Source organism: Tachyglossus aculeatus, chromosome 4, assembly GCF_015852505.1.
Source record: "Tachyglossus aculeatus isolate mTacAcu1 chromosome 4, mTacAcu1.pri, whole genome shotgun sequence".
In the NCBI taxonomy this organism is placed as follows: Eukaryota; Metazoa; Chordata; class Mammalia; order Monotremata; family Tachyglossidae; genus Tachyglossus; species Tachyglossus aculeatus.
The window spans coordinates 136,159,390-136,226,070 of NC_052069.1; the positions used below are offsets into that span (position 1 = coordinate 136,159,390).

Below are 66,681 nucleotides of genomic sequence, written 5' to 3' on the forward strand. Positions count from 1 at the left end.
CTTAAGCGCTTACTCTGTGCCAAGCACTGTATTAAGCACTGGGGTGGACGCAAGTCCCATCCTGCTCCTCTTCCCTCCCTCCCCTGGTTCCCAGCTTTAGAAGGAGGGCCACTGGGCTAGAGTAGCAGTATGGCCTAGTGGATAGAGCATGGGACTGGGTTCTAATTCTGGATCCTCCACTTGTCTGTTGTGTGATCCTGGGCAAGTCAGGTAATTTCCCTATGCCTCAGTTCCCTCTTCTGTAAAAATTGGGATGAAGACAGTGAGCCTTTTGGGAAAGGGACTGCATCCAACCCAACTATCTTTTAACTACTCCGGCGCTTAGACCAGTGCCTGGCACATTGTAAGCGCTTAACGAATACCACAACTATCATTATAATCATTTTTATTATTCCACTACATTACAATTTCTTTCTCTAGGCAGGAAAGAGGCTCAGAGAGGGGCAGCTGCTTGCTTGGGGTCACACGGCAAGCCTGGTGCAGAGAGGGGAATGCCTGCTCTCCCACATTTATTCATTCATTCAGTTGTATTTATTGAGCGCTTACTGTGTGCAAAACACTGCACAAAGCTCTTGGGAGGGCACAAAAAACGGACACATTCCCTGCCCAAAACCCACTTCAGGGCCCCTCACTGGGTCTCGTGGCACCCGTCTTCCCCTGAACCATCCCTCCATCCCCACCTCACCTTCATCATCTGGATTTTCATGAGCACCCCGGTCGGCTGAGCCAGTAACAGGGGGTCCCCGGGAATGGGCTTCTAGATCTCCCTTTCTGGTGGGGACACACACAGGTGGACTCTTTCCACTTGCACATACAAGCCTCAACCACGATCAGAGGGAGCAGAGATGGGAGGAAGAGGCGGGCAGATTGGAGAGGTGGGGTGAAGCGGGGAGGGCTTCTTGGAGGCAGTGACCCAGAGCTGCCAATCAAAGTGGAGTGGACCCACCAGATCCTTCACGGAACCACCCCAAATGATATAACTGTCCTAGGAAACTGCATGCCTGCTCCTGTCCATGAAACGGCCTGGAAATGAGGGGGTCTTTCAAGGGGGAGGGTGGGAAAGGTGTGGGCAAAGAGGAGCCTAGCAGTGATTCATCACTCTAACTCCAGGCACACTCTGGCCTCTGCATCCCTTTGCCAACAGCTAATCTGACGACTCGCGCTCTGCTTGGAGTCCACCGTGACCCCTGAATCTCTCGCCCCAACCCCGGTCCACCTTGATCTGGTTCTTTTGTCCCTCCCTTTCCCCGGATCCTGATCCCACATCACCTTCACCGAGTCATTCTAAATCTGGGCCCTGACGCCCAGGCCCCTCACGTGGGGTCAGCCTCCCAGGGGCTCCCGTCGGCCGGGACGCAGGGGGCTGGACTAGATGACCTCTCAATGTCCCTTCCGGCTCACGGCCTCCGGGATACCTCTCTGACCCCCTCTCGGAGCCCGGCTCCGTGGCCAAAGGGCCATGGGTGTCCGCTTGGGTAGCATGGCCGCAGAGCGGGCAGGTTCATGACTCCGCGAGGCCAGCGTGGCCACCGAACCGTTGCGGTGGAGGGGGCCCGCCGGCCGGAAGAACGGAAGAAACACTCAGTCGCAGGGCACTGAGGTGCGGCCAAGGAGACAGCCTGTACTGGGATAAGAAAGCCGGGCACAGTCTGGATCACTCAGAGCGGGGAAGGGTTAGGGTGGACGGCACGGACAGTCCGAAGCGAGGGTGGCGGAGGACATGCTCACGGTTCCTGATGGCCCTGGGGGGATGGGGCCTAATGGAGTCCCGGGCCCTCAGCTTGAGAAGCAGAGAGGCTTAGTGGACACAGCACGGCCCTGAGAGTCAGCAGGATCTGGGTTCTAATCCCAGCTCCACCCCATGTCTGCTGTGTGACCTTGGGCAAGTCACTTCACTTCTCTGGGCCTCAGTTCCCTCATCTGGAAAATGGGGATTTAGACTGTGAGCCCTATGAGGGACAGGGACTGTATCCAACCCAATTTGCATGGAGATGGGTTGCTTGACTATTCATTCTAGGACAGGCTGGGAGTTGGAAGAGAATTGCTCAAATTTGTACCTTGACTCCTCCCTCAAATCAAACCTCTTCTGAAGCTCTGCAGGGAATCTTTTGGACCCCAGAGTCTTCCTGCTGCCCGTGGGAAGTTCTTTTTTTCCAGAAGGGTGCATTTCTTGGCAGGACTGAGTTCAAGTGGGGGGTCTCCTTCTCCCCCTTCTACCCCATCCCTCACAATTCTGAGCAGATCTGAGCTGCAGCCTGCCAAGAGGGGGCCTGTTGCAGTGAATGGAGAAAAATGTCCTCTTACTGAACTCCCCTTTCACATCTGTCTGGGTGTGTGTTTGTGTGAGCACGCGTGGCACCCAAGGTCAAACATGTGCATACACACACAAACACACGTGTGCGGGTAAGCACTAGGAGGGTAACTGTGGGCCTGCTGACATTGGTGCACGTGGTTACAGCGCTTAGAACAGTGCTTTGCACATAGTAAGCGCTTAATAAATGCCATCATTATTACTATTACAGAAGGGAGGTTGCAGGTTTCCCAAGATCCCCTTTCATGGCTGGATGCATGTGTGTTTGTGTGTCTATGTGACTATACAAACAGGAGGCTCTCCATAACCACGAAATTGTACATCCGCCTGTGGGTGGGAGAACATGAAAGTGCTTCACAGTGACTTGGACAGACTGGAGAGCGGGAGAGAGAGGAGGAGAGGAAGAGAGATCCACGTGGGCCACGTTGGGATGTGTGGCTTCTAATAAGTACTATTGATTGATTAATTGATTGATCGATCAATCTCAAACCCCACCACGGGTGTCCCGCGGCTGCTAGCTCAGAGAGGAGCGGGAGGTGCTTTGATAAAACCTCCAGTCGCCAGCCCCTCGCAGGCCGGCACACAACGGAGAAGTTTCCCTCTTTTCTTTTTCTCTGCCTTTCTGTCTTTCTTCTCCTCCCCAGCATCTTCCCTCGGCAAGTTGCAGCTCACATCACACCTAAGCAGAATTGTGCTTAGCCGCCTTTCAGCTGTTCTCTACCCGTCCCCGACTAATTCACAATTCACTCAGTTGCTATAGGTATGTTTAATCCCCAGCATGGTAGATTTTAATTAGTCTTCGTACAGATGGCCAATTAACATTCATTACTTTTGCCTTGAGCGATTAATTATGAGTTTGGATAGAAAGAGAGAGGAGGAGAGAGAGAGACGGGCAGGTGAATAAAGAGGGAGAGGGGGAGAGAAAAGGGTTTGCTCGGAGTTTTGAATTTTTATCCAGCGGGGTGGGGGCTGGGGTGGGGGGAGGGGAGCAGAGCAGGACAGAGGGGTTTGAATCCTGCTCCGGCAGAAGAGAAGACACTGAATCTCTTCCTCTCTGGCACTAAATCCAGGATTGGCTCGTCCAGGGGTGGAGGAGGAAAAGAGGGAGGAGAGGAAGAGATGGAAGGGGGAGGGAAAAGGAATAGGAAGAGGAGGAGAAGGAAGGGGAGACTGAGGAGGAAGAGAAGGAAAGGGAGGAGGAGGAAGAGAAGGAAAGGGAGGAGAAGGAAGAGAAGGAAAGGGAGGAGGAGGAAGAGAAGGGAAGGGAGGAGGAGAAGGGAAGGGAGGAGGAGAAGGGAAGGGAGGAGAAGAAGGGAAGGGAGGAGGAGAAGGAATCCTAGCCCACGTGCTGGCTCTGGCCTCCCTCCTCAAATCCTACAAATAGTTACTCTCCCCCTCTTCAGAGCCTTACTGGAGGCCCATCTCCTCCAAGAGGACCTCTAAGCCCCACTTTTCATCCTCTCACACTTCCTTCTGCTTCACCCTGACTTATTCCCTTTGCTCTTCCCCTCCCAGCCCTATAGTGCTTATGTACATAGCTGTCATTTTATGTATTGGTACTGATATCTGTCTCCCCCACGCTAGACTGTAAGCTTGTTGTGGGCAGGGAAGGTCACTGTTGATTGTTATGTTGTACTTTCCCAAGTGCTTAGAACAGTGCTCTGTACAAAGTTAGCACAATAAATATGATTGAATGAATGAATGAATGAAAGGGAGGAGGAGGAGGAGTAAGAGGAGAAGGAAAGGGGAGAGGAGGCGTAAGAGGAGAAAGAAAAGGAGGAGAAGAAGGAAAGGAAGGAGGTAGAGGAAGGAGAGGAGGAAGTAGAGTGCTCTGCACACAATGAGCCCTCAATAAATATGAGTGAATGAATGAAGAAGGGGGAAAGAGAATGGGGAAGGGGGAAGGAAGAAGAGGAGGAGGATGGGGAGAGGGAAAAGAAGGGGAGGAGGAGGGAGTGGGGGGAAGGAAGGGGAAGGAAGATGAGGAAGAGGAAGAGAAGGAATAATAATAATAATAATAATCATAATGACATTTATGAAGTGCTTACTGTGTGCAAAGCACTGTTCTAAGTGCTGGGAAGTTTACAAGGTGATCAGGTTGTCCCACGGGGGGCTCACAGTCTTCATCCTCATTTTACAGATGAAGTAACTGAGGCCCAGAGAAGTGAAGTGACTTGTCCAAAGTCACACGGCTGACAATTGGTGGAAGAAAGGGGAGAAGCAGTGCAGTCTAATGGATAGAGCATGCATCTCAGAAGGATCTGAAATCTAATCCCTATTCTCAGATAATCTAATCTAATCCCAGCTCCACCACTTGTCTGCTTGGTGACCTTGGGCAAGTCACTCAATTTCTCTGCACCAGTCACCTCATCTATAAAATGGAGGTTAAGATTGTGAGCCCCATGTGGGACATGGACTGTGTCCAACCTGATTACGTTGTATTGACCCCAGTGCTTAGAACAGCGGGAGGAGGAAGGGAGGAGAGGAAGGAAGGGAAGAAAAGGAGGAGGAGAAGAAAGAAAGAAGGGGAAAAGGAGAAGGAAGGAAAAGGAGGAAGGGAGGAGGAAGAGAAGGAAGGAAGGGGAGAAAGGGGAAGGAAGGGGAGGAAGGAGGAGAAGGAAGAAGGAAGGAAGGAGAGGGAGGGAGGAGGAGATGGGAGGAAGGGGGAAGAGGAGAAGGAAGGAAAAGGAGGAAGGGGAAGAGGAAAAGGAAGGAAATAGAGGAAGGGTGAGGAGGAGAGGGAGGAGGAAGGGGGGAAGGGGAGAAGGATAGAAAGGGAGGAATTGGGGAGAAAGAAGGAAGGGGAGAGGAGAAGGATGAGGGGGGAAGGAGAAGGCCATCCTGTTCATTTGGACTGCTTTTCCTTGCTTATGTTTCCCTCTGGGAAAACCAACCCTTTCCCCCTCTGCCCCTGACTCAGGATGGGACAGATCGGAAGGTCGGAACCAGAAACTGGGATTGTGGGGACCAACTTCTCTTGAGCAGAGGCTGTGGGCTGCTCGGAGGCAGACGGGGAGATAGCATCAGGCAGCACAGAAATCAGCACTCTAGTGCAACTGAGGAGAAGTGTCACAAACCCAGGGCAGAAGGGACACTTGCTCGTGGACACTGGACTCTTCCACAGTGTGATGTAGTGGATAGAGTGTGGCCTGGGAGTCCCAGCTCTGTCTCATGTCTGTTGTGTGACCTTGGGTAAGTCACTTCACTTTGAGCCTCAGTTACCTCATCTGTAAAATGGGGATTGAGACTGTGAACCCAGACTGTGTCCAACCTGATTAACTTGTATCTCCCACAGTGCTTAGTACAGTGCCTGGCTTAACAAATAACATAAAAAAAAAGATGCCGGCCAGAGAGCGCTTGAACAGGGGAAGAGCTAGAGAAGAGGTGTGACCCAAACTTGTATCTACCCCAGCATTTAGAACGATGCTTGGCACATAGTAAGGAGAAGCAGTGTGGCTCAGTGGAAAGAGCATGGGCTTTGGAGTCAGAGGTCATGGGTTCAAATTCCGGCTCCTCCAATTGTCAGCTGTGTGACTTTGGGCAAGTCACTTAACTTCTCTGGACCTCAGTTCCCTCATCTGTAAAATGGGGATTAAGACTGTGAGACCCCTGTGGGACAACCTGATCACCTTGTAACCTCCCCAGAGCTTAGAACAGTGCTTTGCACATAATAAGTGCTTAATAAATGCCAATATTATTATTATTAAGTACCATAATCATTATTACTATTATTATTATTTCTCCACCCCAACCCATTTGCAGAGACAACACTTCCCCATTCATAGGGAGCACCTCTGGGTTCAAAGCGTTCAGAGCATAAACGTTATCTGGGCCAAGTGAGGGAGTATTTCTGTGCTTAGGGAGAGCACGAATTGCTGTATTGTACTTTCCCAAGCACTCAGTACAATGCTCTGCACACAGTAAGCGCTCAATAAATTTGATTGAATAAATGAATGCTTCTTGACATCTCCTGCAGTGGGTGGGAGTTGAGTGAGACTGCCTCCCCACTCTACCCAGGAGAGAGCAGGGCACTGGTCTCAGGACTCTTGGCTCTACAGGTGGGAGGGAGCGGTCTGATGGACGGCAACGGGGGCTGGGTGCCATGTACTTCCCAAGCGCTTAGTACAGTGCTCTGCACACAGTAAGCGCTCAATAAATACGATGGAATGAATGGGAACCCCACCCCGCATCCTCATCTATGAAATAGGAAGAGTTGTTCTTCCCCTCCCGGCTCCCAGGGCTGCTGCCTCAATAAAAACATCGAGGAGGTTGGAGAGGAGAAGGGGAGTCAGAAGGACTGGGTTTGAATTCCGGGCCTGCCACTTCTCTGCTGGGTGACCTTGGGCAAGTCGTTTCACTTTTCTGGGCCTCAGTTTCCTCATCTGGAAAATGGGGATTGAGACTGTGAGCCCCACGTGGGACTGTGTCCAACTTGATATGCTTATATCTACCCCAGCACTTACTACATTCATTCAATCATATTTATTGAGCACTTATTGTGTACAAAGGACTGTACAAAGCACTTGGGAGAGTACATTATAACAACTAACAGACACCTTCCTCCCCACAATGAGCTAATACAGTTCCTGGTGCTTAACAAATACACTTAGCTGTGTGACTTTGGGCAAGTCACTTAACTTCTCTGTGCCTCAGTTCCCTCATCTGTAAATGGGAATGAAGACTGTAAGCCCCCCGTGGGACAACCTGATCACCTTGTAACCTCCCCAGTGCTTAGAACAGTGCTTTGCACATAATAAGCTCTTAATAAATGCCATTATTCTCTGGGCCTCTATTACCTCATCTGTAAAATGGGAATGAAGACCGTGAGCCCCAGGGGGGACATGGACTGTGTCCAGCCTGATTAATTTGTATCTTCCCCAGGGCTTAGTACAGTGCCTGGCACATAGTAAGAGCTTAACAAATATCATTTAAAAAAAAAAAGATGCCGGCCAGAGAGCGCTTGAGCAGGGGAAGAGCTAGAGAAGAGATGTGACCCAACATTATTCTGGTAAAACATGCTAACGGGGGCAGTGAGATGCCCTGTGACTTTAGTCCTAAATCTGCCCAGGGTATACTGCCCAGAGGGTGGGGGGTAGACCGTAGGCCTCAGTGGACTTTACCCTCCCTGGGCCTCAGTGTTCTCTGTAAAATGGGGACAACAGGATCAACCATCCTCTACTTACTGAGTTGCTGTGATTGATTAATGATAACAAAATGAGGTCACTGATGTGAAAACGCTTTAGAACACTCAAAGCGCTAGGTGATTTCAAGGTGTCATTATTTTTATCATCATTATAAATAATGAAAAAAACTAAACCAAAGCACTATAGCTAACATCTCCACCAGGGCAGCTGGGAGTTGCCGAGAGTGCTGTCTACAAGGAAGGAGGCTCGTGGTTTGGTTTTTTTTTTTGTTTTGGAGGGGTTTTTTTAATGGTATTTGTTATTAATAATAACTATGGTATTTGTTAAGCGCTTACTACGTGCCAAGCACTGTTCTAAGCGCTGGGGTAGATACAAGGTAATCAGGTTGCCCTATGTGGGGCTCACAGTCTTAATCCCAATTTCACAGATGAGGGAATTCATTCATTCATTCAATCGTATTTATTGAGCACTTACTGTGTGCAGAGCACTGTACTAAGCGCTTGGGAAGTACAAGTTGGCAACAAATAGAGACGGTCCCTACACAACAGTGGGCTCACAGTCTAGAAGGAATTGAGGCACAGAGAAGTTATGTGGCTTGCCCAAGGTCACACAGTAGACAAGTGGCAGAGCCAGGTTTACAACCCATGTCCTCTGACTCCCAAACCCGTGCTCTTTCCGCTGCACAAATAATGGTATTTGTTAAGCATTTACTATGTGCCGAGCACTGTTCTAAGAGCTAAGCCACGCTGCTTCTTTTAAGCACTTGCTACATGCAAGAGCTGGGGTAGATACATGCTAATCAGGTTAGACTCAATCCATGTCCCACATGGGGCTCACAGTCCCTATTTTGCAGATGAGGTAACTGAGGCCCAGAGAAGTGAAATAATAATAATAATAATGGCATTTTTTAAGCGCTTACTATGTGCAAAGCACTGTTCTAAGCGCTGGGCACTGTTCTAAGCACTGGAATGACTTGGCCAAGGTCACAGAGCAGAAGAGTGGCGGAGCTGGGCTTGAAATCCGGGTCTTTTGAGTCCCAGGCCCCTGCTCTAGCCACTAGATCACACTGAGCAGGGAGATGTTCTGGAGAAGGGAGATTTCTCTTCCCACCGGATTTGCCCTTATTCAATCGTATTTATTGAGCGCTTACCGTGTGCAGGGCACTGTATTAAGCGCTTACAGGAACCTGACAGGAAGGTTTATTTGTGCAATCATAACCAAGCCTCACGTCCTCGTTCCCCCCAGAACACTTGATTTGTATCGCGGCTCTACTCGGAAAAATGGTAGTCCACAGGAATCCACAGATGGCAATCATTCGGTGACCTTGGACGTGTCACTTCGCTTCTCTGGGCCTCAGTTCCCTCAGCTGAAAAATGGGGATGAACACTGTGAGCCCCAGGTGGGACATGGACTGTGTCCGACCTGATCAGCCCGTATCTACCCCAACGCTTAGTACAATGCCTGACCCGTAGTAAGCACTTAATTTTTAAGTGCTTTCTCTGCACATTTTAAACTTATAACAGTATCTTTGACTCTGTATAGCATTTCCATTTTCCAGGGCACTCTCATCACTTATCTCATTTTGTCCTTCACAACATGCTTGGGAGTAAGGGGGAGACAAGCATTAGGGTCTCTGTACTCCAGACAAAAAAAAATGAGGCCCTTCTGTAGCTCGGTCTTGGTGCTGGAAGACGGTGCTACCGACTGGGTGGCTTGTGGCTCTCGGGGCCAGCTTGGACACTTTATGAAGGTTGGGGCCCACCGCCTGATTTCTAAAAGGCCCAGCCTTAGGTTCCAGGGCTTGCTCCCCCTTCTAGATTGTGAGCCCGTTGTTGGGTAGGGACCGTCTCTAGATGTTGCCAACTTGTACTTCCCAAGCGCTTAATACAGTGCTCTGCACACAGTAAGTGCTCAATAAATACGACAATGAATCAATCAATCAACAAAAAACTGCCAACCCTCCCCCCCATCCCTGGCCACCAATGGAAAGGCACAGAGAGGATGGAATGCTGGAATAGCCCTGGGGAGTGGAGCGCCCTCTCTGTGCCTTGCTCTTCCCACCTCTGTAGTATGGGAAAAATCCCTTCGGGATGTACGCTCTATGATGACAAGGATCTATCCACCCTCTCCCTGCTCGCTAAAGCTCCCGCTGAGCTCTAGCAAATGCACCAGCAGCCTGGAATAGCGAACAGAGCCCAGGCCTGGGAGTCAGAAGGTCGTGGGTTCTAATCCTGGCTTTGCCGCTTGTCTGCTGTGTGACCTTGGGCAAGTTGGTTCACTTCTCTGTGTATCAGTTCCCTCATCTGTAAAATGGGGATTGAGGCTGCGAGCCCCACGTGGGACAGGGACTGTGTCCATCTCGATGTTGTTGTATCCATTGCTTAGAACAATGCTTGGTACATAGTAAGAACTTAACAAATACTAACATCATTATCCACCCCGGGGCTTAGTACAGTGCCTGAAACATGTAAGCACTTAAATACCAACATCATTATCCACCCTGGGGCTTAGTACAGTGCCTGAAACATAGTAAGCACTTAACAAATACCATTATTAATATTATTACCATGTAGGGAAGTCTTACCAGTGGGAAGACTGCTGCCTGACTTCAGTTAACTCCACAACCTCCCTTTTCTCATAACCTTTTCTCCCACTCCCTTATGTGTAACCCTCGTACTTAGAGTTGCGCCTTTTATTCACTTCCCCCCCAGCCCCACGGCACTTATGTACAAACAAGTGATTTATTTCCTTTTATTCATTCATTCAATCGTATTTACTGAGAGCTTACTGTGTGCAGAGCACTGTACTAAGCGCTTGAGAAGCACAAGTTGACATTTCTTTTGGACTCGGAGGCATGTGTTGCCAACCTGTACTTCCCAAGCGCTTAGCACAGTGCTCTGCACACAGTAAGTGCTCAATAAATACGATTGAATGAATGAATCAATGTGGCTGAAGAGTTGGAGGAAAGGGGGATAGAGAAGCAGCATGGTGCCCTGGATAGAGCACTGGCCCGGGAGCAGCCGCTTGTCTGCTGTGTGACCTTCGACAATTCACTTCACTCCTCTGGGCCTCCATTACCTTCTCTGGAAAATGGGGATGAAGGCTGGGAGCCCCACGTGGGATGGCGACTGCGTCCAACCCGATTTGCTTGCATCCACCCCAGCGCTTAGTACAGTGCCTGACACATAGTAAGCACTTACCAAATACCATAATTATGGAGGAGAAGAGAGCTGGGAACCGCAATCACCCTGCCCCCTCCTACCTCACCTGGCTTCTCTCCTTCTCCACCCCAGCTCACACACTTCGCTCCTCTGGTGCTAATCTTCTCACTGGGCCTCCATCTCACCTGTCTCACTGCCGACCCCAGCCTACTCCCTGCCTCTGCCTTAGAACATCCTCCCTACTCACATCTGACGGACAATTATGCTCCCCTCCTTCAAGACCGTATTAAAAGTACATTTCCTCCAAGAAGTCCTTCCCAGCTAAACCCTCATACCCTTTTCTCCCACTCCCTTATGTGTAACCCTTGTACTTAGAGTTGCGCATTTTATTCACTTCCCCCTCAGCCCCATAATTTATTTCCTTTTATTAATGTCTGCATCACCCTCTAGACTATAAGCTCATTTTGGACAGGGAACGTGTCTACCGACTCTTGTTATGTTGTACTCTCCCAAACTCTTAGTACAGTGCTCGGCACACAGCGAGCGCTCAATAAGCACGATTGATTGATTTCAGCTGCCCTTGTTGTAGTTCAAGATTTTGTTTGTGCCACTGTAGTGGTATTTGTTAAGCACTTACTATGCACCAAACACTGTACTTAGTGTTGGGACAGATACAAGATCATCAGGCTGGACTCAGTAGTTGACCCACAAGGGACTCACAATTTAAGTAGGTGGGAGAACAGGTTTTATTCCCCATTTTACAGATGAAGAAACTGAGGCCCAGAGAAAATAAGTGACTTAATAATAATAATAGCAGCATTTGTTAAGTGTTTACTATGTGCCAGGCACCATACGAGCACTGGGGTGGCTATAAGAAAATCATGTTGGACACAGTCCCTGTTCCAGTCTCAATCCCTGTTTTACCGATGAGGTAACTGAGGCACAGAGAAGTGAAGTTACTTGCTTCACACAGAAGGTCACACAGTAGACAGTGGTGGAGTCAGGATTAGAATCCATGACAGTGTGGTTTAGCGGAAAGAGTATAGGCTTGGGAGTCAGAGATCGTGGGCTCTAATCCGAGCCCCGCCACTTGTCAGCTGTGTGACTTTGTGCAGGTCACTTAACTTCTCTGTGCCTCAGTTAGCACATCTGTAAAATGGGGATTAAGATTGTGAGCCCCATGTGGGACAACCTAATTACCTTGTATCTACTCCAGCGCTTAGAATAGTGCTTGGCTCATAGTAAGCGTTTAACAAATACCAGCATTATTATTATTATTATTATGACCTTCTGACTCTCAGGCCCCTGATCTATCCAATATGCCATGCTATGTCTCAAAGTCACCTAGCAGACAAGTGGCAGAACTAGGATTAGAACCCAGATCCTCTGACTCCTAGGCCCGGGCTCTATCCACTAGGCCACGCTGCTTTTTCAGTTGTTGGGAAGTTCCTGGATATGGATGGAGAGCCAGGACAAGCAGCTTGGCCTACTGGAAAGAGCACAGACCTGGAATTCACAAGGTCATGGGTTCTAATCCCAGCTCCGCCACTTATCTGCTGGGTGACCTTGGGCCAAGTCACTTCACCTCTCTGGGCCTCATCTGTAAAATGGGGATTAAGACTGTGAGCCCTACGTGGAACAGGGACTGTGTCCGACCCATTTAACTTGTACCTACCCCAGTGCTTAGAACCGTCCCTGGCACGTAATAAGTGTTAAACAAATACCATAATTATTCTTCTTCTTTCATGCATTCAATCGTATTTATTGAACACTTACTGTGCGCAGAGCACTGTATTAAGCACTTGGGATGTACAAGTCAGCAACATATAGAGACGGTCCCTAACCAACAACAGGTTCACAGTCTAGACGGCTGTAAGTGTCGGTCAGCCCAGGGTCCTCAGTTGGGGACCCTAGAGACCCTGGTTTTCCTCACACACGTGGAGCCAGTGCCTATGGCCATGCAAGCACACACAACCAAATGCACACACAATCGCCCGCACACGAGGCCACAGGCGAACACATACATCCACGGGGACCCAGCCATGCACACACAACACATATCCCCAAGGACAATCACGCACACATATGCACGTATCCATGGCCCTTGCCTGCGGCTTGGGACTTTCCATGAGTGGGTAGGAAGAAGCCTGCAGGTACTCTCCCTCCTGGAGAAGCCCCCCACTCCCACCTGCCTGCCAGACGCAGCTTGTTAAGATAACAAGAGGGTCCCTAGGTGTTAATGAGAAATAATGGGGGAGGAGGGCACACCTGGGTAATCACTCCCTAATTAAGCCTGAAACCTGTGAAAATCCAAGGAGCTGGGATGGGGTAGAGACAGGCATTTTCTGTGAGGGGGTGTGTGGAGATGCAGTGTGGCCCAGTGGGAAGAGCATTTGCTTGGGAATCAGAGGATTTATCTTTTTTTTTTTAGGGTATTTGTTAAGCTCTGGGGTAGATATGAGCTTATCAGGTTGGAGACAGTCTGTGTCCCACATCAGGCTCCCAGTCTTTATCCCCATTTTACAGATGAGGGAACGGAGGCACGAAGAAGTGAAGGGACTCTCCCAAGGTCCCATAGCGGACAAGTGGCAGAGGCAGAATTAGAAACTAGGTCTTCTACCTCCCAGGCCCCTGCTCTTTCCATTCATTCAATCGTATTTATTGAACACTTACTGTGTGCAGAGTACTGTGTACTAAACACTTGGGAAAGTACAACACAACAATAAACGGTATAAACAATAAACATAATGAGCTTACAGTCTACAGGGCTGGAGACAGACATCAGTACAAATACATAAAGTTACAGATATCTAGGCCAGGCTGCTTCCCAGAATTGGGTTCTAATCCCAGCTCTGCCACTTAAGTGCTGTATGACCTTGGGTTAGTCACTTCACTTCCCTATGCCTCAGTTTTCTCATAAACAGGGAATAAAATACCTGTTCTCCCTCCTCCTCCTTAGACTGTGAGTTCCATGTGGGACAGGGACTGTGTCCCATCTGCTTAGAAGATATTCATTCATTCATTCATTCAATTGTATTTATTGAGCACTTACTGTGTGCAGAGCACTGTACTAAGTGCTTGGGAAGTACAAGTTGGCAACATATAGGGACAGTCCCCACCCAACAGTGGGCTCACAGTCGGGGTTCAGTACAATGCTTGGCACATACCAGAATAATAATAATAATAATGATGGCATTTAAACGATTACTATGTGCGAAGCACTGTTCAATTAGAAGAGAGCTCTCTGCCTTCCAATCAGACAGTGGTATTTATTCATTCAATCGTATTTATTGAATGCTTACTGCGCGCAGAGCACTGTACTAAGTGCTTAAAGCACTGTTCTAAGCTCTGGGGCGGTTACAAGGTGATCAGGTTGTCCCACATGGGGCTCACAGTCTTAGTCCCCATTTTACAAATGAGGTAACTGAGGCACGGACAAGTGAAGTGACTTGCCCAAAGTCACACAGCTGACAATTGGCAGAGCCGGGGTTTGAACTCGTGACTTCTGACTCCAAAGCCCGGGCTTTTCCCACTGAGCCATGCTGCTTATTGAGCACTTACTATGTGCAGAGGTCTTGGGAGAGTACAATACAGCAGAAGCAGCAGACACATTCCCTGCCCGTAACAGGCTTAGAAAAGGAACGATCCATTGGGGTAGTTGAGATCAGGGCAGCAAAGCCTTATGAGAAAGTTGTTGCCTAGGCGGTGCTAAGCGCTTACTACGTGCCAGGCACTGTACTAAGCACTGGGGTTGATGCAGGCTAATCGGGTTGGACAAGGCCCACATCCCACACCGTCTTAATTCCCATTTTACAGATGAGGTAACTGAGGCCCAGACAAGTGAAGCGACTTTCCCCAGGTCAGACGGAAGACAAGTGGCGGAGGCAGGATTAGAATCCAGGTTCTTCTGACTCTCAGGCCCGGGCTCTATTCACTAAGCCATACCGCTTAGATAGGATACTCAAGATTCTGGGGACTTCCCTGCTCCTTGACTTGGTTTCCCCAAAGGTGTAATGAAGGAGTGGGTGGGGGACATGAGGGGCCCTAGATGACCCCCACCTTCCACTCGTGGACACGTGTCCTCTCACTGACCCCCACAAATCTCCCGGTCTGAAGAGGGGGACAGGAGGGGCCCGAGGAAGGGGGGAGGAGGAGTGACATCCTGGATTGAGCCTAGAGGGTGGGGGTTACTTGAGGAGGGCTTCCAGGTGGAGGTGGCTTTGAGCTTTGATGAGGAGGGGAAGGAAACAGGGAGGGCAGCCAGAAGTGGGGAGACACCTCGATCTAGGAAGATGTAAGCCTGGCTGTGTTCTGGATGGAACTATCACACACACACACCCTACAACAATGACAATAATAATAATGGTATTTGTTAAACTCTTACTACGTGCCAAGCACTGTTCTAAGCTCTGGGGGAGATACAAGGTGATCAGGTTGTCCCAAGATGGGGCTCCCAGTCTTAATCCCCATTTGACAGATGAGGTCACTGAGGCCCAGAGAAGTGAAGTGCCCTGCCCAGATTCACACAGCGGACAAGTGGGGGAGCCAGGATTAGAACCCACATCCTCTGACTCCCAAGCCCGGGCTCTTTCCACCGGCAAATTAAGGCAGAGGCAACCCCTCCTCCACATGAGCCCTAACAGAAGCCCCTCCCCAGAGTTACAAAGGCAGACACAACCACAGAGCAGGCTGGAGGACTCAGAAGGCGCGGGACTCAATGCAGTCAATCCGGGAAGGCTTCCTGGAAGAGGTGACCTTCCAGCAGAATGGCGATCGAGGCCAAGGACAGGGTTGGGCCAACGGGAGAGCGGAGGGCACGGCAAACGGAGGTTGTGGTCCAGGTTGGAACCCAGCCCTGACCACTCCGAGCCCCCCAGCCCACAGGAGGCAGGCAGTCCTCCCAGGCCCGGCAGGATATGGCCCTCACGAAGGTGCCAGTCGGCTGCGCGCGTATCCGGGAGCAATATGGAGCGGCTGAATGCAGGTTTGGCAGAGCTTTATGCAGCAAGAGTGCTGGGCCTCTGCCATCCATCTGACGCGCACTGCCACCCTCTCTCATCACAGCCCAGAGAATCCCTCCCCACCCCCACCCATCCCCGTCTCCCCCCACCCCTTTTCTTCCTTGTTCTTTTCCCTTCCTCCCTCCTCCTTCTCCCATTCCCCAGTCCAGCCCTTGCCCTTTCGACTCAAACACACAGTTGCATCCCAGCACCCTGACAGAGGGCATGACCACCCAAAGGATGGGGAAGATGGTTGGGGGGGTTCCTGAAATATAATTCCCTGTAAATGCTGAGCCAGTTTCAATCCCATCCATTTCCACCCCACCAGGAGAGGGCCTGGTTCTCTGCATTGGGTGGGAGAAAAAGAGAGAGAAGAGAGAGGAGAGAAAGAGAAGAGAGAAAGAAGAGAGAGTTTCAGCATCCCACCCAGAGTGACTGTAAAGCAGTCTTGCAAATGGGTTTCAGGCCTACCAGCCCACAGAGGGCTACACCAGCCTATGAAAGATTCTATTTCCTTCCCACTCTAACCAGTGACTGGAACAGTGATACTTCACTGGGGCAAAGAGCCAAGAGAAGTTTAGAGTCAGCGCTGAATTGGAATCGGGAAAACTTCCATTTTTAATAGAATTTCAAGCCTCACCTCATTTCTCCTCTGGAGGTTACTGAGAATTGGCCTGGCAGTCCCAAAAGCCCCCTTGGAGTTTTACACTGGCGTTTTTCTGGGGGTGGGGAGACTGAAATTTGTTTTGAGGGTGGGGGCCTCACAGCTGCAACTGGAGGGGCTTTGGAGCTGGGGATTCTTGCCCTTTCCCAGTGGGCTCGTACTTAAATTCCGCTCAAGCGAAAAGTCCCAGGAGATGCCATGGACTTTCGGGGTCTGGACTGGATCACTGGGTGGAGAGGGCCATCCAACTGATTTCTCTAAAGCCCCGGGTTGTAGGAGGGGTTTAATACTCAAGAGTGGCTTGAATTGCAACAGGAAGGATGGAGGCTAGACCTCACAATCGTGAAGAGAAGAAGGCAGACGTTGAGGCTGTCCCTTTCCGCAGAGGCCTTTTGGCAGTCAGGACCACACTTTATTCCTTCTCTGATCTTTCTGGGTGGGTGGAAGGGCCAGATCTTATGTGTGAGCTGGCGGGAGAAGCTTTGGGTTACCTTTAGCTCAAAGATTTTGCTTCTAGGGTAGAACCTTGGAAGAGGTCAAATGGGCAAGTACCTTGGTAAGAGGACTGTCTCTCGGCGGATCATTTGGTCCCTGCCTCTTCATCCCAGGTTAATGAGCACCAATCATCTGCAAGGAGCCAGACCCAAAACAAGGAGGTCAAGGACAAGTTCCAGGGATTAGGCCCATCTTTCCACACACACATCTAGATGGATCTTGTGGCCAGCAGCACCGTCTTTGAACCCGAAGGACAGGGATATGGAATCAGTCAATCATATTTACTGAGCATTTACTGTGTGCAGAGCACTGTACTAAGTGCTTGGGAGAGGACAAATAAAACACCAGAACAGACACAATCCAGAGTTCGGAAGACAGGCATTACTATAAATAAATTAATTACAGATATGTTCTTAAATGCTGTGGGGCTGAGGGTGGGGTGTAAAAGGGAGTAAATCAGGGTGATGCGGAAGGGAGCATGCGAAGAGGAAATGAGGATTTCAGTGTGGGAAGGCCTTTTGGAGGAGATGTGCCTTCAATAAGGCTTTGAAGGGGGGCGGGGAGTCGGAGATGAGGAGGAAGGGCATTCCAGGCCAGAGGCTAATGATCGGAGGTGAGACAGATGAGATCAATCCATATTCAGTGGGCAAATGGACTTCAGATAGCGTATTTTTTCACTGGTCACTTGCCTGAAAGTAACGTCTAGACGGTAAGCTCACTGTGGGCAGGGAATGTGTCCGTTATATTGTACTCTCCCAAGTGCTCTGTACGCAGTAAGCGCTCGCTAAATATGACTGATTGATAATCTATTGATGATGGTGGTGATAATGGTGAGGAAGATCGTTATAGAGATCATGATGGTAATAGCATAACGAGTTGATTATAGAAAAGATGGTGACGACTTTGATGGCGAAAGTGATAATGGTGGTAATGATAGTGATGAGTTGATGCTGATGGAAATGTGGGGTGATAGCGATAATGATGATTATTAGAAATGGTGACAAAGATGTTGATGCTGAGAACGATGATAATTCATTTATTCAATCGTATTTATTGAATGCTTACTGTGTGCAGAGCGCTCTTGGAAAGTACAATTCAGCAACAAATGGAGACAATCCCTGCCCACAACGGACTCACCATCTAGAAGGGATAATAATGGTATTTGTTAAGCACTTACTATGTGCCAAGCACTGTTCTAAACTCTGAGGTAGATACAAGGTCATCAAGTTGTCCCACGTGGGGCTCACAGTCTTAATCCCCATTTTGCAGTTGAGGTCACCTAGGCACAGAGAAGTTATGTGACTTGACCAAGATCACACAGCAGATGAGTGGCAGAGCTGGGATTAGAACTCACATCCTCTGACTCCCAAGCCCCACTAGGCTGTGATGCTTCTGATCGTGATAACAGAAATGATGGTGTAAAGATGATGATATTAATAAGGAGAATAATATAATGGTATTTGTTACACACTTACTATGGGCCAAGCACTGTTCTAAGCGCTGGGGTACATACAAGGTAATCAGGTTGTCCCACGTGGGGCTTACAGTCTTAATCCCTGTTTTACAGATGAGGGAACTGAGGCCCAGAGAAGTTAATGTGATTGGCCCAAAGCCACACATTCTCCTCCTCCCCATCCTACCTCCTTCCCTTCCCCACAGCGCTTGTATATATTTGTACAGATTTATTACTCTATTAATTTTACTTGTACGTATTTACTAGTCTATTTATTTTGTTAATGATGTGCATATAGCTCTAATTCTATTTGTTCTGACTATTTTGACACCCATCTACATGTTTTGTTTTGTTGTCTGTCTCCCCCCTCTAGACTGTGAGCCTGTTGTTGGGTAGGGACCGTCTCTATATGTTGCCGACTTGTACTTCCCAAGCGCTTAGTACAGTGCTCTACACATGGTAAGTGCTCAATAAATACAATTGAATGAATGAATGAGTGAAAGCGGTGGAGCCGGAATTAGAACCCACGACCTCTGACTCCCAAGCCCGGGATCTTGCGACTAGGCCACGCTCCTTCTGATCATGATAACAGAAATGATGGTGAAAAGGAGATGATGGCGAAAAGGATAGCGATGATCATGATGATAGAAATGATGTGAAGAAGTTGATAATAATAATAATAATGGCATTTATTAAGCACTTACTATGTGCAAAGCACTGTTCTAATTGCTGGGGAGGTTACAAGGTGATCAGGTTGTCCCACAGGGGGCTCACAGTCTTAATCCCCATTTTCCAGATGAGGTAACTGAGGCCCAGAGAAGTGACTTGCCCAAAGTCACCCAGCTGATAGTTGGCGGGGCCGGAATTTGAACCCACGACCTCTGACTCCAAAGCCCGGACTCTTTCCACTGAGCCAAGCTGCTTCTTGATGATAAGAGGGTGGTGATAATGATGACGGGGATAATAGAAATGATGGTTGAGGAAGTTGATGATGGAGGGAACAATGAAGACTGGTGACGGTGATGAGAGAAATGGTGGTGAAGATGTTGATGATTGATTCTGGAAATGATGGTGCCATTCGAAATGCTGTTGTTTAGTTACTGGTGAGTTACTCGGTATAAACTTTGCCCACCATGGGAATGGCCATTTCCCTGCTCTCCTGGCAGGCTGGGCAATAGCAATAATAATAATTATGGCACTTGTTAAGTACTTACTGTGTACCAAGCACTGTTCTAAACGCTGGGGTAGACGCAAGTGAATCAGGTTGGACACAGTCCCTGATCCACTTGGGGCTTACACTCAATTCCCATTTTATAGAGGAGTTAACCGAGGCCCGGGGAAGTGAAGTGACTCGCCCAAGGTCACACAGCAGATACGTGGCGGAGCCGGGATTAGAACCCAGGTCCTTCTGGCTCCCAGCCTTGTGCCGTTTTCACCAAGCGAAGCTGGACGACTCATTTGAGTTTGCCCAAGGAAGCCCCCATATGGCTCAGGTGCCAGCCTGCCTTCCCTGCAAGGGTGACTCCCTCTTGACCATCTCAGGGATCCCTGATTCCAACCAGGATCTTTAATCTGGGATCATTAACCTGAAAACATACACTCTGGCTTCAGACCGCTCTGTACCTGGAGCCTTTCCTCCCCCCAACCTGCCTCAGTTTCCCTGCAGGTCCCTGGCCAATTTCCTCCCAGGGATGGGCAAAACCAGGTCTGGTAGCCTTCTTGTCCTGAAAACCATCCTAAAATGGGTACTGAGGATCAACTGACCACTCGAGCGGCACTGGAATTGATCAAGACACACGTCTTGCTGGAGAAATGGAAAACGAAGCAGTGTGGTCTAGTGGGAAGAACACAGGCCTGGAAGTCAGAAGCATCTCTGCCATTTGTCTGCCATGTGACCTTGGGCAAGTCACTTACCTACTCTGTGCCTCAAATCCCTCATCTGTAAAATTGGGATTAAGGTGGTGAGCCCCATGTGGAACATGGACTGCGTATTTACCCCAGAATTTAGAACAGGGCTTGGCACCGTGTATCAGTGGAAAGAGCACGGGCTTTGGAGTCAGAGGTCATGGGTTCAAATTCCGGCTCCACCACATGTCAGCTGTATGACTTTGGGTAAGTCACTTAATTTCTCTGGGCCTCAGTTCCCTCATCTGCAAAATGGGGATGAAGACTGTGAGCCCCACGTGGGACAACCTGATCACCTTGTATCCCCCCAGCACTTAGAACAGTGCTTTGCACATAGTAAGCGCTTCACAAACACCATCATCATTATTATTATATAGTAAGCACTTAACAGATACCATTAAAAAATGAGTTGTGGGGAAAGCCCCAAGAGGATTCTGGGAAAAGAAGTTGGCCTCTGAGTCTCTCCTTTTATCTCTCAGCTGCAAGGCCCCCCATTTATGGAGAGCTGAGGGGGGGGTGACCATTATGGCCATCATGACCATTATGTCTCCGTTGGCCATTATGTCCAGGTCTGACCTTAAACAACCTCTAGCAACGGGGATTCTCCTGATCTAGAGGTCTCCTAAGCAGCGATTCCAGACCCTCTTTCCACCAAGACTCATCTGACTTACTGATGGTGGGAAAGGGGATGAGATCCATTTCAGGGATGGGGCTGGAGAACTAGAAGCGCTTAGTACAGTGCTCTGCACGCAGTAAGCGCTCAATAACTATGATTGATTGATTGATAGAAGAGGGAGGAGGGAGCTAGAAGAGGAGGACTTCCCAGACTAAGCCCCCTTCTTCCTCTCCTCCCCACCCCCCACACTCTGCCCTACCTCCTTCCCCTCCCCAAAGCACTTATATATATTTAATAATAATAATGATGATGGCATTTATTAAGCACTTACTATGTGCAAAGCGATGTTCTAAGCGCTGGGGTTACAAGGTGATCAGGTTGTCCCACGGGGGGCTCACAGTCTTAATCCCTATTTTCCAGATGAGGAAACTGAGGCACAGAAGTTAAGTGACTTGCCCAAAGTCACCCAGCTGACAATTGGTGGAACTGGGATTTGAACCCATGACCTCTGACTCCAAAGCCCGTGCTCTTTCCACTGAGCCACTCTGCTTCTCACAGATTTATTACTCTATTTTACTTGTACATATTTACTATTATATTTATTTTGTTAATGATACAGATCTATTACTCTATTTTACTTGTACATATTTACTATTCTATTGATTTTGTTAATGATGTGCATATAGCTATAATTCTATTTATTCTGATGATTTTGACACCTGTCTATATGTTTTGTTGTCTGCCTCCCCCTTCTAGACTGTGAGCCCATTGTTGGGTAGGGACCGTCTCTGTATGTTGCCGATTTGTACTTCCCAAGCGCTTAGTACAGTGCTCTGCACACAGTAAGTGTTCAACAAATACGATTGAATGAGTGAATAAGGAGCGGGCCAGGGGAAGCCAGGGTGACCATAATCAGATGAGGGAAATCTAGAAGGACTTCCCAGAGGAAGTGGGCTCTCGTGAAGGGGAGAAGGCATGGCGTTTCAGCCGGGGACTGGAGTTGCCTCCTGTTGGAGCTGAACTGAATGGGTTGTAGGAAGCAACAATTTGTAACAACTTAGGAAGCAGCTTATATGTTATAAATTGTCTATATTCATGCCTGTCTCTCCCTCTAGACTGTAAACTCGTTGTGGGCAGAAAATGGATCCACCATCTCTATTGTATGGCACTCTCCCAAGTGCTTTGCACACAGTATGCCGTCAATAAATTAAGTGCTTAGTACAGTGCTCTGCACACAGTAAGCGCTCAATACGATTGAATGAATAAATGCCATTAATTGATTGATTAACGCAGGGAGTAGGGTAGAGGCAAAATTGGCTCTTATCCTCTATGGCTTAGTGGTAAGAGCACAGGCTTGGGAGTCAGAGGTCATGGGTTCTAATCCCGGCTCCCTCACATGTCAGCTGTGTGACTTTGGGCAAGTCACTTAACTTCTCCGTGCCTCAGTTCCCTCATCTATAAAATGGGGATTAAGACTATGAGCCCCGCTTGGGACAACCTGATGACCTTGTATCTACCTCAGTGCTTAGAACAGTGCGGCACATAGTAAGCACTTAACAAATACCAACATTATTATTAGACGGTAAGCTCTCTGTGGGCAGGGAACATGTCTACCGGTTCTGTTGGACTCTCCCAAGGGCTTGGTAAAGTGCTCGCCACACAGTAAGGATTCAGTAGATTTGATTGATTGTGGTTTACAGATTTAAGAAGATTTAAGGACCAGAGTTGAGACCATTCAATCCCCGACTCCTGATCCCCCAGTCTTCGACTCCTGGTTCTTCCCAATTTTCCAAAGTGGCTGGACTTGGTCCAGGGAATCTCTCGATGGAAGAAATTTAGGCTCCAGAGTGTGCAAGGGATTCTGGGAATAGGGCAGGGGGATGTACTTGGATTTGATTCTCTTTGGCCACAGCCAGGGTTGAGGGGCAGGGCAACGGGTCTCCTGAGGTCTAGAGGAGTCACATTCCTGTAAGCAGCAGATTCGGGGAGGTAGAGGATGAAAGGGAGATGGGATAGACATAGCCTCACCCTCAGGAAATCACCCTGCAGCTGGGAAACTGAGGAAAACACATAGTCAGATACACCCGAACAGGCCGTGAGCTCGTCGTGGACAGGGAATGTGTCTGCTGTTGTACTCTCCCAAGCGCTTAGTACAGTGTTCTACACACAGTAAGTGCTCAATTAATATGATTGAATGAATGAGTGAATGAACGGAGATGGGAGTGGCTTCCAGATTAAGCTGCTGAGGTGCAGAGAGGGTGGGTCGAGCCAGGAAGGCTTCCTGGAGGAGGTGTGGAAGCAGCATGGCGTGGCGGCTAGAGCACGGGCCCGGGAGTCAGACGGTCATGGTTTCTAATCCCAGCTCTGCCCTTTGTCAGCTTTGTGACCTTGGGCAAGTCACTTCACTTCCCTGGGCCTCAGTTCCCTCATCCGTAAAATGGGGATTGAGACCGTGAGCCCCACGTGGGACAGGGACTGTGTCCGACCTGATTTGCCTGTATCCACCCCAGTGCTTAGTTCAGTGCCCAGCACATAGTAAGCGTTTAGCAAATACAATAATAATAATAATTATTATTATTATAATGTGGCCTTGAAGGTGTTCAGGAGTTGAGGTAAGAGCAAAGGAATGGAGGCCCTGAAGGCTCACCCTGATCCCAGGGAGGTGGTCAGTGATTACTGGACTCGGGATGGGCCCTGCCGTCCTCTCCCAGCTCGCCGTCCGGCAGGGCAGAGCTGGGCAATAAGAGCCACCAGCTGATGAGGCGAAAGAGGAGACAGGATGGCCAGTGGGGACAGGTGAATATGCAAGGTCGCCTCAGTGGCAACAATGTCTCTGGTGCTCGCTCCTCCTCTCCATCTTCCTCTCCCTCCTCCCGGAGCCGACACCATCCTCTGCCTCTCTCCTGCAAGCTCCTCTTCCTTCCCCTCCTGGCTTCTGCTCATCTACCTCTCTGCATTCTTCTCTAACAATGTCTCTCTGCACCTCCGTCTTTAAATCTACTTTTCTGTCCCTGCATCTCTCTATCTCTCCCTATCGCTGTCTTTGAGTCTAACCTTCTTCCTCTGCATCTCTTTCCATCTCTGTCTCTGCATCCCCCCCATCGCTTTCTCTCTATCCTTGTCTTTGACTCTCTTTCTGCCTGCATAGCTCTCTATCTCACTACCTCGGCTTTGAATCCAACTCTTGCTCTGCAACTCTCTTTCCATTTCTGTCTCTGCATCACCATCTCTGTCTCCATCTTTGAATTTATTCCTCTCTGTCTCTACATCCCTCTATTCCCTCTCTGTCTTTGAATATATCCCTCTTTTTCCATTTCTGCATATCTCTTTCCATCTCCATCTCCTCATCTCTCTCCAATGCTTTCTCCATCTCTGTCTTTGAACCTGTCTCTCTGTCTATATGTCGCTCTCTGTCTCTCAACCTCTGTCTGAATCTGTCTCTTTCTGTCTGCATATCTCTCTCTATCTCTCTACCTGCCTTTGAATCTCTTTGTCTCTACGTATCTCTCTCTGTCTCTCCATCTCTCTCTCTGAATCTGTCTTTTTGTCTGCATATCTCTCTGTCTTTGAATCTGTTTCTTTATCTCTGCATCTATCTCTCCACCTGTCTTTGACTCCATCCCTCTTCCCCATCTGTGCATCTCTCCATTTTTTCCTCTGCATCCCTCTCTATTTCGTCTTCAAATCCATCTCTGCCTCCGTGTTCGTCTCAGTCTTTCTACCTCCGTTTCCCTCGGCCCAAGGAGAAGCTACTGTCCATTTGTTCAGCAGGCGCTCCCCTAGATCTGGGACAAGATTTCTCCTCCACACAACTCACCTCCCTCCCCTCGGGTCAGGGCCCCTGTCCTCAAGGACTTCTCGGCTAGAAAGAGCCACTTTCTGGGAATGTTTCCCCTCTTCCCGAGATGGGCACACTAATCCCGGTCACCAGGGAGCTGAAGGAGAGTGACCGGGGGGGGGGGGGGGGGTGTCTCTGCGCATTTGTGTATTATGAGAGGGAGAGCTAGGGGGTCACCCACTGGGAGGGTGGAAGAAGGGGGCTGGGGCTCAGGAGGGAATGGAGACCCCTGGGTCCAGGTTTTACAGGAGGCAGCGGAGTGGAAAGGAGACTTTAAACCTCTTTGTGGTGGGAGCACTCTGACCGCCCGCCCGGGGGACCCCAAAAACAGGCCTGGATCCTGCCGAGGTGCTGGACCACCAAAATGGGATGGAGGGGCAGGGGGGCTGGAACCTCCCCTGGGGCTATTATGCGAGGACCAGGCCGAGTGCGGATAACTTTGTCTTCCCCCCTTCCAGCCCCACAGCACTTGTGTCCATATCTGTCGTTCAATTTATTATAAAAAATACTAATAATTGTGGTATTTGTTAAGCCCTTACTTTGGGCCTCGCACTCCTCTAAGAGCTGGGGTAGATACAAGGTAATCAGGTTATCCCACGTGGGACTCCCGATCTTAATCCCCATTTTCCAGATGAGGTAACTGAGGCTCCGAGAAGTAAACTGGCTTTCCCAAAGTCACACAGCAGGTAAGTGGAGGAGCTAAGGTTGGACCCACTTCCTCGGACCCCCAAGCCTGGGCTCTTCCCACTAAGCTACACTGCTGTCAAGTTACAAATATTTATTTGTATTGATGCCTGTCTCCCCTGCTCTAAACTGTTAGCTCGATGTGGGCAGGGACTGTCCCTGTTTTGTTGTATTGTAAAAATAACAATAATAATAATAATAATTGTGGCACTTGTTAAATGCTACTGTGTGTCAAACACTGTACTAAGCGCTGGGATGGACACAAGGAAATCGGGTTGGACACAGTCCCTGTCCCACAAAGGGCTCACAGTCTCAATCCCCATTTTACAGATGAGGCAACTGAGGCCCAGAGAAGAAGAAGAAGAATAAAAACAGTGGCATTTGTTAAGTGCATACTATGTGTCAAGCTCTGGGGCAGATACAAGCAAATCAGGATGCACACAGTCCTTGTCCCACATGGGACTCACACTCTTAATCCCCATTTTACAGAAGAGGCAACTGAGGCCCAGAGAAGTGAAGTGACTTGTCCAAGGTCATGCAGCAGGCAAGCGAAGGATCCCGAGAGCCTACTACAGTGCTCTGCACACAGTAAGCGCTCGATCAATGCGACTGAATGAGTTTGTTCGCCAACAGAGGGTGAATAGAGAGGCGAACAGCGCACCGGGGCGCGGGAGGGAACAGGGAGAGAAGTGATTTTGTGGTTTTATTTGTTTCTTTGGGTTGGTGATGTATTTCTCCCCACCTCGGGTGACCTCGCTGCCCTCGAGAGGCCGGTAGGAATCCGGAAGGGGTGTAGGAGGAGTTGGGGGGGGGGGGGGTCCGAGACCCTTGCCAGGGGCAACCCCCCACCCCAATTCCTGAAATAACGTCCTGTCCCTGAGGCCGGGGCCGGGATCTCCTGGGACCCCCGCGGTCCGCTGGCAGATCACTGACCGGAGAGAGATCAGAGGAGATCAAAGAGAGATCAAAGGGAGAATCCCAACTTGGGAGCCAATGGTTTGAAACCCAGAGGCCCCTCCAGACACCCCCCGACACATTCAAGCCCGTCGGTGGGTAGGGATGGCCTCTATCTGTCGACGAATTCTACTTCCCAAGTGCTTAGTACAGTGCTCTGCACACAGTAAGCGCTCAATAAATACGACTGAATGAATGAATGAAATCCACACCCACGCACACATTTACAGACGCACCCGGCCGCGTGTACAATCCCAGACACACGGACGTAGACACGCGTGTACAAAGGCCCAGACCCACGGACGCAGACACGCGTGTAATAATAATAATAACAATAATGACGGTATTTGTTAAGCGTTTACTATATGTCAAGCACTGTTCTAAGCGCTGGGGTAGATCCAAGGTGATCAAGGTTGTCCCAAGTGGGGTTCCCAGGCTTTATCCCCATTTTCCAGATGAGGGAACTGAGGCCCAGAGAAGTGAAGTGACTTAACAATAATAATAATAATAATAATAACGGTATTTGTTAGGCACTTACTATGTGCAAAGCACTGTTCTAAGCGCTGGGGAGGCTACCAGGTGACCAGGTTGTCCCACAGGGGCTCACAGTTTTAGTCCCCATTTTACAGATCAATCAATCGTATTTATTGAGCGCTTACTGTATGCAGAGCACTGCACTAAGCGCTTGGGAAGTACAAGTTGGCAACATATAGAGACGGTCCCTACCCAACAGTGGGCTCACAGTCTAGAAGAGTGGGCTCACAGTCTAGAAGAGGTAACAGGCCCAGAGAAGTGAAGTGACTTAATAATAATAATAATGGTATTTGTTAGGCGCTTACTATGTGCAAAGCACTGTTCTAAGCGCTGGGGAGGTTACAAGGTGACCACAGGGGGCTCACAGTTTTAATCCCCATTTTCCAGATGAGGTAACTGAGGCACAGAAAAGTGAAGTGACTTGCCCAGAGTCACACAGCTGACAAGTGGCGGAGCCGGGATTAGAACCCACGACCTCTGACTCCCAAACCCGGGCTCTTTCCACTGAGCCATGCTGCTTTCTTACAATCCCAGACCCAGGCCAACAGACACGCGTGCCCGCACCAAGGATGTGCCCACGGACACGCGCTCAAGAACCGGACCCCTGAAACCCGAGGCGATTCCTGAAAAGGTGGTCAACCGGACCGACCTCGGACTCCGGGGTCCCTCAGCTTTAATCATAATAATTAATAATAATGATGATAATAATAATAATGGTGTACCCTGTTCTAAGCGCTGGAGGAGATACAAGGCGATCAGGTTGTCCCACGTGGGGCTCACAGTCTTCCTTCCCATTTTACAGAGGAGGTCACTGAGGCCCAGAGAATAATAATAATAATAATCATAGTGACATTTGTTAAGTGCTTACTATGTGCGATGCGCTGTTCTAAGAGCTGGGGAGATGCAAAGTGATCAGGTTGTCCCACCTGCGGCTCACAGTCTTCCTCCCTATTTTACAGAGAAGGTCACTGAGGCCCAGAGAATAATAATAATGGCATTTGTTAAGCGCTTACTATGTACGAAGCACTATTCTAAGCGCTGAAGGCGATACGAGGTGATCAGGTTGTCCCATGCGGGGCTCCCAGTCTTCATCCCCATTTTACAGAGGAGGTCACTGAAGCCCAGAGAATAATAATAATAATGATAATGATGGCGTTTGTTAAGCGTTTACTAGGTGCAAAGCACTGTTCTAAGCACTGGAGGGGATACAAAGGTGATCAGGTTGTCCCACATGGGGCTCACAGGCTTAATCCCCGTTTTCCAGAGGAGGTCACTGAGGCCCAGAGAATCATAATAATAATGGCATTTGTTAAGCGCTTACTATGTACGAAACACTATTCTAAGCGCTGGGGGCGATACGAGGTGATCAGCTTGTCCCATGCGGGGCTCCCAGTCTTCATCCCCATTTTACAGAGGAGGTCACTGAAGCCCAGAGAATAATAATAATGATGATGATGATGGCATTTGCTAAGCGTTTACTAGGTGCGAAGCACTGTTCTAAGCGCTGGAGAGGATACAAGGTGATCAGGTTGTCCCACGTGGGGCTCACAGGCTTAATCCCCGTTTTCCAGAGGAGGTCACTGAGGCCCAGAGAAGTGAAGGGGCTTGCCCAGGGTCACCCAGCAGACAAGTGGCGGAGCCGGCATTAGAACCCACGTCCTCCGACTCCCCAACCCCGGGCTCTTTCCACTGAGCCGCGCTGCTTCGCTTTAACGCGCAACCCAACCGCGCTGTAAGGGGAAAGTGCTCCTCCAACGTCCCCCTCCTCCCTTTCGACACCCCCTCCCCCCCCCAAAAAAATAAATTCCGGATTACCGGCCGGGAGGGGAGGGGAGGGGGGATGGACCGCCCCCTGCTCAGTACACCGCCCTTCTGGCGCCCCCTCCTCATCCTGTCCTTTCGACGCCCCCCCAAGGACCGGCTGCTCCCCCTGGGAGACCCTCCCCCTTTTGGAGAGGGGGAGGTGGGGGGGATGTCTCTGTCCTGGGGGGCTTTGGAGGCCGAGGGCGGCCCTTGACGCCCCCCACCCCTTTCTCTGCGGAGTGGCCCGCGGCTCCGGGGGCGAGGAGGGGGAGGGGGCGGGCGAGGAGGAGGAGGAGGAGGAGGAGGAGGAGGAGGAGGAGGGGAGGAGGGGGGAGGGGGCGGCTCCCGCGGGTCCTCCCGAGGCTCCAGTCCGGTTTTTTCCTCGGATCCCCAGGTCCCGCCCCCTCCCCCCAATTGGGGCAGGTGAGCGGCCGCCCAGGTGCTCCTTTCCCAGCGCCTCCGGGAGAAACTGAGGCAGGGGCGGCCCGGGGAAACTGAGGCAGGGGCGGCCCGGGGAAACTGAGGCAGGGGCGGCCCGGACCGGGGGGCGGGGGGGGGAGATATCCCTAATGCCCCCCCCGCCCCCGCTCAGAGACTAACCCTCCTCCCCCCTTCTCCACTCCATCCTCCCGCTCATCCAGTCCTTCCACCTGCCGGCCTTGGGAGAGCCCCGGCGTCCTGAGCCCCCCGCGCTTCTCCGGGGAGGGGGAAGGGGCGTGTGTGTGTTTGTGTGTGTGTGTGTGTGTGTGTGTGTGTGTGTGTGTGGAGTGTGTGTGAGCTAGTGTTTGCACGGCGGCGGCACTAGGGAGGACCCTCCATCTCCCCCCGCCCCCCAGGCCCCACCATGCTCCAGCCGGCCACCAAGCGCTGCTTCACCATCGAATCCCTGGTGGCCAAAGAGGGCGGGGGCGCTCAGCACGTAGCCGGGCCCGGCGCCCTAGGGTACCCGGCCTCGGTGGGCACGGCCGCCCCGACCTTCGCCCCCGGGGGCTTCCCGGGCCCGGGCCGCCCTCTGTACCCCGGCCCGGAGCTGGCATTCCCCGATGCCCTGGGCCCGCCGCCCCTGGCCGTCCACCCGGTGCACCAGCTGGGTGCCACCCCCCTGCAGCCCCCGCCCTCCTTCTTCGGGGCCCAGCCCCGGGACCCCCTCAACTTCTACCCCTGGGTCCTCCGGAACCGCTTCTTCGGGCACCGCTTTCAGGGTGAGTCCCCCCTGCCCCCCAATCCCCCCTTCCTCCACCCCTGACCCTGAGCTCCAAGCGCTTCGCGCCCCTCCTGACCTCAACGTGGGTGGGAGGGTGGCAGCCTCCTCCTGGCGAGGGCAGTCCCCCAAATCCCCGGCATTCACCCAATCGTATTTATTGAGCGCTCACGGGGTGCAGAGCACTGTGCGAAGCGCTGAGGATGGGCGCTTTGACCTCCAGAGCCCCCCTAAATAATAATAATAATAACAATAATAATAATAATAGCATTTGGTAAGCGCTTACTATACGCCGAGCACTGTTCTAAGCGCTGGGGTAGATACAAGGTGATCAGGTTGTCCCACGTGGGGCTAACAGTCTTCACCCCCATTTTCCAGATGAGGGAACTGAGGCCCAGAGAAGTCAAGTGACTCCCCCAAAGACACACAGCAGACAAGTGGCGGAGTCGGGCTTTGAACCCATGACCTCTGACTCCCAAACTCGGGCTCTTTTTACTGAGCCACGCTGCTTCTCCCTAAACCCACCAGCCTGGGCCCAGAAAGCCACCGCGGGGGTCCCGGAGAAAAGTGGGGCGCTCCCTTACCCCTGATCCGGGGGGCCTTTCCGAAGTCCAGCTTGTGGGGGGGGGGGGGGCGAGGTTGGAGGCCTGGATCTGAGCATCCCGCAGAGAGTTAGTCTCCCTCCCAAATAATAATGATGGTATTTGTCAAATGCTTACTCTGGGCCAAGCACTGCTCTAAACGCAGAGACTGCGGAGAGTCGGGGCTATTATCTTATCTTATTATTATCTTACGCCCCAATTCCCCCCCTCTTCCATTCCCCCCCCCACCCCCTCCTCCCCATCCCGGCTGTCCTTAATTGCTCGATTATTTCAGGCGATCGCCAGGGATTATTTGGCGGGAATTATCCGCGTTGTCGATGCCGGCTCAATTTACCCTCTCGGCGTCATCCCCGGCCACCGGGATCCCCGCTGGAAGCGGGGACAGAGGTGGGAAAACATTATCCCTGGATCCCGAGCTCCGGGAAAAAAAAAATAATAATCCCAACCAAAAAATAACCCATCCCGGGCTCTTCCCGCCTCGGCCCCGGCCGGGCTCGCTAGCCCAGGGCAGTGACCTGGATATCTCGGGATATTTTAGGGGGCATCCCGGCTAGGCCACAATTTTCTGGTTATTATTTAATGAGTAAGAGGAGCTGGGCTCGCTAATCCGTCCAGTTCATCCCCTCCCTCCTGGGCCCGCTCCCAGGACCGCACCGAATCCCACCAGGGTCCAGGGAAAACAAGGGGTGGGCGGCTTGAGCCCCCACCCCTTGTGGGTAGTTAGCACTTAACCCGCTTCTCCTTCCCCATCCTGGCGAAATAATAATAATAATCATGATGGCATTTGTTAAGCGCTTACTATGTGCCAAGCACTGTTCTATGCGCTGGGGTGGGGGGAGTACATGGTCATCTGGTTGTCCCACGTGGGGCTCCCAGTCTTCATCCCCATTTTCCAGATGAAGGAACCGGGGCCCAGGAAAGTGACTTCCCCCAAGTCACACAGCTGACAAATGGTGGAGGCGGAATTAGAACCCACGACCTGACTCACAAACCTATGCTCTTTTCACTAAGCCACGCTCGCCCCATTAAATAGCCCCTCTCCATGATCCGCTCGTGGCGGGCAGGGATTGTCTGTCTTTATAGATATGTCGTATTTGCCCAAGCGCCCAGTAAGCGCTCAATAATGAATGAATGACAGTGTAGACAACGCCACCGGCTCTTATCGCTGGAATGGGATTCTTAACGGCTGCGGTCGGATTTTTCCTGCTTCCGGCCACTCCCAACGATTCTCCTCGTCCCCCCCCCCTGGACGAACCCCAGCATCCTCGGTTCCCCCACGGGATTTCAAACGTCTGTTGCCTCCCGCGAGGGGCAGATCTGGGCCTAAGGGTTGAAAACCCGGCTCTAAAATTCCCCGGGAAAGGGAGGAAAAGTTGCATTTTTCCTTCCCCTCTCCCATCGCGCTTCCTCCCTTCCTGGTCCCGGGGGTGCGAAGGAGCCGGTAAGGAAAAGCGGTGGGAGCGGGTTTCCTTTTTTCCATCTCTAACCCGGCTTGGAAATTCGACGCAATGAATTCCTCGCCTCTCTCTCCCGACTTCCCGCAGCATCTTGCCTCCCTTTTCCCGCAGCTCAGGGGCCTGGGTTCTGGCCTGACATTTCGGATTCACATTTGGGAGTTTTTTCCCGAGGCTCCTAAGAGCCTGAAAGCCGAGCAACCTCCCCTGGAAAACTAGGAGCCTTTAAATCACCCCAGCAACTTCTCTTTCCCGGAAAGCCTAATCCTAGGAACCCGGAACGGGAGAAATCGCCGTCAAAATAAAGCGCTTCCCTACCACCCACAAAAATCGCTCTCCAATTAGGAAAGGATTCCCGGGCCGAGGGAATCCAAGAAAACGTTTGGATTTTTGGAATTCCAGAGTCGTTGCCGATCGCCGAGACCAATTCTGAAATATTGAGATTTTCACAGAATCCCGAGGACTGGACCCGGCGGGAGAGGGGGGAAAACGGGGCTCGGGGGAAAACCTAAAAATTGGGAGCAGGAATTCTCCTTGTGATCCATCAGAGGGAATTCTCCCCTGGTCAGGAATCGGGTTTTTCCGATTTACAGTTGAGTCCCTTGGATTTACAGGCAGAAAAAAAAAATAAGACCCGCTGGCCAAAACAAAACAAAATAATAATAAAAAAAACCTTGTCACATCATGTCCCCGTGAGGCCGCAAAGGGAAGCTACTTCCCGGAGGGTGAGATTAGGGAGTCGGGAGAGCGGGAGCGAGCCTGAAGATCAGAAGGCGGCGGCGAGCGCTGGGGAATAACAACAAATTAGCGGCGTGGGAAATGGCAACCCCAAACAAGAGGCGGTGGTCCGTGCCGGTCGCCTGGGCTAGGGGACAGAAGCCAGAGGACAGCAGCGGGGCGGTGGAAGGGCTCTCCCCAGGGCCCAGTTCACTCTCGTTCCGAAAGGAGAGAGATTCCCGGGGCAGGGGATTAGGTTATCTACTCCCGGGCCTCGGCTGGATTCCCCCTGGCCTCCGGGTCGGGAACCGAGGGTCCACTGGGACCCCTCCCCAGTCCCCGGGACCCCGCTCTTTCCTCTCTCTTTTCCTAGCTCTTCTCTCCCCTCTCATCTCCCTCTCTTCTTTCCTATCTCTTCTCCTTTCTCTTCTGTCCCCTCTGCTTTCCTTTCTTTCTCCTCTGTCCCCTTTCCTTTATTTCTCTCCTTTCTCCTCTCTCCTTTCACCTTCCTCTCCTATCTCTTCTCTCCTTTCTCCTCTGTCCCCTCTTCTTTCCTTTCTTTCTCTCCTTTCTCCCCTCTTCTTTCCTATCTCTTCTCTCCTTTCACCTCCCTCTCATCTCTTCTGTCCTTTCTTCTTTCCTATCTCTTCTCTCTCCTCTGTCGCCTCTTCTTTCTTTTCTCTCCTTTCTCCTCTCTCCTTTCCCATTTCTTCTACCTTCTCTCCTTTCCTTTCTCTTCTCTCTCCTTTCCTATCACTCTTCTCTCATTTCCTTTCCTATCACTCCGCTCCTATCTCTTCTCCCCACTCTCCTCTGTCCCCTTTTCTTTCCTTTCTTTCTCTCCTTTCTCCCCTCTCTTCTTTCCCATTTCTACTCTCTTCTTTCCTTTATCCTCTCTCTCCTTTCTCTCCTCCTTTCCTATCTCTTCTTTCCTCTCTTCACCCCGCATCTCCTAACTCCCCGAGGCTTCTACAGCAGCAGCGAGAGGGGGCCGAGGATGTGGGAGAGGGAATGGGGTTCCCGGAGCTCTCGAAAACCTGCTTTTCCATCCCGCCTCGGATCTCTGCTCTGGCCCGGGGCCGACAACCTCCGGAACGGGTCTCCCCACCCCCGTTCCGACCCTCCAGAGCCACCCCCGAACCCTTGGGGTGCAGGGTTAATCTGAGCTGCCCAAGGGGAGCGAAAGATTGGGGTAATTATGCGGAGAATTCAAGCAACAAGAAATCCCCCTCTGAAAATTCGTTTTAAATCTTCGAGGATACGGATCGTTTGCCTCAAAGAGGTCATTTGGATGTAGAGAAGGGCTCTCTCTGCCCGTCTCTTGTGCTTCCTGCATTTATCTGTCGCTTACTGTCCCTCTCCGCCCCCCTAAAAAACCCCTCCCCACCCCATTCCCACCCTTCTGGGTCTTCCCATCAGAGAGAAGTGGAAAATTGAGGCAATTATCCGCATCATGCGGAGAAAAACAAATTTCCCTGGTTTGAGGAAAAAGTAACTTCCCTTTAGAAAAATCAAACAGTGGTATTTAGTGAGCGCCTACTGTGAGCAGAGCACTGTAGTAAGCTCTCTGGAGGATACAACTGAACTGAAGTGCAAAAGCTACAGCTTTTGCGGTTTTTTCTCCATCCCATCACAACCCCAGGATTTCCAAGAAGTTGGTAGGGGAGAATAATAAGACTAAAATAATCTTCACATAAAGTTATAAGCACAGGAGAGGAGAGGCGGCCGAGTCGGTGATAAACTATTCCCACAGGTCAGACCTTAATGCGCTTTTTCGAAGCAGACTCCCCTGACGGGTGAAATCACTCTATATTTTTAAATGGTATTTGTTAAGCTCTTATTAAGTGCCAAGCACTGTTCTAAGCACTGGGGTGGACACAAGCTAACAGGTTGGACACAATCCCTGCCCCAAATAGGGCTCAAAATAAAAAAAAATAAATGTGTAGAGACGCCAAACTGTTCTTTTTCAAGGGTTAATTTGCTCTATTTTGCTTTCCTCTGCTTTCTCTTCTCTCTCCTTTCCTATCACTCTTCTCTCATTTCCTTTCCTATCACTCCTCTCCTATCTCTTCTCCCCACTATCCTCTGTGCCCTCTTCTTTCCTTTCTTTCTCTCCTTTCTCCCCTCTCTTCTTTCCCATTTCTACTCTCTTCTTTCCTTTATCCTCTCTCCTTTCTCCCCTCCTTTCCTATCTCTTCTTTCCTCTCTTCACCCCGCATCTTCTAACTCCCCGAGGCTTCTGCAGCAGCAGCGAGAGGGGGCCGAGGGATGTGGGAGAGGCGTACAATATAAACACCTAAGGACCAGAGGAGCCACAGACCTACTTCTAAACTATCTGAAAAATTGCTGCAAAAATGATTTTTTTTTTTTTGCTGGAATCACCCGGATAATTGCTTCATTTATCCGATCGCTTCGCGCTAGTATGTATAGTCATTCAATCGTATTTATTGAGGGCTTACCGCGTGTAGAGCGCTGTACTGGAGAGCTGATACAGTCGAGTACATCTGCATATGAGACACTAGCACATTCTGTATACAGGCAAACATTTATCTGAACACACCTGTCCATGTCTGTATATTCACCTGCATACCTCTACATGATACATTCAGGCGCGCATACGCGGCTATACGGAGGCATTCACGTGTTTGGTTCTACATGTACACAGATATCCACATCCGTCCTCGGTCCCCCCCACCCCCCGTTTATACGCAGACATTTACATGATCTGGTGTACACTCAGTCCTATCCCCGCAGCATCCGTGTGTACACTCTGCTGTTCTCATACACACGAGCTCAGACAGATACAGAAATCCATTAGGTTGATTCCGTTACTATCTTTCTGTCTTAAGAGACGACCGTCGGGGGTCGGGACCATTGCAAAGTACACGGGGTTTCCAGAGCCTAGAGGAGGGTCACCCCATCTCTCCCACCTGACAGGAGACCCCTATTTTTCCCTTCCCACCCTCTCCTTTCGTATCCGGCCTGCCCTACTGCGCCCTGAACCCGGGTGAAGAACGACAGTTATTTCTCGGTGGGGAGAGTGAATCCAATTTCCCTCTCTCCTGCTGCCTTTTTGCTGGACGCCCCCCTCCCCGCCCCCCTCCCTCACTCTGCCTCCCCCAGAGTCAGTAAGGCCCGGAGGCTTGGGAAAACCGAGAAGCTTTTTCCTCAATTATTTTGGAGAAGAAATTTATTTATCCATCTGCATAACGGGCTACCTTTTCAATCTGCTCTCGTTTTCCTAAGCTGTTTTTCTATAAACGTCGCTTACTTAGCTACCAATCACTCCGTCAATCAATCGTGTTTGTTGAGTGCTTACTGTGGGCAGAGCACCGTCCTAAGGGCTTGGGAGAGTACACTATAACAATATTGTAATAATGTTGATATAACAACAATTACAATAATAATATTCGTTAAGGGCTTACTATGTGCCAAGCAACTGTACTGAGCTCTAGGTGAGATGCAAAGATAATCAGTCCCTGTCCCACAGACCGCTCATAGTCTAAGAAGGAGCTATCTATTTAATCTAGCTAGAAGAATAGCTATCTATTTAATCTAGCTAACAATTTATCTAGCTAGCTATTTATCAACCTATCAGCATGCCTGTCTATCCATCTCCACCGTCAGTGTCTTCAAGAACCAAGGGCAACTAAATATAACTTCCAAACCCTTCTCTGTAGCTACTTACGATCCCTCTTTCTGTCTATCTAGAGATCTCTCCAGTCATCTTCTACCTAGGAATCAATCAGTCGATTGATCTCTGTCCGTCACTCTTTCGGCCGATCAATCTATGAATCAATTAATCCATCCGTCTCTCCGCTTATTCTTCTTTATTTACATCTCTATCCTCTATCTATATTACTTTTTCGACCTATCAATTTTGGAATCAATTAGCCGATCTCTACCTCTTTATTTACATCTCTTACCTCTTTATATCTCTGACCGTCTCTCTTTCGGCTGATCTCTCTCTGAATCAATCAGTCGGTCTGTCTGTCCTGTCTATCTCTTTATCTAGGGATCTATCCGTTTAATAGGTCGCCTGACTACTAGATAGACCTCAGCTTCTGTTTCTCGGGTAAACCAGACTGAGCCTTGAGCGGGACAGACACTGTGTCCGACCTGGTAATTCTGTCTCTGCTCCCGCGTTTAGCACGTGGTAAGCGCTCAGCAAATATTACTATCATTAATATTATTATTATTAACAATAATAATAATATCGTGGTTGTTTCTGAGCAGCGTTGCTAAGTGGCAGGAGCCCAGGTTTGGGAGTCAGAGGACGTAGGTTCTAATACCGGCTCTGCCACTTGTCTGCTGTGTGACCTTGGGCAAGTCACTTCACTTCTCTGGGCCTCGTCTGTAAAATGGGATTAAGACTGTGAGCCCCACGCGGGACAACCTGATGACCTTGTATCTACCTCAGCGCTTAGAACGGTGCTTGGAACATAGTAAGCGCTTAACAAATACCATTATCATTATTATTATCGTTACTATTATTATTACAAGTAATATGATCTTTATAATAATAATAGTCGGGACAATTCAGGCTCTGGGAAGTATGCTGGTGGCAGATTCAAACTCGGAGCGTTCAACCAGTGCCTGGAACATAGTAAGCGCCTAACAGATATCACGACTATTACTACCGCTTGGTGAGCTGACCCGACCGTTACTGTGGACGGAGGAGTAGAGGGGATTTGGGGTGCGCCCCTGTCTCATTCATTCATTCAATCGTATTTATTGAGCGCTTAGTGTGTGCAGAGCACTGTACTAAGCGCTTGGGAAGTCCAAGTCGGCAACAGAAAGAGACGGCCCCTACCCCACAACGGGCGTGGAAAGAGACTTCTAGTCTGTGAGCACGTTGTGGGGTAGGGATCGTCTCTGTTGCCGACTTGGACTCTCCAAGCGCTTAGTACAGTGCTCTGCACACAGGAAGCGCTCAATAAATACGATCGAATGAATGAAAAAAAGAGCACGGGCCTGGGAATCAGGGGATCCCGGATCTGTCGATTGCTTGCTGTGTGACCCTGGGCAAGTCCCCTAAATTCCTTGCGCCTCCGTTTCCTCAACTGCAGAATGGGGATTAAATATTAAATCCTCCTACTTAGACCGTTAGCCCCACGAGGGACAACCTTGTAACCACCCCAGCGCTTAGCACAGTGCTTGACCCGTAAGAAGCGCTTAACAAACACTATTAAAAATAGAAAAAAAATCCGGTCCATCCGATTTCGGCCCTGGGTCCTCGCGTTGGAGGGGACTGGGGTGCAGGGATTAAGGTGGCCGAGAGCTCGGCTGCAGATGGTTATGCACAGTGTCCTGCACACGAGGCTACTCGCCCCCATAACTATCCAACTAGCCCCGGGGGGAACTCCCGGGTAGGGGGTCGTCACCCCCTGACAGTGCGGGGGAGGGACCAAGGGCAGTTTTAAGACCCGTGTACACAAACACACACACGTGTAGCGTACGAGAAGCAGTGTGGCCTAGTGGAAAGATCACAGGCTTGGGAGTCAGAAGGACCTGGGTTCTAATCCCGGCTCCCGCCATCGACCCCCGGCCCACGTCATCCCCCGGGCCTGGAATGCCCTCCCTCTGCCCATCCGCCAAGCTAGCTCTCTTCCTCCCTTCAAGGCCCTGCTGAGAGCTCACCTCCTCCAGGAGGCCTTCCCAGATTGAGCCCCTTCTTTCCTCTCCCCCTCGTCCCCCTCTCCATCCCCCCGCCTTACCGCCTTCCCCTCCCCACAGCACCTGTATATATGTATATATGGTTGTACATATTTATTACTCTGTTTATTTATTTATTTATTTATTTTACTTGTACATTTCTATCCTACTTATTTTATTTTGTTGGTATGTTTGGTTCTGTTCTCTGTCTCCCCCTTTTAGACTGTGAGCCCACTATCGGGTAGGGACTGTCTCTATGTGATGCCAATTTGTACTTCCCAAGCGCTTAGTACAGTGCTCTGCACATAGTAAGCGCTCAATAAATACGATTGATTGATTGATTGATTGTCAGCTGTGTGACCTCGGGAAAGTCGCTTTACTTCTCTGGGCCTCCGTTCCCTCATCTGGAAAATGGGGATGAAGACTGGGAGCCCCACGTGGGACAACCTGATTACCTTGAATTCATTCATTCATTCAATCGTATTTATTGAGCGCTTACTGTGGGCAGAGCACTGTACTAAGCGCTTGGGAAGTCCAAGTTGGCAACATATAGAGATGGTCCCTACCCAACAGCGGGCTCACAGTCTAGAAGGGGGAGACAGACAACAAAACAAAACATAGTAACAAAATAAAATAAATAGAATAAATATGTACAAATAAAATAGAGTAATAAATACATACAAACATCTATATATATATACAGGTGCTGTGGGGAGGGGAAGGAGGTAAGGCAGGGGAGATGGGGAGGGGAAGGAGAGCTTTGAAGGGAGGCCTACTTGAATCTGTCCCAGTGTTTAGAACAGTGCTTGGCACCTAGTAAGCGCTCAATAAGTACTATTAGTATATTTCTGACTATGGTATTTGTTAAGCACTTACTATGTGCCAGGCTCTGTTCTAAACGCTGGGGTGGGTACAAGCAAATCAGGTTGGACACAGTCCCTGTCCCACGTGGGGCTCACAGTCTCGATCCCCATTTTACAGAGGAGGGAAGTGAGGCTCAGAGAAGTGGCTCGCCCAAGGTCACACAGCAGACAAGTGGCGGAGCCTGGATTAGAACCCAGGTCCTTCTGACTCCCAGTTCCGTGCTCTATCCACTAAGCCAAGCTAGATCTCCTGTAGTTTACAGACTACGGTGTCAGACGCACACGCTCCATACATATTCATTTCATCTAGACATCCTATACAATAATAATAATAATTATAGTATTTGTTAAGCACTTACTATGTGCCAAACACTGTTCTAAGCGCTGGGGGTAGATACAGGGTAATCAGGTTGTCCCACGTGGGGCTCACAGTCTTAATCCCCATTTTACAGATGAGGTAATTGAGGCACAGAGAAGTTAATTATTATTATTATAGCATTTGTTAAGCGCTTACTATGTGCCAAGCACTATTATTATTATTATTGCGTTTGTTAAGCGCTTACTATGAGCCACACATTGTTCTAAGCGCTGGGGCAGATACAAGGTAATCAAGTTGTCCCACGTGGGGCTCAGAGTCTCACTCCCCATTTTACAGATGAGGTAACTGAGGCACAGAGAAGTTTATTACTATTATTATAGCATTTGTTAAGTGCTTACTATGTCAAGCACTGTTATTATTATTATTGCATTTGTTAAGCGCTTCTATGTGCCCCATACTGTTCTAAGCACTGGGGCAGATATAAGGTAATCAGGTTGTCCCACGTGGGGCTCACAGTCAATCCTCATTTTACAGATGAGGTAACAGGCACAGAGAAGTTAATTATTATTATTATTATTATTATAGCATTTGTTAAGTGCTTACTATGTGCCAAGCACTGTTATTATTATTATTGCATTTGTTAAGTGTTTACTATGTGCCACGTACTGTTCTAAGCACTGGAGTAGATACAAGGTAATCAAGTTGTCCCACGTGGGGCTCACAGTCAATCCCCATTTTACAGATGAGGTAACAGGCACAGAGAAGTTAATTATTATTATTATAATTATTATAGTATTTGCTAAGCACCTACTATGTGCCAAGCACTGTTATTATTATTAGTATAGCATTTGTTAAGCGCTTACTATGTGCCAAGCACTGTTCTAAGCACTGGGGCAGATACAAGGTAATCAGGTTTTCCCACTTGGGGCTCATAATCTTAATCCCCATTTTACAGATGAGGTAATTGAGGCACAGAGAAGTTAAGTTAATTATTACTATTATAGTATTTGTTAAACGCTTACTATGTGCCAAGCACTGTTAGTATTACTATTATAGTATTTTATAGTATTTGTTAAGCGATGACTATGTGCCAAGCATTGTTCTAAACGCTGGGGTAGATACAAGGTTATCACATCGTCCCACGTGGGGCTCACAGTCTTAATCCCCACTTTACAGATGAGGTAACTGAGGCCCAGTCCTCTCAGGGTGGCACCTGGAGAGTTTCCAGTAGCCTACCCGTCTCGGCAGAGGCAGAACTGATCCTTGTATCTACCCCAGTGCTTAGAACAGTGTTTGGCATGTAGTAAGCACTTGACAAACGCCAACATAATAATAATAATAGTATTTATTAAGTGCTTACTATGTGCAAAGCACTGTTCTAAGCGCTGGGGAGGTGACAGGCTGATCAGGTTGTCCCACTGTTGGGGGGGGGGGGGGCTCACAGTCTTCATCTCCATTTTACAGAGGAGGGAAATGAGGCCCAGAGAATCAATCAATCGTATTTATTGAGCGCTTACTGTGTGTAGAGCACTGAACTAAGCGCTTGGGAAGTCCAAGTTGGCAACATATAGAGACGGTCCCTACCCAATAGTGGGCTCACTGTCTAGAAGGGGGAGACAGACAACAAAACAAAACATATTAACAAAATAAAATAAATGGAATAGATATGTACAAGTAAAATAAATAGAGTAATAATATATTATATATAATATAATATAAAGAATAATAATAGAAAAGTGAAGTGACTTGCCCAAAATCACACAGCTGACATTTAGCAGAGCTGGGATTTGAACTCATGACCTCTGACTCCAAAACCCGTGCTCTTTCCACTGAGCCACACCGCTTCTCATAATTATGGGACTAATAATGGGAATTATTATTATTCCCATTCCATTCTTAGTTTGGGCAGTGGTTTAGGGGGTAGCTACCAGTCCAAACTCCCCCGGGCTGGGCAGCAGCGGACAAGGAGAGAGTCGAGGGTGAAGACGGAAGGAGGCGAGAATAAATACCGTTATTATTCTAATAAATCAATTCCGCATTTTGACCAAGAAAACTTGCACGGATCCACTTACCAAATTATTGCAGAGGGAGGTGGGGCGTTCTGGGAAGAGATGTGTCCGTGGACTGTCTCTGCGTCGGACAGAACTGGGGAGCATAAAACCAGACCTCCTCGACTTTACAGATTAAGGTTTTCGAAGCAGGTTTTATCCCCGCGTTGAAACACGCGCAGACGCATACACGCACGTGGCCTGCATTCGTTCATTCATACAATCAATCGTATTTATTGAGCGCTTACTGTGGGCAGAGCACCGTACTAAGCGTTTGGGAAGTCCACGTTGGCAACATCGAGAGGCGGTCCCTACCCAACAGCGGGCTCACAGTCTAGAAGGGGGAGACAGACAACAAAACATATTAACAAAATAAAATAAATATGCACAAATAAAATTAATCAATAGAGTAATAAATTCGTACAAACATATCTACATATATACGGGTGCTGTGGGGAGGGGAAGGAGGTAAGGCGGGGGGGATGGGGAGGGGGAGGAGGGCATTCATTCCATCTGATTTATTGAATGCCCACTGCGTGCCCAGCACTCTACTAAGCGCTTGGGAAAGGCCAATACAGCAATAAACGGTGCCAATCCCTGCCCACAATGAGCTCAAGTCTAGAGGGGGCAAGAAAGACAATACAAATAAATCAAATGACTGCTTCCTCTCCCCCTCCTCCCCCTCTCCATCCCCCCGGCCTTACCTCCTTCCCTTCCCCACAGCACCTGTATATATGTTTGTACGTATTGATTACTCTATTTATTTTACTTGCACCTATTTATTCTACTTATTTTATTTTGTTAATATGTTTTGTTTTGTGCTCTGTCTCCCCCTTCTAGACTGTAAGCCCACTGTTGGGTAGGGACCGTCTCTATATGTTGCCAACTTGTACTTCCCAAGCGCTTAGTCCAGTGCTCTGCACACAGTAAGTGCTCAATAAATACGATTGAATGAATAAATGCTGTGGGGCTGGAAGAATTGGAGGAAAAGTCGCTTACATATTTCTGCCTCTAGGCATTCTACCTTTTTCATGCCGAGGTTGACTTCCTACCCAGCGTGGCTCAGTGTGAACAGCCCGGGTTTGGGAGGCAGAGGTCGTGGGTTCGAATCCCGACTCCGCCCCTTGTCAACTGGGTGACTTTGAGCAAGTCACTTCAGTTCTCCGGGCCTCACTGACCTCATCTGGAAAATGGGGATGAAGACTGTGAGCCCCACGTGGGACAACCTGATCGCCTTGTATTCTCCCTCCCCCCCCCCCGCCCACAAGTGCTTAGAACAGTGCTTCACACATAGTAAACACTTAACAAATACCATTATTATTCTTATTATTGTTCTCCGTTTTCGGGACAATCTGATCGCCTTGTATCCCCCCCCCCCCCCCGCAGCATTTAGGACAGTGCTTTGCACATAGTAAGCGCTTAACAAATACCATTATTATTATTATTCTCCGTTCTTCAATTACCTCATCTGGAAAACGGGGATTAAGACTGTGAGCCCCACGTGGGACAACCTGATTACCTTGCATCCCCCCAGCGCTTAGAACAGTGCTTGACACATAGTAAGCGCTTAATAAATGTCATTATTATTATTACCCGGGCTTATGCACGTGCATACACACACACACAAAGAAAAAAACAAACCACACACACACACACATGCAATGTAAATATGGACTTCATCTTCTAAACACTCTATAATTTACGGATTAAGGCTTTAGAGGTGGACTTTGTCCCCACACGCAAACACACACACACAGAATATATATATATATATATATATATACACACACACATGCACAATGAATTTCTGGGAGAGAATGACGAGGCTGCTGGTTTGTGAATACCTTTTCCCATCAGTGCACACAGCGCTTAGCGGAGCAGCGAGCCTCCTCAGCTCACCTTTATCACTGGGCAGCCAAACCAGTCTCTCACCACCCGTCCATACCTTAATTGGGGTGTGGGAAGCAGCCAAATCCAACCCCTGATAGTTTGGAGAAGAGACTTTGAGAAACAGGTGTACACATATCCCCTCCCTTCCCCACCCTAAGTGAGTCAGAGTTCTAATCTCTGCTCCACCGATTGTCTTTTGGGTGAGCTTGGGAGAGTCACTTCACTTCTCTGGCCCTCAATTAGCTCATCTGTAAAATAGTGGTTAAGACTATTTAAGCCCCACATGGGACAGGGACTGTGTCCAACCTGAATAGCTTGTATCTACCCCAGCGCTTAGTACAGAGCCTGTCACACAGTAAGCACTTCACAAATACCATTGCTCTGGCAGGTCACTTAACTTCTCTCTGCCTCAGTTCCCTCATCTGTAAAATGGGGACTAAGACTGTGAGCCCCATGAAGGACAGGGACTGTGCCCAACCTGATTAGTTTGCATCTACCCCAGCATTTAGTACAGTGCCTGGCACATAGTAAAGTCTTAATAAATACAAAAAAAAAGGTGGGGGGAATGAACCGCGCTTGTGCGCATATGTGATTAGACAGCGACTAGGGATGCTTCAGCTACATGATTAATTCACACACATACACACACATGTGCACGCAGCCCCACCCTGGAGTACCTGCTGGCTAGCAGATGGGTGGGCTTACCATCCCTCCCATGAACTAGTCACCAAGCAGAGCAGGGACCCTGAGAAGAGCAGACATCCATCCCTATCCGCCCCACGTCGGCGGTGACCACTGGCTTCATTTATGCATTAATCATACTTATTGAGCACTTACTCAATTGCTCAATAATTGGGAGTGTACAATAGAACAATAAACAGACACATTCCCGGCGCATCACGAGCTTACAGTCTAGAGGGGAAGATGGACATTAATAGACATAAAGAAATAACAGATAATGGACATAAGTACTTTGGGGCTGGGAGATGAATGTAGGGAGCAAGTCGGGGTGATGCAGAAGGGAGTGGGAGAGGAGGAATAAAGGGGCTTAGTCAGGGAAGGCCTCTTGGAGGAGATGGGCCTTCAGTAAGTCTTTGAAGTTGGGGGGAGTCATTGTCTGTGGGATTTGAGGAGGGAGGGCATTCCAGGACAGGTCATTGTGAGGGGTTGGGGTGACTTCAGTGGATCCCCTTGATTCCTAACCCCCTCCCCTCCGGACCTCATTCGCCTGAACAGGAGTGAGGCTGGGGGTCAGCTGCAGAGGGGTGGATCTCAAAAGGGACGTTTCAGGGGAGGTAGGATAGTCTAGTGGGAAGAGCCCGGGCCTGGGAATCAGGAGATGTTGGCCCTAGCCAGCTGAGTGGCCACTTAACTGTCCTCTGAGGAGAAACTTAACTTTTCTGGATCTCTGTATCCTGGAAATAATGGTCATGATCCTCGCCTCTCTGGGTCTCAGTATCCTGGAAATAGTGGCCATGATACTTGCCTCTCCCTTCCTCATGGGGCTGTGGTGAGGAAGAATGAAATTATTGATGTCACCGAGCTTTAGGAAAATGAACGCTCTCGAAAGCTTCAGGGGAGCTCTGTAACACTGAGGACTTGGTGGGCTTCGGAGAGTTTCAGGTCTTCTGTCGTCCCTAGAGAGTGGGGACGGGGTGTACAGGATCCTTTCAGACAGCAAGAAACGGCCCCTAAACGTGCTCATTACTCAAATAATTCAATCCACAAAAAGCCAGGAAATGGAACCTAATGAGTTGTTCAGATAGGGGATTATCTTATTTTATGTGGATACTTTAGGTTAATACAACACCATCCTCCTGCCCCTCCAACTCCCACCTGCAAAAGCGCCCCCCACTTATGAGACGCAGCATGGTGAAATGGCTAGAGCCTGGGCCTGGGAATCAGAAGGACCTGGCTTCAAAACCCGGCTCTGCCACGTGACAGCTCTGTGTGTGACCTTGGGCAAGTCACTTCACTTCCTCTGTGTCTCAGTTCCCTCCTCTGTAAAATGGGGATTTTGAGACTGTGAGCCTCACATGGGACAGGGACTGTGTCCTACTTGATATACTGGCATCCACACTAGCTCCTAGCGCAGTGCCTGGTACTTAGTAAGCACTTTACAAATACCACAGTAATTATTATTATGCAGATAATTTGTTGGTGTGGACAACATGTGCACTGCAACCTTAAGTATTCATCTGCACATCTACAACTGCACACACCCGCCCCCGTGTCTTTTTTTCTTATCCTTCTTGTTGTCCCACGTGGGCAGTCTCAAACCCTGTTTTCCAGATGAGGGAACTGAGGTCCAGAGAAGTGAAATGACTCCCCCAAGGTCACACAGCAGACAAGCGGTGTAACCGGGGTTAGAACCCAGGACCTTCTGACTCCCAGCCCGTGCTCTAGCCACTAGGCCATGCCTATTTGGGGGTTCGGGAGGACATGCGTGGGTCGGGGGAGAGATGTGTGAGTCTGAATGCGGGGAGCATATGGATGGATGTGAGTATGGATGTGTATACGGGGTTGGGCATCTCCTTCTCCTCAGCCCCAGACTTGTTCCCAGTGGAGGACAGGCCGGGGTTCAAAAGAGGAAGAGGGCGAGTGTTGGAGACTGGCGAGGAAAACAGGCCAGATTTGCCCGTGGTGGTTAGACCCCTGAGGATTTAGAGTTGTTGGGGTGGGCGGCGTTTAGTAGAAGGGCAGAGTGGAGAGGGAGGAGGGAAAGGCAGAGAGGGAGGATGGGAGAGGGAAGGAGGAGGAAGGGGAGAGAAGGAGGGAAGTAACGGAAGGAAAACTGGGGCTGGGGGGTGGGAATCAGACCCTGTCTGAGGTCCACAAGATCTCCTTGTCCTGCAAAGGAGACAAATTTGTCTTCTATAGCTGCGGGGGTGGCGGGAGGTGTGGAGGCGGTGGCCGGATGCTCATCGTAGTCGGTGTGCTATTTGTTACGTGCTTACTCAGTGCCTAGCCCTGGGCTCAGAGCTCCTTCTTCTTCTCTGTGGTATTTGTTACGCGCTTACTATGTGCCAGGCACTGTATTAGGCACTGGGCTGGATACAGGTTAATCAGGTTGGACACAGTCCCTGTCCCAAGTGGGGTTCACAGTCTTAATCCCCATTTTACAGATGAGGGAATTGAGGCCCACAGAATACCACAGTTATGATTACTATTATTATACAGATAATTTGTTGGTGTAGGCACGTAATCAGTGGATTCCTGTGCACTGTAACCTTAAGTATTCATGTGCACATCTACAACTGCACACCGCCCCCCCCCCCCCCCCGTGTCTTTTTTTCTTAACCTTCCTGTTGTCCCACGTGGGCAGTCTCAAACCCCATTTTCCAGATGAGGGAACTGAGGTCCAGAGAAGTAAAGTGACTCGCCCAAGGTCACACAGCGGACAAGTGGCGTAACTGGGATTAGAACCTTCTGAATCTCAGGCCTGGGCTCTGTCCACTAGGACATGCCGCTTCTCTGGGGTAGACGGTATATGAGCAGCAAACCTTGGCCTTGGGCAAGTCACTTCAATTCTGTGTGCCTCAGTTCCTTCATCTGTAAAATGGGGATTAAGAGTGAGAACCCCACGGGGGACGTGGACTGTGTCTAAACTGATTAGCTTGTATCGACCTCAGTGCTCAGAAATAACAATAATAATAAGTATCGTATTTGTTAAGTGCCTACTTAACTTACTTTGTTAAGTGCCACCAGCATGGCTCAGTGGAAAGAGCCCGGGCTTTAGAGTCAGAGGTCATGGGTTCAAATCCCAGCTCCCCCACTTGTCAGCTGTGTGACTTTGGGCAAGTCACTTAACTTCTCTGCGCCTCAGTTACCTCATCTGTAAAATGGAGATTAAGACTGTGAGCCCACCATGGGACAACCTGATTATCTTGTAACCTCCCCAGCGCTTAGAACAGTGCTTTGCACATAGTAAGTGCTTAATCAATGCTATCATTATTATTACCAGGCACTGTACTAAACGCTGGGATGGGAGCAAGCAAATGGGGTGGATGGAGCCCCTCGTCCCACGTGGGGCTTACAGTCTCAATCCCCATTTTCCAGATGAGGTTACTGAGGCCCAGAGAAGTGAAGTGACTTGTTCAAGGTCACACAGCAGACAAGGGGATTAGAACTGCTGACCTCTCGACTCCCAAGCCCGTGCTCTATCCGCTCTGCCATGCCGCTTCCCTGGCACAGAGTAAACGCTTAACAAATGCTGGGATCTTGAGGGGTGGTGGGGGCGGGAGACCCAGTCATTTGAGCCCGCGTGTCCGTCCCTGTCCCTCAGGAAGCGAGGGCTCTCAGGATGCCTTGCTCCTTCATGGACCTTTCGCCCGCAAACCGAAGAGAATCCGCACGGCCTTCTCACCCTCGCAGCTGCTGCGCCTGGAGCGGGCTTTCGAGAAGAACCACTACGTGGTGGGAGCGGAGCGTAAACAGTTGGCCGGCAGTCTCAGCCTCTCCGAGACGCAGGTAGGGTGGACTCCGGCCGGGTCACCCCCGAGGCCCGGTTGGACTCTGGAAAACTCGGGCTGGGGTCTTCCGGAATCTCTGTGACTCCCCCGTCCTTCCCCTCATTGTCTCTGTCCAGTTTTGGGACTCTCCCATTGGCGATACCTCTTTCTGGCTCTGTGTATCTCTCTCCAGGTGTGTGTCTGCATCTCTCTCTCTCTCTTTTGGGGCCAGACTCCTCCGGGTGGGCGTTCGCGGTGGCAGTTGTCTGTAGAGCTTGGAACTCATTGCAGGGTCAGGATTCTGGTTGAGGGATTCGCAGGACGCCCCAAGGCCAGACATAGCCAGGGACCGCAGGTGGGCAGAGTTCTTCGTGCTGGACACCAGCTCCTCCGGCCAGGTCCTTGGGACGGGGGTGGGGCCGCCGGGGGGATCCAGACCTCTGTCCAGGTGGAGGGAGGATGATGACGGATTAATTGATCAATCAAATTTACTGAGCACTTACCGCGCACAGAACACGGTACTAAGCACTTGGGAGAGTATAACAGAACAGAGTTGGCATGCACATTCCCTTCCCACAACACGCTCACTATCCAAAGCAGGAGAGAGACATAAATAAATTATGGCTATGTATGTAACTGCTGTGGGGTTGAGGGAGGGGTGAATAAAGGGAGAAAATCAGAGCGACGGCTGAAGGGAGTGGAAAAGGAGGAAATGAGGGTTTAGTGTATCTGTAAATTCCTCCTGTCACTGTGTTTCCGAGCCTAGAAACCTGGCAGAGGGTGTCCATGGGGATGGTCGTGGGTGTGGGATGGTTGTGTGCTTCCCTCCTGGGGCCCAGGGATGGTTGGGATGGGAGAATCGGGGAGTGGGACGGGAGGCCCGAGGGCTGTGTGAGATGGAGGAATCAGGAAAACAAAGCAGCAGCAGAGTCAGGGCTGGAGTTAGGGTTGGAGGTGAGGTAGCGCGGAATGGGGAGAGACAGTTGGGACCTTTGGCCTCTTTCCTGTCTGCCTCCCACCTACCCCATCCCCGCTGCAGGGAGGGGCCAGATCCACATTCCAGTTCCAGTGCTTAGTACAGTGCCTGGCACAGAGTAAGCGCTTAACAAATGCCATCATTTTTATTCCTCATCTGGATTATTCAGGTGAGAAATGTCCTCAGAGAGCTGACCCCCGAAAGGCAGGGAGCTAGGGGTGTGACAGGGGAAGGCGATCGGTTGGCTCATGGAAGATTCCACTAACCTTTCCATCCTCTTCTTCGCCTCTGCCCACAGAGGAACAGGAGGGCAGGGCTGCAGCAGGAGGGACGGAGGGTAGACGGAGGTGAAGGCAGTGGGGACACTGGCGAGTCAGGTGGAGGCAGGCGAATGTAATAATGATGATGATCATGGTACTCATTAAACACTTAATATGTGCCAAGCAATGTCCTAAGCACTGGGGTAAATAAAAGATGATCAGGTTGGACACAGTCCCAGACCTACACAGGGCTAACAATCTAGGTAGGAGGGAATCAGGATTTAACCCCCATTTTATTGATGAGGAAACTGATCTGAAGTGCCGAGGAGTGAAGTGATTCGCTCCAGGTCACACAGCAGACAAGCAGTGGAGTTGGGATTAGAACCCAGGTCCTCAGACTCCCAGGCTTGTGCTCTTTTTGCTAGGATACAATGCTCCAAATGTAGAGGAAAACACGCCAATTATCACCCCCTTGCCTTCCCACCGAGGGTCCCCAGAGATGTGGGGAGCCCCTACTGTCCCCCTGTCTCAGATCAGGGCTGTACCACCCAGCTTCCCCTTCCCCCGATTTCTCAGAGGTCAGGTTAGTATTGTCAGAGGAACACAGAGGCTTACTGGTAATAGTGGTATTTGTTAAGCACTTATTGTGCGCTTACTGTGTGCCAAGCACTGTACTAAGCACTGGGGTAATAATAATAACGGCATTTGTTAAGCGCTTACTATGTGTCAAGCACTGCTCTAAGCACTGGGTAATTAGCATTGGCTAATCAGGTCAGACATGGTCCGTGTCCCACACAGGGCTCACAGTCTTCATCCCCATTTTACAGATGAGGTAACCGAGGCCCAGAGAAGTCAAGGGACTTGCCCACGGTCACGCAGCAGATAAGTGGTAGAGCTGGATTAGAATAATAATAATAATAATTATGGTATTTGTTAAGCATTTACTATGTGCCAAGCATTGTTCTAAGCATTGAGGTAGATACAAGGTAATCAGGATATCCCACGTGGGGCTCACAGACTCAATCCTCATTTTACAGATGAAGTAACTGAGGCACGGAGAAGTGAAGTGACTTGCCCAAAGTCACACAGCTGACAAGTGGCGGAGCTGGGATTAGAACCCACAACCTCTGAGTCCCAAGGTTGGGATCTTTCCACTAAGCCAAGCGGCTTCTCCACTTGTGACTCCCACGCCTGGGCTCTATCCAAGATAATTAGTTCCCTCCTGGGGCTCACAGTCTAAGTAGGGGGGAGAATGGGGATCAAATCCCCATTTTGCCAGTGAGGGAACTGAGGCCCAGAGAAGTGAAGTGACTTGCCTGAGGCCACACAGCAGAACCGGGATTGGAACCCAGGTCCATGACTCCTTGGCCCAGGCAATAAGCAGTAGGCCACGCTACTTCCCGACTAGCCCCTGGGCTAGCAGGGCGGGAAGGGTCCCATCTCTCCTTCCAGCAGTGAGGGGGTGCTGCTCTGGCTTTGTCCCTGTCACTGTCGGCCTTCCTCTGGGTCCGTTTCCTTTCTCCGCCTTCCCCTACCTTGAGCGCTTAGAACAGTGCTTGGCACATAGTAAGCGCTTAACAAATACCATCGTTTTTATCTACACCCATTTCTCTGATTCTTTCTGCCCCATCTCTACCTCTGCCTCCATCTATTCCTCACTGCTTCTTTGTTCTGTCTGTCTCCATCTCTTAACCGTCTCTCTGTGTCTCTAGCCAATTGCCTCTCTGTCTCTGTAGGCTGTGTCTCTTCCTACCCCTCTGTTTCTGTCCAATTCTCTGTGGGCCTGTCTCTCTGGTGACTGTCTTCCTCTGTCCGTCTTTCTCCGTTTCTATAGCGCCTGTCTCCATAGTATCTCAGAGTTGTCACTGGCTTTCACACGACTTGAGAGCGGCCTCGAGTGCCAGAGACAGGGAAGAGGTTTCCTGGGAGCCTGGAGTCTGGATGCCCCCCTGCCCAAGCCCAGGGCCCATTGTCCATCCCACCCACCTGCCTCCACCCCGAGAAAGGGTCCTGACTGGGTTTAATGGATACAGCCCGGGCCTGAGAGCCAGAAGGTCATGGGTTCTAATCCCCGATCAGCCACGCATCTGCTGTGTGACTTTGGACAAGTCACTTCACTTCTCTGGGCCTCAGTTACCTTCTCTGGAGAATGGGGATGAAGACTGTGAGCCCCACGTTCATTCATTTATTCAATCGTATTTATTGAGCGCTTACTGTGTGCGGAGCACTGTACTAAGTGCTTGGGAAGTACAAGTTGGCAACATATAGAGAAGGTCCCTACCCAACAGTGGGCTCACAGTCTAGAAGGGACAGGGACCGTGTCCAACCTGATTTGCTTGTATCCACCCCAGTGCTTAGTACAGTGCCTGGCACACAGTAAGCGCTTAACAAATGCCACAATTATTAGACGTTGCCAAGCTTTGGCCTCTGTTCTGGAACGCAACAGGAGAGTAGTTGGCGCCATCCCCAGTGGCTGGGCATTGGTTCGGTACCCATGGCAGGCTGGACCCTAGCTCTCAGGGGGTGGGGAGGGGCAATCCTTTAGAGAAGCAGTGTGGCCTAGTGGCTAGAGCCCAGGCCCGGGAGTCAGAAGGACCTGGGTTCTGACACTGGCTCTGCCACCTCTCTGCTGTGTGATCTCGGGCATGTCACTTCACTTCTCTGTGCCTCAGTTACCTCATCTGTAAAATGGGGATGAAGACTGTGAGCCCAATATGGGATATGGACTGTGTCCAACCCATTATCTTGTATCTACCCTGGCACTGAGAACAGTGAAGGCACATGGTAAGCACTTAACAAATAATAATAATAATAATGGCATTTATTAAGTGCTTACTATGTGCAAAGCACTGTTCTAAGCGCTGGGGAGGTTACACGGTGATCAGGTTGTCCCATGGGGGGCTCACAGTCTTAATCCCCATTTTACAGATGAGGTAACTAAGGCACAGAGAAGTGAAGTGACTTGCCCAAAGTCACACAGCTGACAATTGGCAGAGTCGGGATTTGACCCATGACCTCTGACTCCAAAGCCCGGGCTCTTTACACTGATTATTTATTATTACTAGACGGACCTGGAAGCTTGGAGAGGGGGCTGGAAGCACACTGTGGGCAGAGAATGTGTCTGTTTATTGCTGTACTGTACTCCCCCGGCCGCTTAGTACAGTGCGCTTCACACAGTTAAGCGCTCAATAAATACGATCGAATGAATGCATGAATGAATGAATGTAGTGGGTCTTCCCCAGAGCTAAGACCATGCCTGAACCATAGTAAGCGCAGAGTAGATATCACAATTACTTCTGTATTTACAGACCCCTCCGGCCCCCGCCTTTGGCACTGCACTGAATCCTGGTGCTTGATGAAACAAGTCGCCCACCCCACTCTATCCCCAGCCCCTCACCAGTCCTGGAAGGAAGGCCAGGCTGGGCTCCCCCAACCCACCAACCCCATCTCGCCCACCCCCTCCCCATTGCAGGGCAGTTTCTCAGGGCCTTCCCACCGGCCTCCCCGCAGCTCTGAGCTGTTCCACCCGCGGCACAGCCCCGGACCCCCCACTCGGGAGGCTATATTTATCAGCCAACTAACAAGCTGAGAGAGCAGGCGCCTTTATTTTTACTCCTGGATGCCAGATCCCACCGGGGTAGCTCTGTGGAGGGTCGCTTCCTGCTTCTAGACCCTCTTTCCCGCCTTCTGGAAATTTTCTTCTTCCCAAGTGGGTTCCATCCAGCCCCTGCCCTCCCCCTCTATCCATCCATCAATCAATTGGGGAAATTTATTGGGTGTTTACTAAGCACTCAGGAGAGTACAATACAGCAGAGTTGGTAGGCATGTCTCCTGCCCTCAGTGAGCTTGCAGTCTATGTGGGGAAACATACATAAAGAGAGAATAATAATAATAGTATTTGTTAAGTGCTTACTATGTGCCAAAGCACTGGGGTAGATACAAGATAATCGCGACGGACACAGTCCCTGTTCCACATGGGGCTCACAGTCTTCATCTCCATTTTACAGATGCGGAAACTGAGGCCCAGAGAAGTGAAGGGATTTGCCCGAGAGGGGAAGTGACATTGTATGAGGAGATGGATAAAAGCATTGAGGGGTTGGGGGTGGGTGTCAAATATGACTGAATGAATAAGTACGATTGAATGAAAGTGCTTAGAAGACCAAAGTCCTTGAGAGTCACAGAAAGGAGGGAGAACAGGGAGGGGCGGGGGAGAACGAGAGATTAATCAGGGAAGACTTCCCGGTGGAGAGCTGATTTTAGGAGGACTTTGAACAGGGGAAGAGTTAAGGTCTGTCAGATGTGACTGGGGAGGGGGTTCCAGGGTTGAGGGAGGATGTAGGGAAGTATGGAAGTTGTGTTGTGGTGGGAGAGAAGTGAGGTAAGGGAGTGGGAAAAGAAGAATTTCATTCATTCGATCGTATTTATTGAGCGCTTACTGTGTGCAGAGCACTGTACTAAGTGCTTGGAAAGTACAATTTGGCAGCAGATAAAGACAGTCCCTATCCAACAACGGGCTCGTAGTCTAAAAGGGGGAAACAGACAACAAAACAATAACATCAATAACATCAAAATAGATCAATAGAATTATAGATATATACATGTCATTGATAAAATAAATAGAAAAATAAATACGTACAAATCTACCCAAGTGCTGTGGGGCGGAGAAGGGGGTAGAGCAGAGGGAGGGAGTTGGGGTGATGGGGAGGGGAGGAGGAGCAGAGGAAAAGGAGGGCTCAGTCTGGGAAGGCCTTCTGGAGGAGGTGAACTCTAAGTAGGGCTTTGAAGGGGGGAAGAGAGCTAGTTTGGCGGATGTGTGAAGGGAGGGCATTCCAGGCCAGCGGTAGGACATGGGTCAGGGGTCGACGGCGGGACAGGCGAGAACGAGGCACAGTGAGGAGGTGAGCAGCATCAGAGGAGTGGAGGGTGAGGGCTGGGCTGGGCTCCCACCCCCAGACTGACCTTGCGGGGGTCCACGTCCTCCTGGAAATCGGCGGTGAGTTTCAAGACCAGAACGGGCTGAGCCAAAGCAGCATGGAATTGAGAGCTTAATAATAATAATAATAATATTAACTAAAAAAATTATGGTATTTGTTCAGCACTTACTATGTGCCAGGCACTGTACTAAGTGATACGGGGGATACAAGAAGATCAGGTTGGACACAGTCCCTGTCCCACGTGAGGCTCACAGTCTTAATCCCCATTTTACAGATGAGGTAACTGAGGTCCAGAGAAGTGAAGTGACTTACCCAAGGTCACACAGCTGACAAGTGGCAGAGCCGAGATTAGAACCCATCCCAGGCCCGGGCTCTGTAGACTACACGACGCTGCTTCTAGATTAGTCAGGGAAGGCCTCTTGGAGGTGGTGTGCTTTTAATACAGAATTCACAGGAAGAGCTAAGGGAGCCTCCAGCATCTCTTGACTCACCCGTTGGCCTCACTTGCCCAGTTTCCAAGGGCAAAGTGAAACCATGGCATTTATTAAGCACTTCACCAGAGTAGGCAGAGCGTTAACAGGGTCCTACATTGGGCTCACAATCTATCTTATACCCATTTTACAGATGAGGGCTCAGAAAGGTTAAGTGACTCTCCCAAATTCACACAGCAGGCAAGCGGCGGAGCTGAGATTAGAAACTGAGACTCCTGAATCCCTTGTCCTGTGATCTTTCCATCTCTTTCTCTCCTGGAACCGCCGAGGAAGGGAATGACTCACTGCGAGAACACGATCTGTGCACTCTAGCAACCCTCTGAGGCTGCTTCTCTGGCAAAAAGATGCCCAGAACTGTGCTACCGTTGCCCTTATGCCCAAATTGTGCTGTTTACCTTGGCGGTGTATCCTGCATAGAGATGCTAGTTCCTGAGCAGGGTACTTGGAGAGACAAAAAACAAACAAACACATGAACAATTTCTCCTGGCATAAATATACACCATTCCATTCTTCCCCATATGGAAAAGGGCAACTAAAACCATTCTTTTAAGGCTGAATAAGAACATGAGTCTTCCCACTGAAACTCCATCATCCCTCTGTCTTTCTGATCACTGTAGACAACACCACTTTCCTCCCGGTCCCACGAGCTTGTAACCTTGGCATTATCCCTGTCTCACCTCTCTCATTCTACCCACATATTTAAGTCTATCACCAAATCCTGCCCTTTCTTCCTTCTCACCATTTCTAGAATCTGCCCTTCCCTCTCCATCCATACTGCTATCAGGCTGACCCAAGCATTCATCATATCCCGACTACCGAAATGGCCTCCTTGCTGACCTCCCTGCCTCTCGTCTTTCCCCTCTCCAGTCCAGACTTCACCCTGCTGCCCCCATTCTTTTTGCGAAAAAAAGTTCAGGGCGTATCTCCCCTCTCCTCAGAAACCTCCAAAGGTTTCCCATCCTCTTACCTTTACGTCAGACTCTAGACTGTTGGCTACTTATGGACGGGGAACGTGTCTACCAACATGTCACCCAAGCGTTTAGTACAGTGTTCTGCACACAGTAAGTGCAAATATGACTGATTAATAAACTCCTTATCACTACCTCTGAAGCACTCAGTTGACTCTCCCCTTCCTGCTTACCTTGCTGATTTCGCATGGCCTTCCAGCTCACTTGCGTTGCTCCTTTAATGCCACTCTACTCACTGTACCTCAATTTCACCTACCTCGCCCATGTTTTCTCTCTGGACTGGGACTCCTTCCCACTTCATATCTGACTGGCTCTCTCTCTTCCCATCTTCAAAGACCTACTGAAATTGCATCTCCTCCAAGAAGCCTTCCCCAGCTAAGTCTTCACTTCCCGGTCTAAGCCCTCCCTTCTGTGTTGCGTATGCATTGGGGCTTGTAGGCTTTAAACACTTTGGTATTCACAGTTCACCCAGCCCCACGACACTTACATTGGCATCCAGTTGTAATTTATTTTCCTGTCTGTCTCCCCCTCTAATCTATAAACTCCTTGTGGGTAGGCACTGTCTATACCTATTCTGTGGCATTGTACTCTCCCCAGTACTGAGCACAGGGCTCTGCACACGGTAAGCACTCCATCAATACCCACAATCGATCGATCGATTAACCGGGAGAGGACAGGGTCAGTGAAGCGAGGCGTTTGCCGAAGGTGGAGGTCCGCGGCATGGAGGAGACTGAAAGATCAAGGAGGATTGGGATGGAGCGGAGTCTGTTGGCTTTGGCAAAGAGGGAGGTCACTGGTGACCTTAGAGAGGGCTGTTTCCATGGAGTAGAGAGAATGAAAGCCAGATTGGAGGGGGCCGAGAAGCGAGTTGGAAGAGAGGGAGTGGAGACAGCGGGTAGAAACAACTCCATCGAGGAATTTGGAAAGGAAGGGTAGGAGGGAGATGGGGTGATAGCCGCAGGGAGTTTTTTTTATTTTAAGACAGGAAAAAATGGACCTGTTTGAAAACAGCGGGGAAGGAGCCATTGGAGAGTGGGTAGTTGAAGATGGCGGTCAGGGAGGGAAAAAGGGCAGGGTAAGTGTTTTAACAAGGCGTAGAGGGATCAGTTCAGAGGTGAAGGTGGAGGGGTAGATTTTAAAAGGAGGTGGGAGATCTCCTCCTGACCGTCGGCTGGGAAGGATGGGAGAGTCAGGGAGGGGGCAGGAGGGAGGGAGTGGAGAGAGAAGGGGGAGATTTCGGGGGAGATCATGCCTAATAGTTTTAATTTTGCCAGTGAAATAGAGGGAAGGTTGTCAGGGGCAAGAAGTTTGTGAGGCAGAGGGGCAGGGGGTTTGAGGAGGGAGTTAAAAGTCAGAAACAATTGAAACAGGCAATGGACAAGGGAACAAATAAGAATGGAGAAGTATTGTCGTCAGGAGGAGAGGGGAGAGTTAACTTGGAAAGTGGCATAGCCTAGCAGAAAGAGCCCGGGCTTGGGAGTCAGAGGATGTGAATTCTAATCCCGGCTCTGCCCCATGTCTGCTGTGTGACCTTGGACAAGTCAATTAACTTCTCTGGGCCTCAGTTACTTCATCTGGCAAATGAGATTTAAGACTGAGAGCCCCAGGGACAGGGACTGTGTCCAATCTAGCTTGTATCTCCCCAGCATTTAAAACAATTCTGTCATATAGTAAGTGCTTAACAAATACCACAGTAATTATTATTATTATTAAGGTGAGAATGAATTTTGGATGGGTGAGGTCAGCCCAGTGTCTGGATTTTGACCTGGAGTGCTCCGTGGTCAGAAGGCTCTCTCTGCCCTCCCCTTCATCTGCACATTTTATCTACCCCTCCCTCAGACCCACGGCACTTATGTACATATCTATCATTTATTTATATTGATGTGTGCCTCCCCCTCTAGATCGTAAGTTCTTTATGGGAACCAATTCTGTTTTACTATTCCCTCCCAAGCACTTAGTAAGGTTCTCTGCACACAGTGAGTACTTAATAAATATGATTGATTAAATGATTGATCCTCTCTCCCCGCCCCCTCCTTTTCAATCCCCTCCCACCTCCTTTCCCTTTCCCCTCTCCCTGTGGCTTAGTGGAAAGAGCACGGCCCTGGGAATCAGGGGATGTGGGTTCCAATCCTGGCTCTGCCACTTATCAGCTGTGTGATTTTGGGCAAATCACTTAACTTCTCTGTGCCTCAGTTCCCTCACCTGCAAAATGGGGATTAAAAGGGTGAGCCCCACATGGGACAACCTGATTACCTTGCATCTACCCCCAGCGCTTAGAACAGTGCCTGGCACCTAGTAAGCGCTTAACAAATACCATCATTATTATCGTTATTCTCCTTTACCCTTCCTTGCCCTTTCTCTTCACCTTTCAACTCCTTCCCTCCCTTTCTCTCCTACCTGCTCTTCCTCCTTCCTTCTCTCCTTTTCCTCCTTTCTCTTCCCTGCCCCTCCCTCCCACTCCTCCCTTCCCTCTTGTCTTCCTTGTCCCTTCTTTCCTCCTCTCCCTCCCACTGGGAGAGGTCACTGCCCTGTGCCAAAAGTGTGGTGTCGAGGTGGGTGGGACTGGGAAAGCAGTTGAAAAATTCAGGGGAACCCACGTACCACCGACTGCAAGTCCAGCCCATGGCAGGAGTGGGGGATTTAGGGCAGCTGTGCAGAAGGAGGCAGGTATCAGAGAGGCAGGCAGTGGAGGGGGGCTGTGACTTGCTTGTATCCATCCCGGCACTTAGTACAGTGCCTGACACAGAGTGAGCGCTTAACAAATACCACAGTTATTATTATTTTTATTATTATTATGTCAGAACCAGAGCGATGCAGCTCAGTCTGTGGAATCAGGGACGGGTTAGCTGGGCTGGAGGCCCAGGGATAATAATAATGATGGCATTTGTTAAGCGCTTACTATGTGCAAAGCACTGTTCTAAGCGCTGGGGAGGATACAGGGTGATCAGGTTGTCCCACTTGGGGCTCACAGTCTTCATCCCTATTTTACAGATGGGAAGTAGCGTGGCTCACTGGAAAGAGCCCGGGCTTTGGAGTCAGAGTTCATGGGTTCAAATCCCGGCTCTGCCAATTGTCAGCTGTGTGACTTTGGGCAAGTCACTTAACTTCTCTGGGCCTCAGTTCCCTCATCTGTAAAATGGGGATGAAGTCTGTGAGCCCCCCGTGAACAACCTGAATGCCTTGTAACCTCCCCAGTGCCTAGAACAGTGCTTTGCACATAGTAAGCGCTTAATAAATGCCATCATCATCATAATCATCATCATCACAGATGAGGTAACTGAGGCACAGAGAAGTTATGTGACTTGCCCAAAGTCACAAAGCTGACAATTGGCGGAGCCGGGATTTGAACCCATGACCTCTGACTCCCAAGCCCGTGCTCCTCCCACTGATACACGGTGCCAAGCCCTGTTCTAATCCCCATTTTGCAGATGAGGTAACTGAGGCCCAGAGATGTTGAGTGACTTGCCCAAGGTCACACAGCAGACAAGTGGCAGGCCCGTGCTCTACACATTAGACCATGCTGCCTCTTCATTCATTCAATCAATTCATTCAATTGAATTCATTCATTCATTCAATCAATCATATTTATTGAGCACTTACTGTACACAGAGCCCTGTACTAAGCGCTTGGGAGAGGACAACAATAAGCAGTCACATTCCCTGCCCACAATGAGCTTACAGTCGTATTCTTGCTCTCAATGAATATCATTGATCGATCGATCGATTGATTAACAGGGAGAGGAGAGAGTCAGTGAAGCCAAGGAAATACCAGCGATGGCAGGAGAAAGAGGCGGTCCACAGCGTCAAGGAGCCTAAGCAGTCGAGGAGGATTAGGATGGAATAGAATCTGTTGGATTTGGCAAGAAGGAGGTCATTGGTGACCTTAGAGAGGGCTGTTTCTCTGGATAAGAGGGACAGGAAGCCAGATTGGAGGGGGTGAGGACAGGAAGGGCGTCGGGTGGTCCCTCTGTTTCTCTTCATCTCTATCCCTCTGTCCTTTGTCTCTTGGCATCTCTGTCTGACCCCCCTCTCCTGTCACCTCTGTCTGATGGCCTCCACTGTGACAGGACTGGATCCTACTGGGAGACTCCATCCCAGTGCTCTTAGCGGGGCGGGGAGGAGCAGGGAGGTTCATCAGGGAGGGCCTCCTGGAGGAGGTGGCTGCAGGCCGCGTGTTGGAGGAGGGAGGGAGAAAGGGACCCCCTTCCTAGCACCCCTCACTCCCCCGCAATCCTCCTCTCCCCCTTGTCCCCTCCTCCGGTCCCAGGTGAAAGTGTGGTTCCAGAACCGGCGGACGAAGTACAAACGGCAGAAGCTGGAGGAGGAAGGGCCCGAGGCTGACCAGAAGAAAAAAGGGTCTCACCACATCAACCGGTGGCGCCTGGCCACCAAGCAGTCCAACGGGGAAGACATTGATGTCACATCCAATGACTAATGGTGGGGGGTGGGGGGGGTCTCGTGGTGGGGGGAGGGGAGAGGGATTTGGGGGGAGGGCAGCGGAGATACCAATGAGAGGCGGGGGGAGGAGTGTCTGTCGACTGGACGGAAGTCGAGGGGCTCCCAGAGGCCAAGTTGAAGCCAAGTCACTGCCCTTCTCCCCATCGTGGCTTGGGGTCGGAGGACCTGAGGAGTCCAACGGAGCATCCCTCCCCTCCTCCCCCACGACCATCCCCCTGATGGACTCTGCTTTCTCAGTGGGGCAATGGGGAAGGGTCTCTGGGGAAGAGGGAGATGGGTTTGGGGAGCCCGGCCTTTGCTCCATCCCCAGGGCATCCACACCACCCCGCCGTTTCCTTTTGTTTTCATTCCATTCATTTCTTCTTCCAAGAAGCGTGTTTCGATTTTAATTTATTCTCTGGGTCCCTGTCCTAGGCTCAGTGGCCATCGCTGTGTGTGTTCCTGTGGGGTAATATAGGTTCTGAATAAGAGGTGGGATTGGGTGGGAGGGGTCGTTAGGCCAGGGGTCAAATTCATAAGGCCACTAGACAGCCCTCACAACCCGGTTGGCCCCGTGGCTCATCCCAGCCCGGGACGTTTGGAGATGCTTCCGGGGCCCACCCCGTCATAGTTAGGGAGGGACACCCCTAACTCTTTCCTTCAGCTTCTTCCCCCGTCTCCCCAGCCCTTCTCCCCCAGCGGTCCGAGGGGATGGCGACGCTGACCCCCACGAGGGGGTGGTCCGCTGATGCGGGAGAGCGCCCAGAGCAGGCCCCAGTGGAAGAAATCTTGTGGCCGAGGGGTCAAAGGTCGAGGGCAGCGTTGGCCATCAGAAACTTATTTTTCTGCTCTGCCTGGTTCATTAGCCTGATCTGACCGTGCCATCTTGTCTGTTTCTTCACTTGAGCTAAGGTTGCGGCCTCCTGCCCTTGGAGGTTAAAAGAACTCTTTATTTTGTATTCTTCCTCGTCGTCCGAGCGTTCATGCAACTTACTTCACAGCTCTCAGGTTCTTCCCCTCTACCCCGCATCCACCGGAGTCACTTTCCTCCATTGACAGAGTTTGCAATCCTAGAAGAAACTCTTTTGAAAACACACAGATGCGCACACCCTTTAGCTTAAATGAATAAACAGACAGAAACCACCTGCTGGTTAGGAAAGGGCTGAGATGATGCTAATTAGTGATGCCTTGAGGAGTCGTAGGGGTCTCTCTTGGTGGCTTGCTCTCTTTAAATCTGCATCTCCTCTCTGTGAGCATCCAGTTGTCAATTGCCACCATCTTTGTGATTTGGCAGCCTGATTTGGGCCGCAGAGGATTTTGAGGGGGCGGGCCTGTCCACTCCGGGGAGGTTTAGCAACGTAGTCCCAGGAGCTGCTGAATTGGGGGGTCTTGGGACCGCAGACATTGGAGCTGAGTCCTGAACGGTCCTCTCTCTTCCTCATTCTCTCTCTCCGCTTGGGATTGGATACTCCAATACCATTTCTGCATCAACAAGCCACGAGGCTAGAGTCGGAGGGCCTTGGGGCTGGGTCGGGGGTGCTCTGTTTGAGGAGCAGAAGTTTCCAGGTGGCTGGAAGTCATTTCTATCCTGCTGCTTTGTCCTGGTTTGGCCCCTCTCTCTTCTCCTCCAGTCACTAGAACCAATCTCCGCTGTAGAGAGGGCGAACTGAGGTTTGGAAACCGCCTCCTCCCTCGGCGATTCCGGTCAACCTCACAGCCCTTCCAGCCAGGACCGTCTCCCACAGCAGAATCGGGATGCTTGAAAGGACTGCGAAGAATAATTCACAGCCCGATGCTTTCTGAATTTCGTGTCTGAGCCCTGTGATATCTCCAGCAGGCCTGAGATGGTGGGAGGGGTGGGCCGGACCAGAGCCTCCCCCAGATTTTAGGGGAGGACACGTTATCTGCTGCCTCTCCGGCTCGGCCCATGTCCATGGCCAATCGGATGCTTTGGTTTCACTTTTGTTTTCTGAGTATGGGTGGACTCTCGCTCCCCCCCAACCTGTTCACTGTGCCCAATGGGGCGTCCGATGGGCGAGTGGGCTAAGGTGAGAGACACCCCCATCAGAAAAGGGTGTCGAAGCCGTCGACTCAGAAATCACCAATGTTCATTTATAGATCATTTCTTAGATGGGCAGACTGCCCTCCCTGCCCCTGGGCCTGTTGCCCTTCTTTCCAGGTCCTGCCCCTGCTGACCCAGGCTGGTGGTAGCCCCTGAGAGCCTAGTCCGGGGGGAAGGGTGGGCAGAGCTGCAGGGGGGTGGGACTGTGCCAGATTCCAGGCCTCCATCTGGCCATCAAGCTTCCCAGAATGGCACACGATTTCTCCAGCAACACCCGAGAGGACCTAGGTTAACGGGGAAGAGGAAGGGGGCAGGTGGATGGTACGGAGCGGGGCATCCTGGCATCCAAATGGGCATCCTGGTCCCCACTCGGGGGAGCTTAGATGGGTCAGCAGGTGTCACCGGGAGGGAGCCAGGCAGGGGAAGGAGGCCGGCGGGAAGCGGGTGATGTCATCTGGGCAGCTCAAGAAAGCAGTTCAGGTTGAGACCAGTTTGGGCGAGGAGATTCAGGAGTCCTGATGAAGAGGAAGTCTAGGGTCCAGGGCAGGGCAGGCCTGATTCATCCATTTTGATTTGGTCTGCAGCCTGATTTCTTTATCCCTCAAACTGCTTTTGTTTCCAAGGCCTGTTCAGCCAAGGTAGGCTGGGGAAGGGGATGCAGCCCCCCATCCAGGACCCTGTAATGTCCCTGGGGAAGAGGTGAGCTTATATCGGGCCAGGGCTGCAGTGGCGGGAGGTTGGGAGCTTGGAGAGGGGGAAGCATCAGCATCTCGCAGAGCCTTCGAAGGTCATCGTGTCCATTCCTCTGTTTCCCCTTCCCCTTCCGGGTCTCTTGGTTATGATAACTGCCCACCCCCACCCCGGTTTTTCTCCTCCTTTAATCTACCCACCATCCTTTCTGTCACTGGTCAGTCATGGGGAAGAGGAGAGTACGGTCCCCTCAACTGAGTCCTGACCATCTGTAGCCTGGAATGCATGAAGAGATGGGGCAAGAAGGTTATGGGGAGGGCAGGAGGGGACAGCAGAGACTCTAAGAACCCGACTATCCCCTGTAGCCCGGATTATAGGGGACTGAGTGTCTGAGTTCAGGGGGAAGTCGCTGAGTTCTGGGGTCAGAAAGTGCAGACCCCTGATCTGTCACCCCCACCTTCTCACCCCCAAGGCTCCTCCAAGTTTGGAATGAGGCCAAGGGAGGCCAGCCAGCTGTGCCACTTGGAGGGACCCCTTACTAGGAGGCAGGGGGTTGGATGAGATGACCTCTGGGCCCTGTCAACCCTACCCCCGGAAGGCTTGAAAAGGACCGAGATGGCCGCGGGGGCCGACCCAGCTCTCGGCAAGGCGACAAGGCGTCAGGCTCCCTGGAGCGAGGCGGGGACCTGTCCCAAATCCCTCCCTCCTCCCAATTCCCCACACCACTTAGGGGTTGTCCCGGGTCGCGGCCACGGGGGTGAGGGCCTGTTTAATGTCTCCCCTGTGTTGTGTCTCTCCAGACTGTAAATATTGGTGTTGGGAGTTAATTAATAAAGACTCGCGTGTGCTTCCAAAATATGGAATGAGGATGCAACTATTTTCCGACTCCCGACGCTGCCAGGTTTGCTAATTCGGAAGATTTGGGTGGGCTCCAGGGAACAGCCCTAAGGCGCCTGTCAAGGAGATGTGGGATTTGAGAACCCCGCCCCAGGCGGTGCCCCCCACAATCCTGAGACCGCCCAACCCATCCTGGTTGGTTGGGCACGAACGTGCCGGGGTCTGGGGGGCTCTGGTAGAGGGGGTCATATTCCCCTGCAATTCCTCTTCCTTCCCTCTCTCTTCCCACGTTCCTTCGCTCAGCACTCCCGCGCCCGGCTCATTTTAGTCAATCGAGCGCTCACCGTGCGCAGAGCACCGTACTAAGCGCTTGGGAGAGTATGATACAACAATAAACAGATGCATTCCCTTTCCACAATGAGCTTACAGTCTAGAAGTCATGGTTTCTGAACCCCACCCCCTTTACACTCCCCCTCACCCCCCACCCCCCACCCGGACCCCACTCGAATATCCAGCATTCTGGTGCCCAGGGGGAGTGAGGGTCGTTCAGCCCCCTTCTCTGCCCCGTCCTCCGGGTTGTCCAGCTGAAGGGGTCACCCCACTCACGGCCTTAGAACCGGGGGTTTGAGGGCAAAGACATGAGAGCCCTCAATTCCGTCTATCTCTGATCCAGGGCTCACCCCTGTCCAACCCCTTAATAATAATAATAATAATTGTGGTATCTGTTAAGTGCTTACTCTGTGCCAGGCAATGGGATAGATAAAAATGTCAGATTGGACACAGTCCCTGTCCCACGTGGGGCTCACAGTCTCAATTCCCATTTTCCAGATGAGGTCACTGAGGCCCAGAGAAGCGAAGTGATTTGTCCAAGGTCACACCATAGATGGGTGGCGGAGTCAGGATTAGAATCCATGACCTCTGACTCCGAAGCCACTAACCCTTTGGGACCAGATTCCCTCTCTGAAATGGGGCCGGAGGAGCTGAGGGAAGATTTGCACATCCACAAAGGATCACCCCTCAATCAATCAGTCATATTTATCGAGCGCTGACTGCGCGCAGAGCGCTGAACTAAGCACTTGGGAGAGTACAACACAACAGACTTAACAGACACATTCCCTGCCCACCAGGAGATTCCGGTCTATGCGGAGAAACAGACATGAATATAAATAAATGCGTGACAGTTATGGACATAATACTGATGGCATTTATTAGGCGCTTACTATGTGCAAAGCATTGTTCTAAGTGCTGGACATAAGTGCTGTGGGGATTTAACCCACTTCACTTCCTCCAGGATGGAAACCAGAGGGGCATTCATTCATTCGTATTTATTGAGCGCTTACTATATGCAGAGCACTGTACTAAGCGCTTAAGGGGCAGCAGAAGAGACTGAGAGTCATCATGGGTTCAAATCCCAGCTCTGCCAATTGTCAGCTGTGTGACTTTGGGCAAGTCACTTAACTTCTCTGGGCCTCAGTTACCTCATCTGTAAAATGGGGAATTAGGACTGTAAGCCCCATGTGGAACCAATCTGATTACCCTTTACCTACCCCAGCCCTTAGAACAGTGCTTTGCACATAGTAAGTGCTTAATAAATGCCATTATTATTATTATTATTATTATCTTGGGGAGAATATTCCTGGCTGCATGTGGGGGCTGGGGGGAGGGCTTAGGGCGAGGGGTGTGTGGTTTGGGGTCTCCTTCTCTGCAGGGTTTTAGGGTGAACTGGGGGAGGTGGGGAACCAGAGAGGGAAAGTAATCCTGGCCAGAGACAGAGGGATGATAGAGATGACCTAAAGAGGTTCCTGCCAGCCCAAAGGGCTGGAGATCTCTTTAATCATTCATTCAAGCGTATTTATTGAGCGCTTCCTGTGCACAGCGTACTGTATTAAGTGCTCGGGAGAGTACAATACAACAACAAACAGACACATTCCCTGCCCACGGCAAACTTACAGTCTAGAGGAAGTCCTCAATCTTCCTCGTCCTTCGGGGAATCACCTCTGGGACATCTATGGCAAGGGGTCATCCTGCCCAGCACACTGCCTTGGCTACCAGCAACTCTGAGGCTCCCTGCCCGGCGGAGAGCACAGCCAGGCCTGTGTATTTGTATTTTAAGGCAAGTTGGCTGATGCCATTTGGTGGTCAGGAACTTGGGAACAGGTTTACCCAATTAGCTGAAATCCCATCTGTTGCCTAGGTTTGCTGGGTGAGAGCGCATGTGTTTGTGTCTGTTGTGTGTGTGTTTTGGGGGGGAGGGATGAGCTTGGGACTGCGTGTGCATCTATGTGCAATGGTAGTTGCATGTTTGGGAGCCTGTGTTACGTGCTCAACCGTAAGAGTGCGTGTCTGCATGCGTGCGTGCATGAGTCATCAGTCAGCCAGTTGTATTTGTTGAGTGCTTACTGTGTGCAGAGCACTGTACTAAGCGCTCGGGAGAGGATGATACAACAATAAAGAGGCGCATTCCTGACCGCAACGAGCTTACTGTCTAGCGGGGCTCTTGTGAGCGGGCAAGCACAGGCGTGCATGGTGCACGGAGCTTACTATGTGCCAATCACTATTCTAAGTGCTGGGATAGATACGAGATAATGACACAATCCCTACCCCACGTGGGGCTCACACTCTTATCCCCCTTTTACAGATGAGGTCACTGAGGCCCAGAGAAATGAAGCGACTTACCCAAGGTCACACAGCAGACATGGGGCAGAGAACCCAGGTCCTTCTTAGAGAAGCAGCATGGCTCAGTGGAAAGAGCCCGGGCTTGGGAGTCTGGTCATGGGTTCAAATCCCGACTCCGCCGCTTCTCAGCTGTGTGACTTTGGGCAAGTCACTTAACTTCTCTGTGCCTCAGTTACCTCATCTGTAAAATGGGGATTAAGATTGTAAGCCCTACGTGGGACAACCTGATCACCTTGTATCCTCCCCGCGCTTAGAACAGTGCTTTGCACATAGTAAGCGCTTAACAAATGCCAAAATTATTTTATTATCATTCTGACTCTCAGGCCCGGGCTCTACCCACTAAGCCACGAAGGGGAGATCTGGAGGGGAAGGAGTTCCAGGAGGGGCTGGGTGTGGGAGACCGTGTGAGAGAGAGGGGAGGAGAAACAGGAGAGGGACCAGCTGGGATCCATCTGACCTCAAAAGGGAACCAGGGGAGACTGCAGCAGGAGGGACTGAGGTTAGACAGAAGGAAGATTTTCCCAGTGGGAAGGGTGGTACCCGCCCAGGGACGGGTGACTGGTGGTGGAAGGGTGGTGCTTCCTCCTGT

At 50.4% G+C, this 66,681-nt stretch overlaps 1 protein-coding gene across 2 annotated transcripts; it reads left to right on the forward strand.

Moving 5' to 3' along the window:
* The first annotated feature begins 29,154 nt into the window (after positions 1–29,154).
* Positions 29,155–59,825, forward strand: LOC119927210 (homeobox protein EMX1-like). Of its 2 annotated transcripts, XM_038745735.1 has the most exons (4): positions 29,155–29,764; positions 30,640–30,752; positions 47,597–47,781; positions 59,658–59,735. In XM_038745735.1, the coding sequence occupies exons 1-4, from the start codon at positions 29,407–29,409 to the stop codon at positions 59,659–59,661; spliced, it is 660 nt and encodes a 219-aa protein (XP_038601663.1). In that variant the 5' UTR covers positions 29,155–29,406; the 3' UTR covers positions 59,662–59,735. The 2 variants fall into 2 exon arrangements, with proteins under 2 accessions (XP_038601663.1, XP_038601662.1); XM_038745734.1 differs by lacking the exon at positions 30,640–30,752 and having other exon boundaries at positions 59,658–59,825.
* Positions 59,826–66,681: the final 6,856 nt, after the last annotated feature.

Bases quoted from the DNA above. Each gene is read 5' to 3' on its own strand.
- LOC119927210 (XM_038745734.1), top strand. From the start codon at position 29,407: ATGCTCCAGCCGGCCACCAAGCGCTGCTTCACCATCGAATCCCTGGTG. The intron at 29,765-47,596 runs GTGAGTCCCCCC...CCTGTCCCTCAG, and splicing joins CTTCGGGCACCGCTTTCAGG to GAAGCGAGGGCTCTCAGGAT. The intron at 47,782-59,657 runs GTAGGGTGGACT...CTCCGGTCCCAG, and splicing joins TCAGCCTCTCCGAGACGCAG to GTGAAAGTGTGGTTCCAGAA.